We start from the raw sequence: 72,089 nt of genomic DNA on the forward strand, positions 1-72,089 counted from the left end.
TGCATTACCGAGAGGGCCCAGAGATACCTCTCCGACAATTGGAGTGACAAATCCTAATCTCGATCTATGCCAACTCAACAAGTACCATCGGAGACACCTGTAGAGCACCTTTATAATCACCTAGTTATGTTGTGACGTTTGGTAGCACACAAAGTGTTGCTCCGGTATTTGGGAGTTGCATAATCTCATAGTCATAGGAACATGTATAAGTCATGAAGAAAGCAATAGCAATATACTAAACGATCAAGTGCTAAGCTAACGGAATGGGTCAAGTCAATCACATCATTCTCTAATGATGTGATCCCGTTAATCAAATGGCAACTCATATCTATGGTTAGGAAACATACCCATCTTTGATTCAACGAGCTAGTCAAGTAGAGGCATACTAGTGATACTCTGTTTGTCTATGTATTCACACATGTACTAAGTTTCCGGTTAATACAATTCTAGCATGAACAATAAACATTTATCATGATATAAGGAAATATAAATAACAACTTTATTATTGCTTCTAGGGCATATTTCCTTCAGTCTCCCACGAGTCAATAATTTAGTTCACATCGCCATGTGATTTAACAGCAATAGTTCACATCTTTATGTGATTAATATCCATAGTTCACATCGCCATGTAACCAACACTCAAAGGGTTTACTAGAGTCAATAATCTAGTTCACATCGCCATGTGATTAACACCCAAAGAGTACTAAGGTGTGATCATGTTTTGCTTGTGAGAGAAGTTTACAATGGATCTGCCATATTCAGATCCGTATGTATTTTGCAAATTTCTATGTCTACAATGCTCTGCACGGAGCTACTCTAGCTAATTGCTCCCACTTTCAATATGTATCCGGATTGTGACTTAGAGTCATCCTGATCAGTGTCAAAGCTTGCATCGACATTACTATTTACGATGAACTCTTTATCACCTCCATAACCGAGAAATATTTCCTTAGTCCTCTAAGGATAATTTTGACCGTTTTCCAGTGATCTACTCCTAGATCACTATTGTACTCCCTTGCTAAACTCAAGGCAGGGTATACAATAGGTCTGGTACACAGCATAGCATACTTTATAGAACCTATGACTGAGGCATAGGGAATGACTTTCATTCTCTTTCTATTTTCTGCCGTGGTCGGGTTTTGAGTCTTACTCAACTTCACACCTTGCAACACAGGCAAGAACTCCTTCTTTGACTGCTCCATTTTGAACTTGCTTCAAAAACTTGTCAAGGTATGTACTCATTGAAAAAACTTATCAAGCATCTTGATCTATCTATATAGATCTTGATGCTCAATATGTAAGCAGCTTCACCGAGGTCTTTCTTTGAAAAACTCGTTTCAAACACTCCTTTATGATTTCCAGAAAATTCTACATCATTTCCGATCAACAATATGTATTCACATATACTTATCAGAAAGGTTGTAGTGCTCCCACTCACTTTTTGTAAATACAGGCTTCACCGCAAGTCTGTATAAAACTATATGCTTTGATCACACTATGAAAGCGTACATTCCAACTCCGAGATGCTTGTACCAGTCCATAAATGGATCACTGGTGCTTACACACTTTGTTAGCATCTTTCAGATTGACAAAACCTTCTGTTGCATCATATACAACTCTTCTTTAAGAAATCCATTAAGGGATGCAGTTTTGACATCCATTTGCCAAATTTCATAAAATGCGGCAATTGCTAACATGATTCGGACAGACTTTAAGCATAGATACGAGTGAGAAACTCTCATCATAGTCAACACCTTGAACTTGTCGAAAACCTTTTGCGACAATTCTAGCTTTGTAGATAGTAACACTACTATAAGCGTCCATCTTCCTCTTGAAGATCCATTTAATCTCAATGGCTCGCCGGTCATCGGGCAAGTCAATCAAAGTCCACACTTTGTTCTCATACATGGATTCCATCGCAGATTTCATGGCCTCAAGCCATTTTGCGGAATCTGGGCTCATCATCGCTTCCTCATAGTTCGTAGGTTCGTCATGGTCAAGTAACATGACTTCCAGAATAGGATTACCGTACCACTCTGGTGCGGATCTTACTCTGGTTGACCTACGAGGGTCAGTAGTAACTTGATCTGAAGTTTCATGATCATCATCGTTAGCTTCCTCACTAATTGGTGTAGGAGTCGCAGGAACAGATTTCTGTGATGAACTACTTTCCAATAAGGGAGCAGGTACAGTTACCTCATCAAGTTCTAGTTTCATCCCACTCACTTCTTTCGAGAGAAACTCCTTCTCTAGAAAGGATCCATTCTTAGTAACGAACGTCTTGCCTTCGGATCTGTGATAGAAGGTGTACCCAACAGTCTCCTTTGGGTATCCTATGAAGACACATTTCTCCGATTTGGGTTCGAGCTTATCAGGTTGAAGCTTTTTCACATAAGCATCGCAGCCCCAAACTTTAAGAAACGACAACTTTGGTTTCTTGCAAAATCACAGTTCATATGGTGTCGTCTCAACGGATTTAGATGGTGCCCTATTTAACGTGAATGCAGCCGTCTCTAAAGCATAACCCCAAAACGATAGCGGTAAATCCGTAAGAGACATCATAGATCGCACCATATCTAGTAAAGTACGATTACGACGTTCAGACACACCAATACACTGTGGTGTTCCGGGTGGCGTGAGTTGCGAAGCTATTCCACATTGTTTCAAATGAAGACCAAACTCGAACTCAAATATTGTCCTCCACGATCAGATCGTACAAACTTTATTTTCTTGTTACGATGATTTTCCACTTCACTCTGAAATTCTTTGAACTTTTCAAATGTTTCAGACTTATGTTTCATTAAGTAGATATAACCATATCTGCTCAAATCATCTGTGAAGGTGAGAAAATAATGATACCCGCCGCGAGCCTCAACATTCATCGGACCACATACATCAGTATGTATGATTTCCAACAAATCTGTTGCCCGCTCCATTGTTCCGGAGAACGGAGTTTTAGTCATCTTGCCCATGAGGCATGGTTCGCAAGTACCAAGTGATTCATAATCAAGTGATTCCAAAAGTCCATCGGAATGGAGTTTCTTCATGCGGTTTACACCAATATGGCCCAAACGGCAGTGCCACAAATAAGTTGCACTATCATTATCAACTCTGCATCTTTTAGCTTCAATATTATGAATATGTGTGTCACTACTATTGAGATTCAACATAAATAGACCACTCTTCAAGGGTGCATGACCATAAAAGATATTACTCATATAAATAGAACAACCATTATTCTTTGATTTAAATGAATAACCGTATCGCATCAAACAAGATCCAGATATAATGCTCATGCTCAACGCTGGCACCAAATAACAATTATTCAGGTCTAAAACAAATCCCGAAGGTAGATGTAGAGGTAGCGTGCCGACCGCAATCACATCGACTTTGGAACCATTTCCCACGCGCATCGTCACCTCGTCCTTAGCCAATCTTCGCTTAATCTGTAGTCCCTGTTTCGAGTTGCAAATATTAGCAACAGAACCAGTATCAAATACCCATGCACTACTACGAGCATTAGTAAGGTACACATCAATAACATGTATATCACATATACCTTTGTTCACCTTGCCATCCTTCTTATCCGCCAAATACTTGGGGCAGTTCCGCTTCCAGTGACCAGTCCCTTTGCAGTAGAAGCACTCAGTCTCAGGCTTAGGTCCAGACTTGGGTTTCTTCACTTGAGCAGCAACTTGCTTGCCGTTCTTCTTGAAGTTCCCCTTCTTCCCTTTACCCTTTTTCTTGAAACCGGTGGTCTTGTTGACCATCAACACTTGATGCTCCTTCTTGATTTCTACCTCCGCAGCCTTTAGCATTGCGAAGAGCTCGGGAATTGTCTTATCCATCCCTTGCATGTTATAGTTCATCACGAAGCTCTTGTAGCTTGGTGGGAGTGATTGAAGAATTCTGTCAATGACACTATCATCCGGAAGATTAACTCCCAGTTGAATCAAGTGATTGTTATACCCAGACATTTTGAGTATATGCTCACTGACAGAACTATTCTCCTCCATCTTGCAGCTGTAGAACTTATTGGAGATTTCATATCTCTCAATCCAGGCATTTGCTTGAAATATTAACTTCAACTCCTGGAACATCTCATATGCACCATGACGTTCAAAACATCGTTGAAGTCCCGGTTCTAAGCCGTAAAGCATGGCACACTGAACTATCGAGTAGTCATCAGCTTTGCTCTACCAGACGTTCATAACATCTGGCGTTGCTCCTGCAGCGGGTTTGGCACCTAGCGGTTCTTCTAGGACATAATTCTTCTGTGTAGCAATGAGGATAATCCTCAAGTTACGGACCCAGTCCGTGTAGTTGCTACCATCATCTTTCAACTTAGCTTTCTCTAGGTACGCATTAAAATTCAACGGAACAACAGCACGGGCCATCTATCTACAACAACATAGACATGCAAAATACTATCATGTACTAAGTTCATGATAAATTAAAGTTCAATTAATCAAATTACTAAAGAACTCCCACTTAGATAGACATCCCTCTAATCATCTAAGTGATCACGTGATCCATATCAACTAAACCATGTCCGATCATCACGTGAGATGGAGTAGTTTTCAATGGTGAACATCACTATGTTGATCATATCTACTATATGATTCACGCTCGACATTTTGGTCTCAGTGTTCCGACGCCATATCTGCATATGCTAGGCTTGTCAAGTTTAACCCGAGTATTCTGCGTGTGCAAAACTGGCTTGCACCCGTTGTATGTGAACGTAGAGCTTATCACACCCGATCGTCACGTGGTGTCTCAGCACGACGAACTTTCGCAACGGGGCATACTCAGGGAGAACACTTGTACCTTGAAATTTAGTGAGAGATCATCTTATAATGCTACCGCCGAACTAAGAAAAATAAGATGCATAATGGATAAACATCACATGCAATCAATATAAGGGATATGATATGGCCATCATCATCTTGTGCCTTTGATCTCCATCTCCAAAGCACCGTCATGATTACCATCGTCACCGGCGCGACACCTTGATCTCCATCGTTGCATCGTTGTCGTCTCGCCAACTATTGCTTCCACGACTATCGCTACCGCTTAGTGATAAAGTAAAGCAATTACATGGCAATTGCATTTCATACAATAAAGCAACAACCATATGGCTCCTGCCAGTTGCCGATAACTCCATTACAAAACATGATCATCTCATACAATGAAATTTAGCATCATGTCTTGACCATATCACATCACAACATGCCCTGCAAAAACAAGTTAGACGTCCTCTACTTTGTTGTTGCAAGTTTTACGTGGCTGCTACGGGCTGAGCAAGAACCATTCTTACCTACGCATCAAAACCACAACGATTTTTTGTCAAGTATGTGTTGTTTTAACCTTCAACAAGGACCGGGCGTAGCCACACTCGATTCAACTAAAGTTGGAGAAATTGACACCCGCCAGCCACCTGTGTGCGAAGCACGTCAGTAGAACCAGTCTCGCGTAAGCGTACGCGTAATGTCGGTTCGGGCCGCTTCATCCAACAATACGGCCGAATCAAAGTATGACATGTTGGTAAGCAATATGACTATTATCGCCCAAAACTCACTTGTGTTCTACTCGTGCATATAACATCTACGCATAAACCAGGCTCTGATACCAATATTGGGAACGTAGTAATTTCAAAAAAAAATCCTACGCACACACAAGATCATGGTGATGCATAGCAACGAGAGGGGAGAGTGTTGTCTACGTACCCTCGTAGACCGTAAGCGGAAGCGCGGTTGATGTAGTCGTACGTCTTCACGATCGACCGATCCTAGCACCGAAGGTACGACACCTCCGCGATCTGCACACGTTCGGCTCGGTGACGTCCCACGAACTCAGATCCAGCAGAGTGTCGAGGAAGAGTTTCGTCAGCATGACGGCGTGATGACGGTGATGATGAAGCTACCGGCGCAGGGCTTCGCCTAAACACTGCGACGATGTGACCGAGGTGGATTATGGTGGAGGGGGGCACCGCACACGGCGGGAAACAATCAACTTGTGTGTTCTAGGGTGTCCCCCTGCCCCCGAATATAAAGGAGCAAGGGGGAGGCCGGCTGGCCTTGGGGCGCGCCAAGGAGGGGTAGGAGTCCTCCTCCTAGTAGGAGTAGGACTCCCCCTTTCCTAGTCCAACTAGGAGGAGGAAGGGGGAAGGAAGGAGAAGGAAAGGGGGGCGCGCCCCCCCTCCCTAGTCCAATTCGGACTCCCTATAGGGAGGGGGCGCGGCTGCCGCTTGTGGGCTGCCTCCCCTCTTTCCTGTGCCCCATGTAGGCCCAATAGTCCCCCGGGGGTTCTGATAACCCCCCAGCACGCCGATAATTATCCGGTGACCCCCGGAACACTTCCGGTGTCCGAATATAATCGTCCAATATATCAATCTTTATGTCTCGACCATTTCGAGACTCCTCGTCATGTCCGTGATCACATCCGGGACTCTGAACTATCTTCGGTACATCAAAACACATAAACTCATAATACCGATCATCGCCGAACTTTAAGCGTGCGGACCCTACGGGTTCGATAACTATGTAGACATGACCTAGACACGTCTCCGGTCAATAACCAATAGCGGAACCTGGATGTTCATATTGGCTCCCACATATTCTACGAAGATCTTTATTGGTCAAACCGCATAACAACATACGTTGTTCCCTTTGTCATCGGTATGTTACTTGTCCGAGATTCGATCGTCGGTATCTCAATACCTAGTTCAATCTCGTTACTGGCAAGTCTCTTTACTCGTTCCGTAATGCATCATCCCGCAACTAACTCATTAGTCACATTGCTGGCAAGGCTTATAGTGATCTGCATTACCGAGAGGGCCCAGAGATACCTCTTCGACAATCGGAGTGACAAATCCTAATCTCGATCTATGCCAACTCAACAAGTACCATCAGAGACACCTGTAGAGCACCTTTATAATCACCCAGTTATGTTGTGACCTTTGGTAGCACACAAAGTGTTCCTCCGGTATTCGGGAGTTGCATAATCTCATAGTCATAGGAACATGTATAAGTCATGAAGAAAGCAATAGCAATATACTAAACGATCAAGTGCTAAGCTAACGGAATGGGTCAAGTCAATCACATCATTCTCTAATGATGTGATCCCGTTAATCAAATGACAACTCATGTCTATGGTTAGGAAACATAACCATCTTTGATTCAACGAGCTAGTCAAGTAGAGGCATACTAGTGACACTCTGTTTGTCTATGTATTCACACATGTACTAAGTTTCCGGTTAATACAATTCTAGCATGAATAATAAACATTTATCATGATATAAGGAAATATAAATAACAACTTTATTATTACCTCTAGGGCATATTTCCTTCAATTTCCCTCCCCAAGGTGGGAGAGTTGTTGGTGATGATGATGACGATGATTTGCCCCTCCTGGAGGGAAGTTCCCCCGGCGGAATCGCTCCGCCAGAGGGCAAAAGTTTTCCTGCCCAAGTTCCGCCTCGAGACGGCGGCGCTCCATCCCGAAAGTCCTCTCCTTATTTTTCCTTGGTCAAAATGACCTATATACCAGAAGATGGGCGCCGGAGGTGGGCCTGGGTGAGCACAACCCACCAGGGCGCGCCCAGGTGGGTTGTGCCCACCTGGTGGGCCCCCTTTGGTAGTTATTTGCTCCAATAATTCTTAAATATTCCATTAAAAATCTCCGTGATGTTTTAGCTTGTTTGGAGTTGTGCAGAATAGGTATCCTGACGTAGCTTTTCCACGTCCAGATTTCCAGTTACCGGAATTCTCCCTCTTTGTGTGTACCTTGCAAATTATGAGAGAAAAGACATTAGAATTACTCCAAAAAGCATTATTATGGATAAAAACATTATAAATAATAGTAAGAAAACATGATGCAAAATGGACGTATCATTTACCCACCGATATACATAACCTCGCCACCCTGAGTTTCTTAGATGACGCCTACGAAATGCCCCCTTTCCCAGAAATCCCCATCCCCGCCCCCTTCCCCCACTCTAGAGAGTCGCAACCTAAGCCCGGCTACGCTTCCCGAGGAGCTTGAGGCGAGAATGGCCCAATAGAGCTTTATCGCGGCCTCTTCACCCAACATCGGCGAGGTGGCCGCCAAGGAAGCTAACGACAATGACTGGACCTGGATTAAGCCTTTCAATCAGTGGGCTAGAGTATTCTGGCATGTCGCGGATGCCGGCGACGACATCGAGGTCGTAGACCCCGACGGCTTGACGTGGGTTATGTCACAGGTTAAGTTGCCCACTGCCAACTCTTCGGGTTCGACAACCATCGATCTCATCGATGGCCCTGCCGCTGATCTCCTGCGGCTCGTTATGAACAATTTGCCATCCTTCATCGCCATGGATCCCCTTTTGTCATTTCTGAAGGACATGTTCTGTGACATTGGCCTGGGATCCTCAGCTGGCAAGTCAGACCTCATCGACGGTGACCACGAGGAGGAGCCAATCCATGACAAGTGAGGAAACCATGATTTGTTTTCTCGAACCCCTTTTGTAGTGAGAACATGTCCAGTATTTATTGCCATGTTAGGTTGTTTGCAATACGCCTTGTTTATTTCTACGGTTTATGTTTGTTTGGTTGTTTGTAGTTAGCATATGTCCACTTCCAATTGCCATCTTTAGTTGTTCGTAGTATGCCTTATTTATTTCAGCTATTAACAGTGTGATGTTCTATATGTGCTAGTATGAACTGTGCAGTTCAATTTCATCAATACCAAATTTAACAATAGCTAGATGAATGACTATAATTGGTTGTTGTTAAGCATGTTGTACTCCCTCCGAATCTTTTTAGTTCGCATACAAGATTTGCCTCAAGTCAGGCCTCTTAAAGTTTGACCAACTTTATAGAACAAAATACCAACATTCACAATAAAAAATAAATATCAGTACATGTGTCATGACTTAAATTTTCATATTGTATAACTTTATCATTCTAGATGTTGATATTGTTTCATATAAATAAGGTCAAACTTTATGAAGTTTGACTTCAGACAATTCTTATATGCAGAGTAAAAAGGACCGGAGGGAGTATTGAACACGCCTTTCCATTTGATTTAACAATGGCACTGTTTGGATACTCTAACTTAGCTAGAGGTTAGAGTTAGTTTCTAGCTCATGACAGTTAAAAGGGAGAGAGAGAGATTGGTGTAATAGTTGATTGTATTGCCTGAGCCTCGTGGGCATATATATAGGAGTACATGGTCATCTTGGAGTACAAGTCAAGGTAGAATAAATACTACGCTATCCTATATTTCCTAAATAACAATGATACTCAACAATGACTAACCCTGAACTAACTCTAGCCAAAGAGGTGTTTGGATGACACTGTTGGATTGACAATAAATGCACTAGGAGAACTAGCCCCAATCAGCACCTCTTGGGTGGGATAGTTGTTTTGGGTGGGTTTGACACAACTAGCTCAAACTAGCCCTCATGTTTGGATACTTTAGGGCTATTTGAGCCCAAACTAGCTCAAACTAACTCTAACGCATGGATCCAAATAGGGCCAATAACTAGTGTACTTAGACCTGCACAATACAAGTTTGAATGACTACGCTTGGTTGTTTTTTAATATTAGGCCTGTTGCAGTTAATAACACATCTCTCCACTTCTTGTTTTTAAATATTAGGTTTTTAACAATTTGGTCTTGCACATGTAGGTAATGCTATCAGAGGTTTTGACCCACTGTTTGACCCTTTTTGCATATGTGGAAATGAGTTGTCCATTAATATCACTCAAGTCAAGACACTTAGAAAGATTGTTACGATAAAGAAATTAGCGACAAAAAACAACAAGAACTTTGTCTGCACAATGAAGAAGACATCAGTTCACTACAGAATGGTACTAACTGTTATACCTTGTCTTTTTAATTCCTTTGCGCCATTTCAAATCTGGAGAAGATATTTATGCATATCCTTGTTTTCAGGCCTTTCTAAAGCAGTTCACTGATGATTACCTCTCAAACCACCTGTATGGTCAGGAGGCGAGGAAGGTTTTCATACAACACCCACGGTTCAATATTGAAGTGTTCCTAAAGAGGACGAAGGATGGACGACCAATCATCCATAGGCACTGGCCTAAAGTTGCAAAGACCTTCAACATCAATGAAGGCTCAATATTCACCTTCCACTTCAGCAGTTTTCTAGATGAGATTCATCTGTCTATGTTCCGTCTATAATGCTAATTTTGAAAGGTTGTAGATGTTGCATGTGAAACTTGGTGCTGGTGCAGTGTAATGGGGTAGCTGAGTGCTGAAGCTATATGATGTTGTACTCTGATGTATTTCATAATGTATTTCAATTATGAAATCATGCTTCCTTAATATGGAAATGAAATATATTATGTGCTTAATATGAAATGCCAATTAGATTAATAAATGGATTATTAATAATAGGGATAGCCTGCTAATTGGGTTTTTCTGTTGCAAACGGTTATTGAGAAAACATCGTGGGCGATGACCTCAGGCAACGCACACAGTTTCTAGGACTAAACCGTGTTGGATCAATGAACAATCACACACGACATCCTCTTGAAAACTCTTTGCGTTAGGCCACCTTGCGCAACTATTACCACATAAAAAGTGTCTGTGATGGACATCCTTTGCCACGTAGTTTCTTCTATGCACCATGTGTGATACATTCAATAATGCAAACGATAAAATTGTTAATACCGTGTGCAACAGCAACGCTATCACAAACGATTTAATGGGGAAAACTGTGTGTGATGTACCTGCGAATGGAAATGTTTTCCTTAGAGTGACTGTGTGGGACGTATATACGAACGGAAACGTACTTCTTGGATTAACTGTGTGGGATGTACATACTAATGGAAACATATTCATTGGATTGACTGTGTGGAATGTACATACGAACCGAAACGTTTAGCGGGGACTGACTGTGTGGGATGTACTTATGACCGGAAACGATCTTGCCTGTATAATTCTACTTTTTAGCACTACTATACTTATAACCGTATTTGATCGCTCGCCGGTCGCACACGACCTCATTTTGCCGAGCGTGTGTCCAGGAGGGCATAACCCCTGATCGTGTGGGAAGGATCCCCTGATCGCAGTCACTCACCAGGCGGCGGTTCAAAATGTCATCGCGGAAAGGGGTTAAAAACCGTTTGTATAGCACCTCGTTGTACCAGTGAGTCCATGCAGAACCGAAGAGAAAGCTGTCTCCGGTGTCAAGTTCGACGAACTTCACCAAAGAATATCTGCGCTGCATAGAAGATTGAGCTACACATGTTGAAGACATGTACGCGAGAAGGTTAATGTGAAGGAGTTAACCCCTAAAAAATTTATTGCCAAAGTGAAGCAATTGGTTCGGAGATTCTGTCCGAAGAAAGTGACTGCAGCGAGAGGAAGTCGAAGACAAAGTGAAGATGTAGTATTCATTTCGTTGTTGTTCTTTCATTCATTTGAGTCATAGGACCTCCGTACTATTAAGAGGGGTATAGGTTCTCGAAGCTTAGATCCGTTGTGATGCTTAGCCTAAAACCTATGCGAGACTGAGAGAAATCTCTTTATGCTTCAAATGATTAACTGGCAGCAGTAGACATTGTTCTTCGTGCTGTAGGAGATACACTTCAAATTGAGGAGTTAGCATTACTTGCTCTGCAAGGAATGTTGCCGTTGAGCTCAATTTCCAACCGTTGGACTCGTGTCGTTCGGCCATTGGCTGCTCCACATGTCCAATTTAGTCATTTTCCTTCAGGGAAGGCTGCGGCTATAAATAGCCACCCCGCTCCAACGTTGCTCGTTGGCTGCTCCACTTAAGATTTCTGAGAAGATTGATTGTGCATCCCCTGTCTGAATGATTTGAGTTTAAGATCCACCGAGAGAAAAATCAAGAGCCCAAACTTAAACAGTGGTTGAGAATCACAATAGTTCCGAGTTAGAGTTCTTGTACCTATTACTCTTGAGAGCTGCGCACTCTCTAGATAGATAGGTGTCGGCTCGAGTGTTGAAGAGTTGTTGTCTTCACCGAGCAAGATCTTCAGCAACCAAGAGTGATTGTGGTTCGCGAAGGTCAATTGAAGGTTTGGAGATCACCGGCATGTATCTACCATGAGTGAAATCAACTGGAGACAGATCAGCTCCGAGTTGAAGGAGAATAGGGCGAAGAGAGTTTATCTTTTGTGTTAAATCACAACCCCTCCAACTAGACGTAATTCTTTAGCAGAAGGGCGAACTGGTCTACCAAATCCATCTGTCTCCATCAAGCACCACTAGTTCATTCTACTTTACTGCATTACATTCAACAGTTTACTTTCGTGCTCGGTGACGATAGTTTATCTAATCAATCATTGACTGTTGCATATAATTCGTCTCTATCATATCTGTTGTTCCCATCCCCTATGTTTGTTGCTTATCAATTTGCATTCTCATCATTCATCTTAGTCATCCCAGTCGTGTGAATTTCTCCTCGCACTTATACTATTTAGACTATCGTGCTATCTCCTCGTAGTTGTCATCTTGTTTACTCTCATGCTACTGTATCTGTTCACTTATTGCATTACCATTGTTATTGTCAAATGTGTGGTTGCCTGTGCTCGATCTATTGTTGCTCGCTACCTCGATGGAAATGATCCTCGATATCAAGTTTGATTAAGTTCTTTTCTATCGAATCTTATTTCTGCTGCTGTGTTTGGGATAAGTTCAAACATTCCAACGAATTTTTGAATCTCCCATTTACCCCCCCTCTGGTCGATATACTCTCGGTCCTAACAATTGGTATCAGAGCAAGTACTCACTGTCTCTATTTATTAAAGGTCTAACAGCCTTGGAGTTTTATGTATGTCGTATGCAGGTAGATCCTTGCACTATGAAAGATTTCCCATCTTCGATGGAAATGACTATATCTACTAGAAATAGAGAATGAGAATCAGACTTCAAGCCATCAACCTAGAGCTGTGGCAGATTGTGGAAAGTAGATACACCATTCAACACCCTGATGCTCCAACTTCTGATGACAAAGCTATACTATGGTTGAATGCACAAGCAAAAGATATCATCTGTGAAAGTGTCTCAAAAGATGTTTTCATTCGTGATATGTCTCCAACGTATCTACTTTTCCTCATGCTTTTCCTCTTGTTTTGGACCCTAATTTGCATGATTTGAATGAAACTAACCCTGGACTGACCCTGTTTTCAGCAGAACTACCATGGTGTTGATTTTGTGCAAAAATAAAAGTTCTCGGAATGAAACGAAACTTTGCGAGGAATTTTTATGGAATAAAAGAGAATTTCTGGAGCCAAGACCTACCGGAGAGGGGCCCCTGGGTGGGCACAACCCACCAGGGCGCGCCCCCCTCTCCTGGCGCGCCCAGGTGGGTTGTCCCCACCTGGTGGCCCCGCAGACCCTGATTCTGACGCTATAAAATCACATATTTCCAGAAAAAAATTAGGAAGAAAGAATTATCGCGTCCCACAAGATGGAGCCACCATCACCTCCTGTTCTTCATCGGGAGGCCAGATCTGGAGTCCGCTTGGGGCTTCGGAGAGGGTGATCTTCGTTCTTCATCATCACCAACCCTTCTCCATCGCTAATTCCATGACACTCCCCACCGGGAGTGAGTAATTCCTTCGTAGGCTCGCTGGTCGGTGAGGAGTTGGATGAGATTCATCATGTAATCGAGTTAGTTTTGTTAGGGCTTGATTCCTAGTATCCACTATGTTCTTAGATTGATGTTGCTATGACTTTGCTATGCTTAATGCTTGTCACTTTGGGCCCGGGTGCCATGAACTCAGATCTGAACCGTTTATGAATTCATCATTATATCCATGTTTTAGATCCGCTCTTGCAAGTTATAGTCACATACTACGTGTTATGATACGGCAACCCCGGAGTGACAATAGCCGGGCCCACTCCCGGTGATGACCGTAGTTTGAGGAGTTCATTATTCACTATGTGTTAATGCTTTGTCCCGGTTCTCTATTAAAAGGAGGCCTTAATATCCCTTAGTTTCAAATATGGACCCTGCTGCCACGGGAGGGTAGGACAAAAGATGTCATGCAAGTTCTTTCCATAAGCATGTATGACTATTTACGGAATACATGCCTACATTATATCGATGAACTGGAGCTAGTGCCGTATCGCCCTAGGTTATAACTGTCACATGATGAATATCATCCAACAAGTCACCGATCCAATGCCTACAAATTTATCTTATATTGTTTCTGCTAAGTTACTACTGCTATCATCACTGTTACACTTGCTACAAAATTACTGCTATCACTGTTACCGTTACTATTGCTGCTGTCAATACTATCAAAACTATCATATTACTTTGCTACTGATTGCTTGCCGCAGATAATTAATCTCCGTGTGGTGGAATTGACAACTCAGCTGCTAATACCTTCAAATATTCTTTGGCTCCCCTTGTGTCGAATCTATAAATTTGGGTTGAATACTCTACCCTCGAAAACTGTTGCGATCTTCTATACTTGTGGGTTATCAATTCGGTTCTGAAAGCTGGACACAGCAAAGCAACTTTGGGATGCCATCACAGATGGTCATGAAGAATTCATTACCAAAACAGATCCTCACACTCAAATGCTTCATGCCATGTTTACTGGTTTCAGAAGTCTTCATAAGGAAAGTACTATGGAACTCACTGATCGGTTAACCAATATTGTTGAAAGACTTCATCAACAAGGAGTAACAAATATCACCGATAGAGATGTGGTCAACAAGCTACTGAGTGCTCTTGACTCAACCTTCGATCCAGTCGTAGCTGAAATCAAGCAAAGACCAGACTATGAAGAACTTCACTACGTCGAAGTAATGACATTTTTGTCTATTCACGAAGAAAAGATGGAACTTGAAAATGCAGATCAAGAATCTTCTTCGGAAAGTGAAGGGGAAATTCTTTCACACTATGGCAGTTCACACGAAGAAGATGTCGAGAATCAACATACTATCACAAGGGAACTGGAAATGCACACAGGAAGGCTAAGTGATCTCAGAAGACAGAATATGTGTCTCACAAATGATGACGAATTTGACTTGCCTGAATCTTCAAGAAAGTTTCCTCCGAAAGAAATGAAGTGTTTCAAGTGCAAAAAATTCGGTCACCTCATAGCAGATTGTTCATGCTGGGATGCAAAACCTAGCAACAGATGGATGTATCTTCACGGAAATGGATTCACTCGAATGGATCGTCACACTAAGCACTCAAAGAAAAATTAATCTTCCTCATCCTCTTTGACAAGACCAGTCACTAACGTGAAAGCCAGAGCAACCATCGAATCTAACACAAAGAAAATATCGCAGCTGAAAAGAGCTTGTGCTGATACGAACCTGGAGTCAGAAGATGAGACATCCGAATTAGAATCAGAAGAAGAAGAGCTTCATAGAAGGCTAGGAAGAAGCAATGCCTTCATTGCCTATGGATCATCAGAGAAATCACTCGAATCAGACGCTGATGACTATGCTTCAAGTGATAATGAATTGCATTCTGTCTCATGGCAAAAACCTCAAAGGATCAGGTATCAGCTAAACACCGAAACTCCATAACTGAATATTCTCCTGAATGCCTTGCCTATGCTAAATTGGTTAAGATTGCAAAATCTCAACCAGATGAGCTTGAAAAACTTGAGAACAATCTTAGCAAAACTGAAGGATTACTAGTCGAAGAAATGGAGAAGAATCAAAAGTTGATCGAAGAGCATGGTGCTTTTTCTTCAACTATTGATGATATTTCCAACCGATATGATTCCCTTACAGTCGACTACGAGAGCTTATCAGATGAAATCCTTAACAGGAATCAAGAACTCGAGTCATTGAAAGAGTCTCATAATGAGCTTGTGAAAGAAAAAGCTTCTCTCTTCGCCAAGCAATCCAAACATCTTCCTGGTGATTTTGTGCCTCGTTGCTTAAAATGCCTAGAATGTTGCAATGCTGATTCTAATGCTGTCATCAAGAATATTGCAACAACTATGAATGATATTTCTAACCCCTCTCCCGAGGAATTTGTTGCTGTCTCTGATGAAAATTGCATATTAAAGAGCTTGCTTGATATAGGAATGCTTAAGAGCCTGAAAGGGCATCAAACTCTCTGTCATGAGCTCAAGAAGTATATACTGCACAAAAACCCTCGAAAAGAAGGCTTGGGTTTTGAAAGAAAACTCATCGTTGATGGAACCTACTGGACTCCCGAGCAATATCCTCGAACGAGCTGGGTTCTTTGTAAAAGTAAAAATCTCGAACATGCAATTCTCTCTAGAGATGACTCTCCCATTTCTGTTATTTTTGATGAGTCTAATGACTCAAACTACAAATTCTTCAAACAACAGAATGATAAGGTCTTTGCTCGGTATGTTGGAAATAACTGCAGGTCTGGTTCACCCAAGAAGCAAATCTGGGTGAAGAAGTGCATTATTGAAAATTTATCTGTCACTGCTAACTTCAATATGCAGAGTGATTCTCTTCGAGGAAATGGTTATCATTCACAGATTGGCACTGAAACTTCCTCGAATGGATATTGGTCAAACCTTCGATAGAAGGAGTACATGCGTACCCCCTCAAATCATTATACTCATGTCTTTGGAAACAATTTCAATGCCTATTGATATGATTACTCTCGAAATGCACAGGTAAGCTACATATCACATCGAAGGAATGTTCCTGCTCACACTAAGAAAAGAGATGCTCGCTGCCCACATAAGTGTGGGTTGCGAAAAAAGAACTAAACATTCTTGCAGGAACTTTCTCAGGGTTTCCACTTGTTTATTCTTATCCCTAAGATGTATATTGTTGATTCTCATTCCTTGTGTTTATTTGCTTTTGTTCGTGTGTCTGTTTTTGCTTCTCCGTGTCTGTGTTTTGTCCGACAAACAACTCACTCATAGCTCCGTGTTTATGTGTTTTCTTCTCATCTGACTGAGTGTTTTGTTTCGGACCCTTCTATCCCTCTATTCTTTCTCATCCAACCTATGCTATCCGTCATAAGCATGCAATTTGATCTGAAGAAAATTTCTATCTGATATCCTTGGTCGCGAAAGAAATCAACTTCGAACCTTAATCTGTTTTTGGCGTTTGCCCTTCTTCAAACCCTTCGGCCTCCCACTCTCGTCCCTTTTTGAGGGTCATAGATTTCGGAAAGGTGGTTCTGCTCGCTAGCTATAAATACCCCTCCCGGTGTCTTCTTCCTCATTTGTTCCTCAAACCCTCATCCACCTCCTCCCGAGACCGAGCTCGAAGCAACTCCGGCGAGGTGCCTTGTCGTACAACTCCGGTGAAGTCTCGTCGCAGTTGATCACGCCGGTGCGGTAATCTTCCCTCCCGCATTGCCATAGTTGATCTAAGTTGCCAAGTTAGGATGCCTGGATCTGGAACTACTCCTATCCCCTCCTCTGTTCTTAGGGCAGTTCTTACCGATGCAATTTTTCCATGATTTATTTCATTGTTGTAGATCTTTAGGAATCACTAGGTTATGACTGGTACGGTTCGTAGTTTTCCCTCGTACTAGTTCTTCTTGTTCTAGGGTTCATGTGTGTTCATCCGAAAGATTAGATAGTTTTTATTCTACCTTGAATACTCTATGGCTAGTTTAAAATCTATCGATGCTATCTTCTCAAAGACTACCTTGACTTCCTATGTTCCTTTCAAAACATTCATTTTCGTTCAAAAACCTTCTGTGCATGTTTATGACTATATCCCATTTTCCCCTCGTATCTATTCTTTTCACAGGTTTGTCATGCATAGAGTTCGGATGAGTACATAGATTCTGAAGGAGATTTGCCTCGGTATCCTCCAAAATCGGATCGAATAAGATTGACTAGAGGAAGAAAATCATCAAAGCCTCCCAAGACACCAAAGAAGAAATCCGAGTCTGAATCTGAAGAAGATGATGAAGAGATTCCCTCTGCTCACAGTCAGCCCGGGATGAATTGGTAACTGATGCCTTAATCATGTTCTCCGATGGAAACCCTAAGAATGGTGGTCGAGGCCGAGAGAAGAATACAACAGCAGAAATGTATGAATCAGATGGGTACAAAACTCCACCTGGAGTTGAAACAACAACTGAACACAACAACAGGCCGCAAAGGATTCACCGTAACTGGGTGAAGAAATGGCTCAACTATGAAAATGTTCGAGAGAGTATGAAATTTTGTTTGCATTCACACCTCCATGGAATGACTGCATTGCTAAAAACTGCATAGGGCCAGATGATGAAAAAGTCAGACTACCACTGCCTTCAAACACTCATCCTGAATCCCTCAAAACCATCGCAGATTTTCCCGATGAAGTAGCCAAGAGGGCAAAGGACAAAGCCAAGGGTGATGCTAGGCAAACAAAGAAAAATCAAGTCGAAGCTAAAAATGTCACATTGACTCAGCAAGATGTTCAGAAAAATAAGGATCGTGCTTCTGCCTCCAAGGGAAGCAAGTCCGGAAAATTAGTTTCCCTCATGCACCCCGAAAGAAATCTGTTGCCAGGAAATCGAAGAAGGTTGTTTCCAGCTCGTTTGATGAGTCTTCTGATGAAGATGTTCCCGATGAAACTCGTATACATGATCAACATACCATTCTCAACAAGCCATACAAGACTCCCTCACCAGTTAAAGTTTCACCCCCACTAAGGAAATCACCAAGACATGCACCCATTCCAGTCACTGACAAACCTTTGGGTACTGCCGCTCCAACAACGAATAGAAAACTGATGTCTGAAGGAAAAGCTGAAGCTTCTGCTAAGAAGGCCAAACCCAGTGTTCCTGCTTCCACAGAGGAACAAAAATATGAGTTCAATCTCATGATTGATGTAATTGAGAGTGCTGCCTATGATGCAAAATCTGATGATATCAGCAATTTGGGACTTCCTGATGATGTTACCAAAATGGTAAGGAAGCATTTCATCAAGCTGAGGAAAATCACCAAGAAGCTGAATCAGGCTGTCAAGGACAAGCAAACCCGCGAGCAAATGAGGAGAGATGCCAACACTGAATCTGAAAGGAAAGGTCTGAACAAAGAGATTGTTGAGCTCACAAAGGCACTAAGTCTAATTCGAAATGACAAAATTGATTGGCACTCACGCCTGAAAATGGAAGTATCTCAGCTATGTGACAGAAGGAATGATGAGATTGACCGGAAGGAAGATCTTGCTCGAAGGAGAATCAAAGAAGAAAACCGTCAGAAGGCTAAGGCAAGAGCTAGCAAACCAAAAGGAATCAAAGATCGCTGCCTTCAGAAAGTTGCTGATGTTCAACCAATTGACTTGACTACTCCATTGTAGTAGATTCCACCATCTCCACCTCACGTGGATGAACCTGTGGAAGTTATCATTCCCACTCCTGTAGCTCAAGATCAACCTGATGTTGTTGATATCTTCCTCGAAAAGAATGATGAAGAAAATGCTTCTCCCAAGCAGCAAGCCCCAGAGGATGAAACTGATGAGGAAAAGGCAGATCCATCACCTTAGAAGAAATTGCAAGCTGAGCCCTCCGAATCAAATAAGGAGGAGAATGACAAGATTGAGGGGGGGCTAAATGCTTCCCGAGACAAAACTACCTAGTTCACATCATCTGGTGCCCTACCCAGATGGATGTTGATCTTGCTCCTCGTTCCACTACTACATAGTTGGAAGAGGAAGAGAAGAAATCTGAAGAGCCGATGGCTCACGAAGTAATTGTCCCACCAGTTGTGTCCCAAGAGTCCAAGAAAGAAGTTGTTGTGCCCCTAGTCGAAAGAAACACCATGAAAGAAAAGGCCCTAGTGCCTGAAAGTCAGAAAGCCGCTGAAAGAGTTCCAGCGAGCAAAAATGATGGTCAATCTAGTTCCTCAAAGAAGTTAGCCAAAGAGAAGTCAACGAAGCCTCGTGCCCTACTCAAGCCTATCAAGGAAGGTGTCGAAGCACCTGATGACATTCGGACCCAGAATATGAGTGAAGAACATCTAAAAAGTCCATTGGAAACATTTCCTTTGTTCCCAGTTGAAGATGGCCCAAATGGTCCTACATTTAACGAGCAATTCCATCTTTCGAAACTTGCATTATTTGGGACCAGCCCATATGAAGGAGAAAGAACTTCCATGTCACCAAGGTTATGGACAAAGTAACAAGCCATGTATTATGCTCGCATTTTGTATGAAAAGAATCGCATCATCAAGCACAAGATTCTTGATTTTGCAGAGCTTGAAAGTTTACCCTGCTTCCATCACACCATCGAGTAAATTGAACTATTCTTCCTGAAGATTTTCGTTCGTTTCAACCATGGCTGGAATCATGAAGTGATTCATCAATTCTATGCCACTCTTTATATCTTAGGAGAACTTGGAGATAAAACTACATGGATCCTCGAATGGATGACAGGAGAGGAAAAGATCAACTGCTCGGCAGACCAGTTCTTAGCACTGTTAAATCTTCCTCGGTGCGAATTATGCAAGTCGTGAACATAGACTGCACTATTGGGAAGTATCTGATGCTCAACTTCACCTCCTGATGGACCCTGAACTTGTTGGTGATGAATGAGTTGAAGTAAATCCAAAAGTGTTGTTCTATATCCTCTGCAATTCCCTCACTCCAACCAACGGGCCAGAAACCATCAATGGCATCATGGGAAATGCACTGCTTGCCACTGCTCAGGGTATTCACTTTGATATCCCAGATCTCTTCATTCGCAACTTGACCTGTGCAGCTGATAGCCCTCAAGCTTTGGAGCCATATGCACTGGTCATGTATGCAATTAAGCAACTCAGTGAAGAAAAGTTTTTCTGTCCATATTTCCGAAAGTTTATATGCCACCAGTCCGCAACACACTCATGATTGTGAAGGACATAGGCAAAGGAAAGATGCGATTGATGCCACTATTTCTGCTTACATGCCTGATACGTCTCCGTCGTATCTACTTTTCCAAACACTTTTGCCCTTGTTTTGGACTCTAACTTGCATGATTTGAATGGAACTAACCCAGACTGACGTTGTTTTCAGCAGAATTGCCATGGTGTTATTTATGTGCAGAAACAAAAGTTCTCGGAATGACCTGAAACTTCACGGAGATTATTTTTGGAAATAATAAAAAATACTGGCGAAAGAATCAAGGCCAGGGGGCCCACACCCTCTCCACGAGGATGGGAGGCGCGCCTGCCCCCTGGGCGCGCCCCCTGCCTCATGGGCCCCCTGGAGCTCCACCGACCTCAACTCCAACTCTATATATTCACGTTCGGGGATAAAAAATCAGAGAGAAGGATTCATCGCGTTTTACGACACGGAGCCGCCGCCAAGCCCTAATCTCTCTCAAGAGGGCTGATCTGGAGTCCGTTCGGGGCTCCGAAGAGGGGAATCCGTCGCCATCGTCATCATCAACCATCCTCCATCACCAATTTCATGATGCTCACCGCCGTGCGTGAGTAATTCCATCATAGGCTTGCTGGACGGTGATGGGTTGGATGAGATTCATCATGTAATCGAGTTAGTTTTGTTAGGGTTTGATCCCTAGTATCCACTATGTTCTGAGATTGATGTTGCTATGACTTTGCTATGCTTAATGCTTGTCACTAGGGGCCCAGTGCCATGATTTCAGATCTGAGCCTATTATGTTTTCATCAATATATGTGAGTTCTTGATCCTATCTTGCAAGTCTATAGTCACCTACTATGTGTTATGATCCAGCAACCCCGAAGTGACAATAATCGGGTCCACTCCCGGTGATGACCGTAGTTTGAGGAGTTCATGTATTCACTATGTGTTAATGCTTTGGTCCAGGGAGGCCTTAATATCCCTTAGTTTCCTATAGGAGCCCGCTGCCACGGGAGGGTAGGACAAAAGATGTCATGCAAGTTCTTTTCCATAAGCACGTATGACTATATTCGGAATACATGCCTACATTACATCGATGAATTGGAGCTAGTTCTGTGTCACCCTATGTTATGACTGTTACATGATGAACCGCATCCAACATAATTCTCTATCACCGATCCAATGCCTACGAGCTTTTCACATATTTTTTGCTTAGTTACTATTCCGTTGCTACTGTTACAATCACTACAATACTGCTATCATTACCTTTGCCACTGTTACCGTTACTATCATACTACTTTGCTACTAAATACTTTGCTGCAGATATTAAGTTATCCAGGTGTGGTTGAATTGACAACTCAACTGCTAATACTTGAGAATATTCTTTGGCTCCCCTTGTGTCGAATCAATAAATTTGGGTTGAATATTCTACCCTCGAAAACTGTTGCGATCCCCTATACTTGTGGGTTATCAAGACTATTTTCTGGCACCATTGCCGGGGAGCATAGCTCTATTCTTTGAGTCACTTGGGATTTATATCTGCTGGTCACTATGAGGAACTTGAAAGACGAGAAAACTAAAATTTATCCCTGAACTACGAGGGGAGGTAAGGAACTGCCATCTAGCTCTGCACTTGATTCACCTTCTGTTTTGAGTAAGCTTGCGACACCTAAACCTGCTTCTGCTATTAATTCTGATATGTCACATGTTATTCATGATGCCACTTCTGCTATGCATGATACTTATGATGAAACTACTTCTATGCTTGATAATACCGTGCCACTAGGTGAATTTCTTGATGAACAACTTGCTAGGGCTAGAGAGAATGAATTATTGAAACTGATAATATCGATGAAAGTGATGATGAAGATTCTCCCCCTAGATATGAATTGCCTGTTGTGCCTGAGGGTTATGTTATAGATGAAGAAACTGCTAGGGACTTTCTTGCTTGCAATGATAGAAGTGATCTTAAGAAATTATTAGCTAAGCTGAAAGAAAAAACTCTGAATGCTAGAATGAAATATGATCCTGCTTATGCTACTTCACCTATCTTTGTTACTGATAAGGATTATGAATTCTCTGTCGACCCTAATATAACTACTTTGGTCGAATCTGATCCTTTTTATGGCTATGAATCTGAAACTGCTGTGGCACATCTTACTAAATTAAATGATATAGCCACCCTGTTCACTAATGATGAGAAAACTCGCTACTATTATATCCTTAAAATATTTCCGTTCTCATTAAAGGGTGATGCTAAGACATGGTTTAATTTTCTTAATCATGGTTGTGTGCGTAGTCCCCAGGATATGATTTATTACTTCTCTGCTAAATATTTCCGTGCTCATAAGAAACAAGCTGCTTTAAGGGATATATATAATTTTGTGCAAATTGAAGAAGAGAGTCTCCCACAAGCTTGGGGGAGGCTTCTCCAATTACTTAATGCTTTGCCTGGTCATCCTCTCAAGAAAAATGAAATACTTGATATCTTTTATAATGGACTAACCAATGCTTCCAGAGACCACCTGGATAGTTGTGCTGGTTGTGTTTTCAGGGAAAGAACAGCCGATGAAGCTGAAATTCTATTGAATAATATGTTGACTAATGAAAATAATTGGACACTTCCTGAATCAACTCCTAAGCCAACTCCGAAGAAAAGGGGTGTTCTATTTCTCAGTCCTGAAGATATGCAAGAGGCAAAGAAATCTATGACAGAAAAAGGTATAAAAGCTGAAGATGCTAAGAATTTACCTCCTGTTGAAGAAATACATGGTCTTAAGTCATCACCTATTGAAGAAACACATGGTCTTGATAATCCGACACAGGTAGTAAAGGTAAATTCTCTCTATAGATTTGATGAAGGTTATATTCCTTGTTATAAGTCCGCTAGCCAATGCTTAGATGAGTTTGATAATTTTATTGTCAAACAAGAAAACTTCAATGCTTATGTTGGTAGACAGTTGAAACACAATGCTTATATGACTGAACACTTGAGTGATTATATGTCTAGAGTTAAAGGTGAACTTAAACTCATTAGTAAACATGCTTCTATGGTTACCACTCAAGTTGAACAAGTACTTAAAGCTCAGAATGATTCGCTCAATGAATTAAATAGTAAGAATAATGACTTTGCTGTTAGAGTTGCAACTAGAGGGGGTAAAATGACTCAGAAACCTTTGTATCCTGAGGGACACCCTAAGAGAATTGAGCAGGATTCTCAGAGAAATAATATTGATACACCTAGTCCTTCTAAAAAGAAGAAAAAGAACAATGATAGGACTTTGCATGCTTCTAGTGAACCTGTTGTTGACACACCTGAGAATCCAAATGATATTTCTATTTCTGATGCTGAAACACAATCTGGTAATGAACATGAACCTAGTGACAATACTAATGATGATGTTCATGTTGATGCTCAACCTAGTAATGACAATGATGTAGGGATTGAACCTGCTATTGATCTTGATAACCCACAATCAAAGAATCAACGTTATGATAAGAGAGACTTTGTTGCTAGGAAGCACGGTAAAGAAAGAGAACCTTGGGTTCAGAAACCCATGCCTTTTCCTCCCAAACCATCCAAGAAAAAGGATGATGAGGATTTTGAGCGTTTTGCTGAAATGATTAGACCTATCTTTTTACGTACGCGTTTGACTGATATGCTCAAAATGAATCCTTATGCTAAGTATATGAAAGAAATTGTTACTAATAAAAGAAAGATACCGGAAGCTGAAATTTCCACCATCCTTGCTAATTACACTTTTAAGGGTGGAATACCTAAGAAACTTGGAGATCCAAGAGTACCCACTATACCTTGCTCCATTAAAAGAAATTATGTTAGAACTGCTTTATGTGATCTTGGAGCCGGTGTTAGTGTGTTATGCCTCTCTCTTTATATCGTAGACTTGATTTAAATAAGTTGACACCTACTGAAATATCTTTGCAAATGGCCGATAAATCAACTGCCATACCTGTCGGTATTTGTGAGGATGTGCCTGTTGTGGTTGCAAACGTTACCATTTTAACGGACTTTGTTATTCTTGATATTCCCGAGGATGATAATATGTCTATTATTCTTGGAAGACCCTTTTTGAATAATGCAGGGGCTTTTATTGATTGCAACAAAAGCAATGTCACTTTTCATGTTAATGGCAATGAGCATACAGTACACTTTCCGAGGAAACAACCTCAAGTTCATAGTATCAATTCTATTGGAAAAATTCCATCGATTATTCTTGCAGGTTTTGAATTTCCTCTACCTATTGTCAAGAAGAAATATGATATTCTTATTATTGGGGATGTGCATATCCCCGTCGAGGTAACCTAGTGTTATTCGAAATTTCTCCGATTCCATGTTATTCGAAAGAGTTTGTTAACAAGACTTGATCAACCTTGTTAGTGGATTCCTTTTGATGAGCATGAGATGGATGAAGTTAGAAAGCACAACCTTCTGTACCCTCTTTTTACTTTTTGTTATTTAGTTGAAATAAAGTAAAATTAGTATTTTCTGTCTATTTTCTGAATTATCCGTGCAATAAAAAATACCCCGAAAATAAAAGTTCTCCAAATGCCCTGAAATTTATATATGATTTTTTCTGGAATATTTGAGATTATCTGGCACTAAGAACACATCAGGGGGAGCTGGCACCTGGCCACGAGGGTCCAGGGCGCGCCCCACCCCCCTGGGCGCCCCCCTGCCTCATGGGCCCATGGTGGCTCCCCTCCACTTATTCCTGCCATCACACACTCCTTCTTCCTCCCAAAAAAATCACCAACCAGCTCAAGCACGAGTTCTAGCTCATTTTGCTATGATTTTAGATCTCCTTGCTCAAAGCATCTCTCACAAAACTGCTTTGGGGGATTGTTCCTTGGTATGTGACTCCTCCAATGGTCCAATTAGTTTTTGTTCTAGTGCTTTATTCATTGCAAATTTATGCTGCTTAGGTGACCAAGTTCTTGAGCTTTCATGTCAAATTTGTTTGGTCCCAAGTAGTTCTAATGCATGATATGGTCTCTAGGCACTTGTGGGAGTAGTTGCTGTCAATTTTGTTGAGTTTGGTTCACTTTTATTTGAAGTTACTAAAAAATTCAGAAATTTTCAGAAAATGATGAAGAGATTTTTGAGGGGTTCTTCGAGCCGAAGCTCGAAGGATAAACAAAGTGAAGAAGAAGAGAGGCCCAAATATAATCTCCCTAGCATCGCAGAAGTTCGGCCGTGTGAATGGCCTTGTGATGATTTCTTGAGAGCAGCCGGGATATATGATGATTTTTATGAGTTGGCTGATAATGCAGGCCTCACCGACTTCCTCCGCGACCAACGCGAACAGTATCTCTTGCTCACCAATATCTTTGTGCAAAATTTTCATTTCCATGCTAGGAGGTCACCACCTTCGGTGGACTTCTATTTATATGATGAGTATAAGAAGATGCCCCTATCTGAATTTTGTGAGGTTTGCAAGTTGCCCTATTCAGGCATAATAGAGGAACCACATCGTAACGATGTGGAGGGGTTTATTGATACAATTGCTGTAGAGGAAACTAGGAAAGTTTCCGATGCAAGAATTACTAGCATACATTTTCCTGTTCTACATTACTTTGAAATATTTGCTAGTAGATGCTTAATTGGTCGCGGAAACTGTGGCAACCTAAGTGCCCCTGACATTGTTATTTTGTGCCATGCCTTGTTTCGTGATGACACATTTAGTATGGGCGCTATTGTTGCAAAGCGGTTAAATCTTAACCGTACTAAGGGTCCCATCTTGGGAGGCATCTTTGCCTCGCGCCTCGCTGCATACTTTAACATACCTATCAGGCATTATGAGAAAGAAGAAAAGTTGTTGCCTCCTGTTTTTCTAGACTATAAGAGTATGGTAGCACATGATTTCATTGTTAAGAACAAGAGAAAGGAGCTTAACTATAGACTGTTATTTGATAAAAATCACCCTGAGGTTATTACTTTGCCTGCTCCTTCCTTGTTTGACTTATCTGCAGGCCGATACCTTATTCCGCTGGAAGCTATCCACGCTTACCGAAACCCCGCACCAGCTACAGAGCCAGAGCCGGAACCACCATTTGTTCCTTCACAATAGTCTGTTTACCAGTGGGATCTGGAGGTGATTGCCAACCAGTGGCAATCCGAGGCTTCTTCTCAGTACAACCCCAACTACAACTTTGGATATCCGCCAGGCCAGCCGTGGCAATGGACCAACTTAGGCCAAAAGCCTAAGCTTGGGGGAGTACGTATTTCCCACCGACATTACATTTATGTTCACACACTCATGCTAGTTGTCGGTGCTCATACTTTTTCATTGTAATATCCATGCTAGTTTATTTTCCTTTTTATGCTTTCTTCTTGTGTGTTTGAAAAACCTTAAGAAAAACAAAAAATATTAGTTGTAGCTTTTAGCTAGTTTACTTTCCATGCTGTAGTAGTAATAATTAAAAAGAAAACCCAAAAAGATTTCTCGTTCTTCTTTTGCATGTTGGGAGCTTTCCCGTGTAAATAGTTTTATTTCCTTTCTTTTTCTTTGGGGGTCGATAGGAGAAGACCATGATTAAAATGTTGAAGTGGCTCTTATATGCATTATTGTTGATTTAACCAAGAGCCCATGCTGCCTTGTCTTCTCCTTTGTATTGAATGCTCGCAGATTCCAGCTTAGTCCAATGCACGTGCACTATTATTATTATTCACATCGTTCAGTCATGCAAGTGAAAGGCAATTATGACGATACATGATGGACTGATTGAGATGAGAGAAGCTTGTATGAACTCGACCTCTTTTGTTTTTGTAAATATGATTAGTTCATCATTCTTGATTCAGCCTATTATGAATAAACATGTTTGCAATGACAATTAGAGAGTATAGTTGCTTATGCCATGCTTAATTAGCTAGGAGTTTATAATGGTTTATCTTGCATGCCAACATGCTATTAAAATGGTTGTGATGTGGTATGATGGGGTGGTATCCTCCTTTGATGATTTAAGTGACTTGACTTGGCACATGTTCACGCATGTAGTTGAAACAAATCAACATAGCCTTCATGATATTTATGTTCATGGTGGATTATATCCTACTCATGCTTGCACTCAATGTTTATTAATTTTAATGCATGTTCATGACTGTTGTCGCTCTCTAGTTGGTCGCTTCCCAGTCTTTTGCTAGCCTTCACTTGTACTAAGCGGGAATACTGCTTGTGCATCCAATGCCTTAAACCCCAAAGTTATTCCATATGAGTCCACCATACCTTCCTATATGTGGTATCTACCTGCCGTTCCAAGTAAATTTGGATGTGCCAAACTCTAAACCTTCAAATGAAATTGTGTTTTGTATGCTCGAATAGCTCATGTATAAACTAGGGTTGTCTGTATCTTCCATGTTAGGCGGGTTATTCTCAGGAGGAGTGGACTCCGCTCCTCACTCACAAGAAAATGGCTGGTCACTGGGATGCCCAGTCCCATGCTCTAAGCAAATCAAATCAAAATAATTGCAAACAAAACTCCCCCAGGATTGTTGTTAGTTGGACGGTACTCGTTGTTTCGGACCAGCCGTGGAGTGTGCTTGTTGGTGGTGGGGGAGTATAAATTCTACCATTCTGTTTGTGAACCGCCTATAATGTGTGTAGCATGGAAGATATCGCCATCTCTTGGTTGTTATGTTGACAATGAAACTATACCGCTCAAAATATTATTTATCTCTATTTCAAAATCGAGCTCTGGCACCTCTACAAATCCCTGCTTCCCTCTGCGAAGGGCCTATCCATTTACTTTTATGTTGATTCATTACCCTCTTATTAAAAAGCACCAGCTGGAGAGCACCGCTGTCGTTTGCATTCATTACTATTAATTTATATTGGGTATGACTATGACTGGATCTCTTTTACCATGAATTACAATGTTTAGTCAGTCCTTGATCTTTAAAGGTGCTCTGCATTTATGTTTTGCGGTCTCAGAAAGGGCTAGCGAGATACCATCTTGTTATATCATATCATGATTGTTTTGACAAAGTGTTGTCATCCGAGATTTATTATTATTGCTCGGTAGTTGGTTATGTCATTGACATGAGTAAACATGAGACCTAAGTGTTATTATGAATATGGTTAGTTCATAATCTTTGCTGAAAACTTGAATGCTGGCTTTACATATTTACAACAACAAGACCAAACAGAGTTTGTAAAAGTTTTTTTTATCACTTTCAGTTTATCAACTGAATTGCTTGAGGACAAGCAAAGGTTTAAGCTTGGGGGAGTTGATACGTCTCCGTCGTATCTACTTTTCCAAACACTTTTGCCCTTGTTTTGGACTCTAACTTGCATGATTTGAATGGAACTAACCCGGACTGACGCTGTTTTCAGCAGAATTGCCATGGTGGTATTTATGTGCAGAAACAAAAGTTCTCGGAATGACCCAAAACTTCACGGAGATTATTTTTGGAAATAATAAAAAATACTAGTGAAAGAATCAAGGCCAGGGGGCCCACACCCTGTCCACGAGGGTGGGAGGCGCGCCTGCCCCCCTGGGCGCGCCCCCTGCCTCGTGGGCCCCCTGGAGCTCCACCAACCTCAACTCCAACTCTATATATTCACGTTCGGGGAGAAAAAATCAGAGAGAAGGATTCATCGCGTTTTACGATACGAAGCCGCTGCCAAGCCCTAATCTCTCTCGGGAGGGCTGATCTGGAGTCCGTTCGGGGCTCCGGAGAGGGGAATTCGTCGCCATCGTCATCATCAACCATCCTCCATCACCAATTTCATGATGCTCACCGCCGTGCGTGAGTAATTCCATCGTAGGCTTGCTGGACGATGATGAGTTGGATGAGATTTATCATGTAATCAAGTTAGTTTTGTTAGGGTTTGATCCCTAGTATCCACTATGTTCTGAGATTGATGTTGCTATGACTTTGCTATGCTTAATGCTTGTCACAAGGGCCCGAGTGCCATGATTTCAGATCTGAACCTATTATGTTTTCATGAATATATGTGAGTTCTTGATCCTATCTTGCAAGTCTATAGTCACCTACTATGTGTTATGATCCGGCAACCCCAAAGTGACAATAATCGGGACCACTCTCGGTGATGACCGTAGTTTGAGGAGTTCATGTATTCACTATGAGTTAATGCTTTGGTCCAGGGAGGCCTTAATATCCCTTAGTTTCCAATAGGACCCCGCTGCCACGGGAGGGTAGGACAAAAGATGTCATGCAAGTTCTTTTCCAAAAGCACGTATGACTATATTCGGAATACATGCCTACATTACATCGATGAATTGGAGCTAGTTCTATGTCACCCTATGTTATGACTGTTACATGATGAACCGCATCTGACATAATTCTCCATCACCGATCCAATGCCTACGAGCTTTTCACATATTGTTCTTTGCTTAGTTACTTTTTTGTTGCTACTGTTACAATCACTACAATACCGCTATCATTACCTTTGCCACTATTACCGTTACTATCATACTACTTTGCTACTAAATACTTTGCTGCAGATATTAAGTTATCCAGGTGTGGTTGAATTGAGAACTCAACTTCTAATACTTGAGAATATGCTTTGGCTCCCCTTGTGTCGAATCAATAATTTTGGGTTGAATACTCTACCCTCGAAAACTGTTGCGATCCCCTATACTTGTGGGTTATCAATGCCTGCCTCTGCTAGAGCTCCGAAGATCAAGAAGGCAAAAGTTGAAATCCTCGTGAAGAAAATCCTTCACTATATGAGATCTGTCTTCGCACTGAGCAAGCCCTGGAAAGTCATATCAAGCTCGATCGCAAAGTGAAGGTGGAAATGATGACTGGGATTAATTTGCTTCACAATTTTGCTCGCCAAGCTCTCATGTATGAGAAGGAACAAAAGAAGTGCTCTTGGACCCTTCTACGCAAGCATTACTCTCGCAAACAACACTCTGCCAAGGGCATCTAGAAGGAATATGATCATCTGGAGTTGTTTGAAGTTCCTCGCATCCGAAGGCAAACCCCAGTGCTTCCTCGGTTTTTGCATCCACTGACCTGCTATTTGTTGAACCAGATGATATCCCGAGGACACAGCAGGAACATTTATCTACAAGCCAGATGCACCTCACGCTGCTACCCCCGAAGTTAATCCCGAAGCCTATGCCGCGTCTCCAACTCCTGCTTCGGCCTCAACCATCGCTCGCTCTGCTTCTCCAAACAGTTCGATTTCTGATTCTGAGGACTCTTCTGATGAGTAGTTCCTCCCATGCATTCTCTTTCCTTTTTGACACTTGTTGACAAAAAGGGGGAGAAGAACATCGAGTGATAGATAAGCGGGTTATTTGCAGGGTGTTTCCATTCGCCATTTGCTTTTCTACTGAACAATTTGTTTTTGTTGAACTATTTGCTTTTGCAACTTGAGGCACCACCTGTGGTGTTTAAACTTGGTCGTCATGTACCATTAATAACCACCCTGCAATGCTATTTGCTTCCAAATTATCTGTTTGCAGGTGTTATCGAAAGCTTACTTCTTGAAACTATGTGGGTCTTATGGTTAGTTGTTTTTACAATGATTATCTTTCGTTATCTAACTTTGCAGGAGAAGCAAGTTAGCTTCAGATCAAAATTTCGTGAGCTTCATCTCCTTATAAGCTGTTTTTCCTAGCATATATTCTTTGCTTCATCCTAGTTGCAGGAAAACTGCGTCTGAAGCATATCCACTCCAAGCAATATGCTAATATTTCCCTTTCTCTAATTATCCTTGAGTATCTAACTTGCAGGGAACTTTTATCTCATGTGGATTAAAACCGTGTTATGATAAAATGTTCATGAATTATTCTTCGTCACAAATCATTTCAAAGTATTCACTCTATCTAACAAATCTTTTTCAAGATTATGTGTGACAGGAAATACATCAGACATTGTCGAGTGCATTGAAAGAGACTACGAAGAGATTTCATGTCAATGTCACTCATACGAAGATTTATCTCGCTACCTTCCAGTTTATCTCTGATGCAGACCTTCAGGGGAGCGTGTTTTATCTTTGTATTTATCTCTCGTCTTTCATTATCCTTCGCATTCAATTTCATTCCATTATATATCCTTTGATGTGTTCTGTTTTGTCAACAATCGTCCAAATAGGGAGAGATTGTTCATGCAATAGTTTCGCTCCTGTGTTTAGGAGATTGTTTACAGAAACAGGCATGGACTGATTTGTTTGCTGGTGCATAGAGAGAGAAATAGTCCATGCAGAACCGATGAGAATGTTGTCTCTGGTGTCAAGTTCGAGGAACTTCATCGAATAATATTTGTGCTGCAGAGAAGATTGAGCTACACAAGTTGAAGACATGTAGGCAAGAAGATTGATGTGAAGGAGTTAACCCCTCGAAAATTTATTGCCGAAATGAAGCAATTGGTTCGGAGATTCTGTCCGAAGAAAGTGACTGCAGCGACTGGAAGTCGAAGACAAAGTGAAGACGTAGTATTCATTTCGTTGCTCTTCTCTCATTCATTTGAGTCATAGGACCTCCGTACTATTAAGAGGTTTATAGGTTCTCGAAGCTTAGATTTGCTATGATGCTTAGCCTAAAACCTATGCGAGACTGAGAGAAATCTCTTTATGCTTCGAATGATTACCTGACAGCAGTAGAAGTTGTTCCTCGTGCTGCAGGAGATATCCTTTGAACTGAGGAGTTAGCATTACTTGCTCCGCAAGGAATGTTACCGTTGTGATCAATTTCCGACCGTTGGACTCGTGTCGTTTGGCCATTGGCTGCTCCACATGCCCAATTTGGTCATTTCCCTTTAGGGAAGGCTGCAGCTATAAATAGCTACCCCACTCCAATGTTGCCCGTTGGCTGCTTCGCTTAAGGTTTTTGAGAAGATTGATTGAGCATCCCCTCTCTGAGTGATTTGAGTTTAAGATCCACCGAGAGAAAAATCAAGATCCCAAACTTAGACAGTGGTTGAACATCACAATAGTTCTGAGTTAGAGTTCTTGTACCTATTACTCTTGAGAGCGGCGCACTCTCTAGATGGATAGGTGTCGGCTCGAGTGTTGAAGAGTTGTTGTCTTCATCGAGCAAGATCTTCAACAACCAAGAGTGATTGTGGTTCGTGAAGGTCGATCAAAGGTTTGTAGATCGCCGACAAGTATCTACCATGAGTGAAATCAACTGGAGTCCGATCAGCTCCAAGTTGAAGGAGAATAGGGCAAAGAGAGTTTATCTTATGTGTGAAATCACAACCCCTTCAACTAGATGTAGTCCTTTGGCAGAAGGGCGAACTGGTCTACCAAATCCATCTGTCGCCATCGAGCACCACTAGTTCATTCTACTTTACTGCATTACATTCAGTAGTTTACTTTAGTGCTCTGTGATGATAGTTTACCTAATCAGTCATTGACTGTTGCATATCATTCGTGTCTATCATATCTATTGTTCCCATCCATTATGTTTGTTGCTTATCATGTTGCATTCTCATTATTCATCTTAGTCATCCTAGTCATGTGAATTTCTCCTCGCGCTTATACTATTTAGACTATTGTGCTATCTCCTCGTAGTTTTCATCTTTTTTACTCTCATGCTATTGTATCTGTTCACTTATTGCATCACCATTGTCATTGTCAAACCTGTGGTTGCCTATGCTCAATCTATTGTTGCTCGCTACATCGATGGAAATGATCTTCGATATCAAGTCTGATTAAGTTCTTTTCTACGGAATCTTATTTCCGCTGTTGTGTTTGGGATAAGTTCAAAACATTCGAATGGATTTTTGAATCTCCCATTCACCCCCTCTGGTTGATATACTCTTGGTCCTAACACTCTCTCTAAACATGTGGTCATGATTATTGAGTTCGGCTTTCGCTTGAGGACAAGTGAGGTATAAGCTTGGGGGAGTTGATATGTTCATTTTGCATCATGATTTCCTATTGTTATTTGTATTATTTTTGGTCATTATTCACATTATGATGCAATTCTAATGCCTTTTCTCTCCCAATTTTCAAGGTTTACATGGAGAGGGAGATTACCGGCAACTGGAATTCTAGACCTGAAAAAGCTACAACAGACATACTTATTCTACAGGACTCCAAATGACCTGAAACTTCACAAAGATTTTTTATTGAATATATAAAAAATACTGGAGCAAAGAAATACCAGAGGGGAGCCACTAGAATCACACAAGGCCGCGCCCACACAAGGCAACTGGGCGCAGCCACCCCCCAGGCGTGCCCTGATGCCTTGTGGGTCCCACAGCTGGCCCCGGTGCCCATCTTCTACTATATGAGGGGTTTTCACCTAGAAAAAATGAGAGGAAGACATTCGGGACGAAGCGCCACCGTCTTGAGGCAGAACCTGGGCAGGAGCACTTTTGCTCTCCGGCGGAGCAATTCCATCGGGGATACTTCCCTCCGAGAGGGGGAAATCGAAGCCATCGACATCACCAACGATCCTCTCATCATGGGAGGACCAATCTTCTTCAACATCTTCACCAACGCCATCTCATCTCAAACCCTATTGCATCTCTTGTATTCAATCTTTGTTCCAAAACCTCATATTGGTACCTGTGGTTTGCTAGTAGTGTTGATTACATCTTGTAGTTGATGCTAGTTGGTTTATTTGGTGGAAGATTAAATGTTCAGATCCTCAAGCATATTCAATTCCCCTATGATCCTGAACATGAATATGATTTGTGAGTAGTTACTTTTGTTCTTGAGGACATGGGAGAAATCTTGTTATAAGTTATCATGTGAATTTAGCATTCGTTCGATATTTTGATGATATGCGTGTGTTGTTTTTCTTTTAGTGGTGTCATGCGAACGTTTACTACATCACACTTCACCATACTTGGGCCTAAGGGAAGGAATTGTGGAGTAATAAGTAGATGATGGGTTGCTAGAGTAATAGAAGCTTAAACCCTAGTTTATGCGTTATTTTATAAGGGGCTGATCTGGATCCATATGTTTCATACTATGGTTAGATTTATCTTAATTCTTCTTTCATAGTTGCGGATGCTTGTAGGAGGGGGTAACCATAAGTGGGTTGCTTGGTCAAGTAATAACCACACCCAAGCACTGGTCCACCAACATATCAAATTATCAAAGTAACGAACGCGAATCAACTAAACATGGTGAACGTGACAAGACGACAGTTCCCATGTGTCCTCGAGAGTGCTTGCTTTATGTAAGACAACTTCCAAGCTTGTCCTTTGCTATAAAAAGTATTGGGCCACCTTTCTGCACTTTTGCTACTATTGTAACTTGTTACTTGTTATGAATTATCTTGCTACAAAACTATCTATCACTGTTACTTACACCACTTGCAGAGATTACCTTGCTAAAATCCGCTCGAGAGTGCTCATTGGGTTTGACACTCTTACTTATCGAAAGGACTACGATTGATCCCCTATACTTGTGGGTCATCAGGGGCCAAATTCTTGCATTCTTTTTCTCTACAAAAAATACATATGTTTTGGTAAATGATTAGTAAGGTACGTAATAAATAAATGTTGGGGACTAAGTTATTAGTGATGATTGACATTACCAGGTTCTCCCGCATCGAGCGAAGTTCCTGTGTCGGGAGGACCAACCCCTTACTGTCTGGGTCTTGTACTGCATGGTCCCTGAGAGAACAGAAGTCATGAGCATGATCTCAATGTTCTGAGAATGGAGGCGGTTTACTCGCAGCTTTAAAGTCCGCGGCATCCCGATACGTCACCAACGTATCTATAATTTTTTATTGTTTCATGTTATTATATTATCAATCTTGGATGCTTTTTATACTATTTTATATCATTTTTGGGAACTAACCTATTAAGTCAGTGCCCGGTGCCAATTCTTGTTTTTTGCATGTTTTATGTTTTTCAGAAAATCAATACCAAACGGAGTCCAAACATGATGAAACTTTACTCTGATTTTTCCTGGACCAGAAGGGACCATAGAAGCTTTGGGAGGAGGTCAAAATATCTATGAGAGGGCCACAAGTTCGCATGGCATGCCCCCAGGGGGGCGCCACCGCTTGTGGGCCCCTAGTAACTACGTTTGATCTAATTCCACTTCTATAAATTCCCATAAATCCCAAAACCAACAGAGAGCCACCCAAAACATTTTTTTCGCCGCCGCAAGCCTCTATTCTTCCGTGATCCAATCTAGAGGCCTTTCCAGTACTCTGCCGAAGGGGGAATCGATCACGGAGGGTTTGTACATCAACCTTGCCACCCTACCGATGATGTGTGAGTAGTTCACCATAGACCTACGGGTCCATAGCTAGTAGCTAGATGACTTCTTCTCTCTCTTTGATCTTCAACACAATGTTCTCCTCGATCTTCTTGGCGTTCTATCCGATGTAATCTTCTTTTGCGGTGGGTTTGTTGGGATCCGATGAATTGTGAGTTTATGATCAGATTATTCATGGAAAGTAACTGAGTCTTTTCTAAACTTTATTATGCATGATTATTATAGCTTTGTATTTCTCTCCGATCTATCCGTTTGGTTTGGCCAACTAGATTGATTTATCTTCAGTGGGAGAGGTGCTTTGTAGTGGGTTCAATATTGCGTTGTCCTCACCCAGTGTCAGAAATGGTAGCGAGGCACATATTTGTATTGTTGTCATTAAGGGTAAGACGATGGGGTTTAATCATATTGCTTGGTTTTATTCTGTATACATCATGTCATCTTGCTTAAACTGTTACTCTATTTGTCATGAACTTAATACCATAGATGCAGGCGGGAGTTGGTCGATTGGTGGACTAATAGTAGTAGATGTAGGAAGGAGTCAGTCGACTTGTCATGGACATGATTGTTGGTGTTCTGGGATTGGGGGTACCCAGATCTGCTTGCCTGCGACCCATGGTGTGGCTCCCTCGACGGCCTGGTATGGCCCAGCTACATGGCTACTAAATCAGGACCCTCGCGAGGGCCCCGGCCTCGCGAGGAGAGCGGCATCAAGACCTCCAGAGGGACGGCTTCCCCAGGTCGCATCCCAAGGAGCGGAGATTTCTATGCAGGTGCCCAGCCTCCCGAGGCTACGATGATGTGAGCCATGACGACCAAGGCTAGGCTGGCACCAGCGGGCGCAGAGGAGGCAATTTCCCTTTCGGTGCTAAGGGAGCAAGGACAGGCGTGCGTTCCCAAGGAATCCTCCAAAGCTTTCCATTTCGGTGCAACAAGACCAAGACCACGGGCTCGGCAGGACGGATGTCATCACCGAGCCTACCGTTGTGTCATGACCAGAAGCTTAGCAGGAGAAGACCACCTTTTGTCAGGATTAGATGTACTTCATGTCCCCTTTCAAATTGGCCATTGTGGGATCTCTTCCCGCCTAAGTTTTGAGGGAAGATGACCAAGACCACTATAAATATAGGTTAATTAGCTACCACCGTAGAAGGGCACGGAAGGGAGAGACCCTTTCCACCTTCACCACAGAGCCCTCGCGAGGTAGCTCGACTATACTTGTTCATCCCCAGCCTCCTCGTGAGGCCAATCCACCACAAAGCAAGAGTATGTTTTTACACCGCAAGGTGGCCCGAACCTGGGTAAACTGCCGTCTTCATCTCCTTCCCCGCTCACACAAACTCGACGAGGCTAAGCCATAGGGCAACGAGCTTGGGACTGGAGAGGTCGAGATCTTCACACACGCCCTAGAGTTCGAACCTTCTTGGGTCTGTGGAGCCCTAAATCTGACATTTGGCGCGCCGGGTAGGGTCGTGTCGAAGTCCTTCTTCTGCCTCCGCTTCGTCTCCACCTCGTCGACCTCATGGCTAGAGCTTGCCGAGCCCGCGCCGAGCATTGGGCCACTCGCGCCGCCCAGGTGGCGCCCCTTGGCCGCGGTGCTCCTCACCGCCCCGATTGCCTCACGGCTAACACCGCCGCAGGCTCTGCTTCTCGTAAACGACAGACCCGTCAGCATCGCCTTTCGCGCAGAGCGGCGGCCACACCATCGCACCCGCCTCCAGCCCCGCTGGGGCATCGTTGCTTCACACTCATCATGAGTTTATGAACACGCAAGCTTCCCTCCTCGTGGCGCGTGAGCTTTTACCCCACCGTCCTACCAATGGTGTCTATGATGCCTGGCTTGACAGAGTCGCCGACTTGCTCGACGCCGCTTGCGGCGGCTTGGAGCCCTCCCGTCCTCCGCAGGAATCCCCACAGTGGACTCGCGCTTGCCCTTGATGCGTCTGCTCATCCTTCGGGAGAAGACTTGGAGGGCCCCACAAGGGCCGGGCTGTGGGTCGAATTCCCCCCTGTCGGATGTGGGGTTCCGGCAAACCCTTAAGGTTCGAACACTAGGGTGCGCGCGAAGTCTTTCCCTCCTACCGATCTACGCCCTAGCTCGCTAAGATCTCGCGGACGAACTCGACGAACTCGCAACACAAAGAGACACGGGGTTTGTACTGGTTCGGGCCACCACTGTGGTGTAATACCCTACTCCAGTGTGGTGGTGGTGGATTGCCTCTTGGGCTGACGATGAACAGTACAGAGGGAAGAACAGCCTCCTGAGGTTGAGGTGTTCTTGTGCTTGCGAACTTGTGCGCGTCTCTGGATCCGATGGCTACTACTCTGGTGGCTAGACCTATTTATAGAGGCCCTGGTCCTCTTCCCAAATAATGAGCGGTAAGGGAGCCAACAACGGCGGGCAATTTGAAAGGGGACAACTAGTACAAGCTATCCTGACAAAAGTGGTCTTCGCCCGCGAAAGGCTCTGGTGGTCACGTCGTCTTGGGCTCCACGATGACCTCCGTCTTGCCGTCCTCCTGGTCTTGGTCTCATTGCACCGATATAGCAACCTTTGCCTGATGCCTCGGTACTCCTTGCCTGCGCTGGCCTCCTTAGCACCAAAGAGGAAACAAGGACGCTGCGCGCGCTGGCGCCCGCCTGGTGTCGATCGTCATGGCTCACGTCACGAGAGCCTCGTGAGGTTTGCCCCGCCTTGATATCTCCGCTCCTCGTGAGCCTGCCTGACTAGGCCACTCCCGAGGAGGTCTTGCGTCGCCCGCCTCGCGAGGGTCTTGGATGCCTTGTTGATGAAGATGGGCCGTACGGCCTGCTGGCTTAGCCACGCCGCGGGCCGCAGGCAGGCAAGTCTGGGGACCCCCGTTCCCAGAACGCCGATAGTAGCCCGCGGGCCCAAGGTGCGCTCGGGCTTGGCTTCGCGGCGAAGCCAAGGGTCAAGTCCGGAGCACCGCGGGCCCCAAAAGCCTGCGACCTCTGTTGACGCGTGGCGGTTGATTGGACGTGGGCGTCTCCGCTTCCCCATGCTGCCTTTGAATTCGCGTAGCTATGCGGCCCCCACGGCCGACACAGTTATTCTTCCGTCGCCTGCGCCTGGCTCTTCCAATCTCCCCGCTTCCTCGAGGCCCTGCTCTGCCCTGCCAATCCGGCTTGCGCTCCGCCTGCTTCATCGCCATGGCACCGAAACAAGCTTAGAAGGGGAAGAAACCCCTGTCGTTGCCAACTGCGCCTCCGCCTCTTGAGCCGGTGCTCGGCCGGCCTCGGGTGCTCAACAACGAGGCCATGGACAAGGTGCGCCCCATGCTTGCCTCCGATCTCAATGAGTGGGGAGAGACGGTGGCTTGGCCCGCGTCCCGCACTCGCATGGATCGGGCAGCCACTGAGGTCCCGATCTTCATTGATGCCCTCTGGGCTGGCTTGATCCCTCCCTTCTCCGCCTTCTTCAACGTGGTGCTCGAGCATTACCAGATCCACATGCTTCATCTCGACCCTCAATCTGTGACCCTTCTGGCCGTCTTCGCCTTCTTGTGCGAGGCCATGGTGGGCATCGCTCCTTCCATGGCCCTCCTCCGCCATTTCTTCTCATTGCATCTGACTGGTCCCTGGCTGAGCTCTGGGTGCGTGGGCTTCCAAGCCGTCGCCGCGACGGCGGGCCAGGGGATTGACTTCGAGCTGCCTTCGTCCACGAGTGAGTTCCGCACATGATGGGTGTTTGTTGACGCCGGCGTGCCCAGCCCTCTATTCCATGTTCCGGCGGGGCCCGCTGTTCCAAACTCCGGCTGGGGCCACCAGAGGCTCTTGAGCCCCCGCCTTGCTCTTGTCTGGGCCAGGCTGAGGCTGCTGAAGGACCGTGGTGTGACCGCGCCTATGGTGGTGAAGGAGTTCGTCAAGCGCCGGGTTGCTCCGCTCCAGCGCCACTCTCGCCCAATGTGGACCTTGCTCAACAGTCAGGACCACATGAGGTTCCAGGAATCTGGGCTCCCTCTCGGGACGTGGCAGACAGTGCTCAAGGTCTTGACGGGTGTCCCCTTGCCGGCCGAAATGCCTGGGAAGAATTGCCTGCTGTATCGCTGCAAGAACAAGGACGAGTTTGCAGCTAGCATGCCTTCCTTTGACGAATGGGGGCTGCGGCCGATCGGTCTGGTGGGGCCCCGCGAGAACCCCATCGTCGTGGTTCCCTTCCTTGCCGCTGGTGCTGAGCTCACCCCAAGTGGGAGTGCGGGAGGGTGAGCTCTGACGGAGGCTGGTGGACCAAGTGGTGAGGAGCACATGCTGCATGGTGATCCTGGGGCGTCATCCTTGGGAGCTTGCGACCCCCCTCCTGAGCCGTCGGTTATTGAGGAGACGCGGCATGCGGCTCCCGAGGCCAAGGCTTCAGGAGCCTCGGGAGATTGTGGTGAGACGGTGCCCGGCTGTTCACCGCGATCGGGCACCCCTGAAGACATCCTTCCACGCTCTTCTTCGGCTCCGCTGCACACCGGCCGTCACGTCCAGCGCTTCGGTCGGCTTTGCATGGACTTCGAAGAGCTCCGCAAGAGGAAAGGATCCCCGAACGGCGACAACATCTTTGGGCCACTGAAGCGAAGGAAGTACGTCGCCGTTGACGTGTAAGTACCGCGCTGCCATGGCTTATCGCGCGCTGTTTTCTTCTCCTGACGCTAGTCTTTCAGGGCTCCTTCCACTGAGGCGGCTGCGCCTCCTGAGAAACGGCCTCCTCCTTCCTCAACTCCCCCATCGGCCTTGAGCATTCCTGGTCTGCCTACCGCCCCTGAAGTAGGGTCGGTTGGGGGAGCATCTCCGCCTTCGTGGCGCGCTGAGCCCATGGCTGGGTCACCTCTCCCCCACGGTCTGGCGTGGAGCCTGGCGGGCGTGCCGAAGGCCCCTCCTTTGCTCATGGACAATAGCTAGTTGGCTTCGATCTTCGGTTCCTCTTCAAGTAGTGAGCCCCGATTGGCTCAGGCTCCTCGCGAGGGCTGGCTGACGTCAGGTGGAGTGCCAGCCCCCAGCCCCCTGCCGGGAGGTGGTGCGCCGCTTGGCGCCTTGCCCGTAGCCCCCGAGGTGGAGGACAAAGTGGGCCGAGCGTTCGAGCTCGAGCGTGGGTGGAGCATGGTTCGTCACGAGCTCTTCCAGGAGGCGATGGGCGCAATGAGCCGACTTGGTGAAGAGCTCGCGGGTGTCGACTCGTGACTTGAAGCTGAAGGTCTCCGGCTGGTGGAGGAGCGGCGCAAGCTGAAGGTGGCCATCAACCTCGGTCGCTATCAGCGCGACCTTGAGAATGCGAAGGCCGAGGCGTCCCTCAAGATCGACCATGAAGCCCGCTCGCGAGCCTTGGAAGAGGCTCGCGAAGCTGACCGTCGTCGCGAGGCTGCGGAGAAGCGCGCGTGGGAGCTCCAGGCCTGGAGCGCGTCCCTTGAGCAGTAGGTGGAGGCGCGCAGGGCCGCTCTTGCATCGCTAAGGGGGACGCCCGTGGAGGAAGAAGAGGTCCGGAAGCGCGATGAGGCGCTGGCCCTGGAAGCCGTGGAGCGCAGCCTCGAGCTCGAGCAACTGGAGACGAGGGAGCGTCAAGTTGCTCAAGCAGAAGATGCCGTCGGGGCTCGCGAGGCCAGAGTCGAGGAGGAGGTCAATCGCTGGGTGGCCGAGGTTCGTGCAGACCTGGAGGGTAGGTACGACCTGAAGCTGAAGCTCGCGGGTACGGAGGATGCGGGCAGGGCCGCTGCCCTTAGGCCCAGGTTGGATGAGGCTGAGAGGCGCGCGAAAGCCACGGCCGCCGCCCTGGTTACGACGCAGGCGGACTTGGCCTCCGCCCGCGCCGAGTTGCGTTCCCTTCGGAGGCGGGTTGATGATGCTGAGGCCGTCGCACGGCAAAACACGGAGGAAGTGCTCCAACGACGAACGCTGGAGCGCGAGCATGCCCCTATGCATCAGGATCTCCGGAACAGGGCCAATATCGCCCTGGGCCATATTTGCAACGTGGAGGCGCCGGCCCCTCACTCGAATGATTATGCTTCTTCACTGAGGTGGTGACGCGCCTGGAGGCTCGATCTGCCAGAGCTCGCCAGCTTGTGGAGGAAAGGGGTCGTGGCCTGCTTGAGCGAGCCTTCTCCCGTGTCTTCAGCCACCTCCTGAATGCTGACCCCCACTTTGACTTCGACGCTGCCATCACCCCCGTACCCACGGCTGTCCGTGGCGACCTGGCACGTTGGGTTGAGGACAATGTGGACGCATTGGTCAGGGCCTTCACTTCGGAGGATGACACGGTGGTGGTCGCCGCAGACGAAGGCGACGTGGTTGACGACGGCGACGGGGGCGTCACCGATGGCGGCGACGATGCCGGCGACGACGACAACGACGCGAGTGACGTGTCCGTGGGTGATGCAGCGAGCGACATTTCTGGCTGATCCCTTGTTCTCTTGTCGTTTCATTCTGCACACAAAACTCGGGCGTGGCCCTTGGAAAACTGGTAAGAGCATTTTGAGAGGGGGAGCCCCTCATGTAAGCAAATTGCAGTTTTTACTTTCCTATGCGGTGTGAGTTTGTGTCCTCGTGGACTCGTGAATCCAAGTGCGAGTTTTCTGTCATGGTTTACCTTAGTCAGCGCCAGCTTTGAGCTGGGTCGCGAGGCGTCGAGTTTATGAGAATCCTGCAGAGCTTGTCGCCCCGTCAGAAGGGGCCCCACGAGAGGTGAGCACCAGTTGCAGTGCTAGCGCGTGCTTGGCGTGCGTGTGCTTCGCGCAGTCCCGCTCGCGAGGAGCTCGTGAGGGGAAGGCGACGGACATGAGTCCCAGACAAAACGAGATCCAGAAGGCAAGAAATTGCTCAAACGAGAAAAGGCTCCCCCCGCGCGCATCGATAAAAATTTGGCTTCAACTTAAATCCAGATCCAGAAAGCAAAGCTATAGAAAGAGAGATCCAAAGCGAAAGGCCGCGTCCGGCAGCTAGTCTAGTCTTCTAGTCTTCAAGTCTTCTCACCAGCGCAGAGCTAAGTGCTACCACTAGGCGTGGGAGGGAGCCCCAGGGCCTGAGGGCGGCACCCCTGAGACTCCGGGGCGTGTACAGCCCCAACTCATTATTACGTGAGAGTGTCACGGGCGGTGAGCTTCACAGGCACTAGGCCTTCTTCACAGGTACCGGCCTTGCTTCATATCGTCAGACGAGGGCCCCGCCTTGCGCCACCCTTGACCTCCTTTGAGCCGACCGGTCACCAGGACGACACAAAGGAGGGAAAGAGGATGCCAGCGGTGCCCTCGGCGACCACAGGTCCTCTACCGGGGGAAGGGTCGTCGAGGCCTCCCCGGCAGAGGGCCTACCTCCGGGTGTCGCCGGGCGTCGCGCGACGCGGGGAGGGGCCTTGCTCCTGGCTCCCTCCTGGCGGCCCCCAGCGTGTCTCCCTTGTTGGAAGGGGTGTTGCCATGCCCGGGTCGTCGATCGACGCTGCAACCTGATTCATCTGTAGCCCATGGTTAGCGTAAGCCTGTTCCTAAGAGGTTAGCGGTACCCTGTAGTTGCTGTTGCCAGCGCGATCGTCGTGGTTCTCCGTTAGTTCTTGGAAAGCTTCGGCTCCTAGCGCTCCCTCTCCCCAATCTTCTCCAACGAATGAGCCGGTGTCGTCCTCCAGTGCGTACTCTTGGTCCATCATGCGGGGCACGTAGGCCTCCGGGGCCGTCACCCCGAACACCTCGCCGCAGTGCCCCACGCTCCATGTTGCTCAGCCCAGGGTGGTGTCCTGAGGATGGTAGCGCGGCATCCGGCTAGGACCATGGGGGCGACACTTGCGCCCATGCTTGTCGCGGGCGGCATGGGGGCGGCGGAGCCCCCTACGTCGCTGGCCGTGCTGATGTTGATGAAGCCCCCGGGCGTAGCCGATGGCGCGCGGTTATGGTGAGGCCCGCCGTGTGGCCCTACAGTGGCCTGAGGGGAATGTCGATAGCAGAAAGGTGGTGCTCCCGACGCCGCTGCGTCCAGTAGCTCGGCAACACGCTCTAGCAGTGCATCCCGGCCGCTCTCCATCAGCCTGCATCGCAGCAGCTCCCTTGCCATGGTGAGCGCTGCCCGCATGTTTGCTTGCTCCCGCCACGAGTGCGGCGCCGTTGCTGCGGCATGGCTCGCTGCTCTTGCAGTGGCTCGTACTTGCCACGGGGTGAGGGTGGACGACGCTTGGCTGCGCTGCCCGCGCCCGGTGGAGTTTGGCGGCGCTCGCGCCGCCTGGAGCGCGGGGTTGAGGTCTTCATGGGCAGGCGGCGCTGCCCGGGCCGGCCAGGCTGCCCAGCGGTCGGAGCCGGCCCTTGAGTTGCCGGACATCGTGGCTGTGGAGCGTCGGCGAGTTGGTCGGCGGAGAAGAAGCTCCGGCGCACCCCTACCTGGCGCGCCAAATGTCGGATGTGGGGTTCCGGCAAACCCTTAAGGTTCGAACACTGGGGTGCGTGCGAAGTCTTTCCCTCCTACCGATCTACGCCCTAGCTCGCTAAGATCTCGCGGACGAACTCGACGAACTCGCAACACAAAGAGACATGGGGTTTATACTGGTTCGGGCCACCGCTGTGGTGTAATGCCCTACTCCAGTGTGGTGGTGGTGGATTGCCTCTTGGGCTGATGATGAACATTACAGAGGGGAGAACAACCTCCTGAGGTTGAGGTGTTCTTGTGCTTGCGAACTTGTGCGCGTCTCTGGATCCGATGGCTACTACTCTGGTGGCTAGACCTATTTATAGAGGCCCTGGTCCTCTTCCCAAATAATGAGCGGGAAGGGAGCCAACAACGGCGGGCAATTTGAAAGGGGACAGCTAGTACAAGCTATCCTGACAAAAGTGGTCTTCGCCCGCGAAAGGCTCTGGTGGTGACGCCGTCTTGGGCTCCACGATGACCTCCGTCTTGCCGTCCTCCTGGTCTTGGTCTCGTTGCACCGATATAGCAACCTTTGCCTGATGCCTGGGTACTCCTCGCCTGCGCTGGCCTCCTTAGCACCAAAGAGGAAACAAGGACGCTGCGCGCGCTGGCGCCCGCCTGGTGTCGATCGTCATGGCTCACGTCACGAGAGCCTCGTGAGGTTTGCCCCGCCTTGATATCAACGCTCCTCGTGAGCCTGCCTGACTAGGCCACTCCCGAGGAGGTATTGCGTCGCCCGCCTCGCGAGGCTTGGCCCCTCGCGAGGGTCTTGGATGCCTTGTTGATGAAGATGGGCCGTACGGCCTGCTGGCTTAGCCACGCCGCGGGCCGCAGGCAGGCGAGTCTGGGGACCCCCATTCCCAGAACGACGACACCCCCCAGCTCATGAGGCATTCCCCCAGATGCTGGACTGGGCGGGTTACTGCCGCAGGTCACCTCCTGGCCGGTGCTGCCGGCCAGCGGCAACAACGATTGATAAGGCAGAAGGATCGGCAGCTGGCGTCAGAATGACGGCCGCCACTGCCCCTGCCCTGCCATCGTCAAGTTCACCCCGCGGCAGAAGTGAAGATCGAGCGCCCCGTTCCCGATCGGGGGCTGGGATCGTCGAGACTTCGCGAGGCCAGGGCCCTTCATGAGCCGACGCAGTGCCCTTGCCCGCGTCACTGGTGGCGACGACCCCCATTTACAGTTAGTCTCTCCAATACATATTGCACTAACCTTGGAACGCAGGTAGATCATGCTCCGGTGACGCACTTGCGGAGCGGGGCCAGGCTGAGAGCCCCAGCGTGGATCCCTCAGGAGCCCTCGGGCACCCTAGGGCCTCGGGAGGAACCAGGGAACTCACGATGGGGTTGCCTATGCAAGCTGCGGTCCATGTCAGGGCCCGCCTGTGCCGGCACAACTAAAACACTAGCGAGGACCTTGTTCCTCCCCAGCTTCGAGGCCGTGGGGCCCCGCCTGCCCAGGACCAGGAGGAGTCCCCCGCGACCTCAGCACCCCAGCGAGGCATGTCGGGGTGTTGTGCCTGGGACCAATGTCGCCCCCAGCGAGAGAGCCCGGTGCCGGTTGTCTCCCGTCCCGCGAGGAGTCGCGGCGCCGCTACGACGGTCGCCTACGCCTCCAGATCCTCGGGGCCAGAGACCCCGTCCAGAAGCGAGCCCTCCCCTGAAGGGGCGCCCGCGGGCTGCCGCCCATTCTGAGGGCCTGTTCAGCACTGCCCGCGCCCCAGGCCCGATGCCATGTGCCTGGAGGCGAGGGTCCCCCGCCCCGGAGGCACGGGGCACCTTGCGCCTCCTGAGGCTCTACCCGTGACACTCTCACGTAATAATGAGTGGGGTTGTACATGCCCCAGAGTCCCCCGGCGTGCCGCCCCGCAGGGGATCCCGCCCATGCCCAAGTGGAAGCCCCATGCTCCGCGCTGGCGCACGACACGGTCTTACAACGACTTTGCCGACGCCTAGTGGAAGCCCTATACTCCGCGCTGGCGGACGACACGGTCTTACATCGACTATGCCCATGCCTAGTGGAAGCCCCATGCTCCGCGCTGGCGGACGACACGGTCAATCAGCGACTATGCCCACGCCAAGTGGAGGCCCCATGCTCCGCGCTCGTGGGAAGACTAACTTAGGTGATGGACGCAACTTTTCTTGCCTTTCTCTTGTAACCAGTTGTGACCTTTTGGAATGAATTTGTAGTTTTTGTGTCTTTTTCGAAATGGGGGTGGGAATTTTTTTCCTCGCAATGTTTCCCATGTTGAGTCTTGTTTTTAAGAGGTCTGGTGGTTGCCAGCTTCTCTCTCTCTCGAGCGCCTCGCAAGCAGGGGATGGGCAAGGTGTGTACACTTGGGCCAGCCCAGTGGCACTGAGGGCACCCCGAGGACCCAGGCCGCGACCGCCGCGGGTCCGCCCATGCGTGCACCTCGCCAAGACCTTTGCGTACGGGTCCTCGCGTGATGCTCTCAAGCGATCTCGCGAGTAAACATGGCTCGAGGTCCCCAGTGAGCGTTTGCCTCCTGACCTTGGTCGGGCACCATGACCCGGTCTAACGATAGCGATCCACCCCCGCTCAGGGGCCGCAGGCGCACGATAAGCGAAGGGAAGGCAGCATAAGGGAGTACAACGTCACTCAATACATCATAAAGGAGTTGCCACAAAAGTGCTTTCACATCCCCGCGGGGGCACATTCAAAGTCTTAACAGGAAAACAAAGAAAATACAGCCTAGGGAGACGCGTCGTCAACATCACCGCTGCCACTGTCATCGTCATCAGCCCCTCGCCCCTCGATCATGGGCTGGCCCTCGTCTCCAACGGTGGTAAAGTCTATGATCAGGTCATCCACGTGATCCTCTACCCAATCCGCCAGGGTGCCTGGGATCACCTCAGGCACGAGGGTTGTCACGGCCTTGAAGTCGAAGTTAGGATTGAAGCGAAGAAGGTGGCTGAAGACGCGCGAGAACGCGCGCGCAACGAGGTCGTGGCTCTTCTCTTCAACAAGCTGGCGCGCCCTCTCAGCCCCACCTTCAAGAAGCTTCATGACCCTGGTGAAGAAACGAAGATAGTTGGCGTCGTCAGCAACGAGTGGGCTAGAGACGTTCTCGTCGCAGATGCTGCTCAGGGCCCAGCTGGCCCTATGCTCAAGGGCCTGGAAACATCTGGGAGCGCGTGTGTTGCAGCCCCCGAGCTCGGTTTGCCTCGTCCGATGCCTTCTCCACAAGGGAAGTGACATCCCCCACCTACCTGTAGAGGAAAGACAACCCGTCCTCAGCAACAGTCTGGGTGTCCATCGTAGCCTTCTCACATCGCTCCGCCGCGGCAAGCTTCTTCTTGAGGCCATCAGCCTCGCCTTTCAACCCGTCGCGCCGCATGTAGAAACGAGACTCCTGAAGCTTCAGCCTCCGGCAGTAGTCTTTGGTGAGGGCCTTGTGGACCCCCACCACCCTCTCGTCGACCGCTCCTTGGATCTCCGCCTCTCGGCAGGCGAGGGCATCCTCGGCGGCAGGCACTTGGCGTTCCATCACCTCCAGCCGCTCGCACTCCAGGCTCTGCTCCAACGCCTCCAGCGTCAGCGTGTCTTCAAACATGCAGAGCGCACCTCGACTGCGGATGGCCCGCCGGCCGAGGCGGCGAGTGCGACCTTGCGCGCCTAGACTTGCTGTTCGAGGGCGAGATTTGAAGCTTGAAGCTCCTCCTCACGCTGTTCTGCTGCCTCGCGCCCGCAGTACGCGGCTCGGGCTTCCTCATGGGCACGATTGCGAGCCTCCCTTGCCGCGCCAAGGGATTCCTCAGCCTCCGCGTGAGCGTGCTCGCGTTGCAGACGACCGAAGTTGATGGCGACCTCGAGTTGGCGCCATTCGAGCGCCAGGCGTAGGCGCTCCGCCTGAAGGCCCATGTCAATGTCGCCAAGCTCCACCCCAAGGCAACATAGTGCACTTGCCGCATCTTGAAGAAGGCCGTGCCTAACGGCGCTGCGCTCGCGCACGAGCTCCAATGCTTGACCAGGGCCTTCCTCCGCGCCCCAGTCAGCAGGGGGTGCCACTACAAAAAAATACACTTCCGTGATGATACGTGTTTGTCACAGTAGGTCACATTTTCTGTCATGTATGTACATCCATGACAAATTTATGACAGAATCAAGATAGTCATACCTGTGCTGTCGTAGAAGTGTTCCATGACATTACCAAAATTATCATCACGGAAGTGTCCACTTCCATGACGATAAATCGCGCGTCACAGAAGTGCTTTCGTCAAGGGTGACCGACACGTGGCATCCACCATAACGGAACGCCGTTAAGCTATCGGGTCCGGTTTTGGATCCGATAACCCGTTAACTGTGACACCCCAAAATTTTGACCTTGTTTTTATTTATTAAAATTTTGCCAGGAAATAAAACTTTTCCATTTGTCAAGATTTACCCGTTTGTTATTTTAGATTTTTACCTCTAGTGAAAAAAAACTTTCAAAAGGTATTGTTGGACTTATGTGCCCTCTTTATAAAAACAATTCTTTATCAGGGGATTTATTTGCATAATTGTTTCTCAGAGCTTTATCCTTTTAAAAAATGATCTTTCAGAAAATTTAGAGCCTGTTTTGCACTGCAACCATTTGACAAATGCCTTTAAATATTCCACCAAAATTTGGGGATGTCATGTGATGTTTCCACATCACTTTTATGCAAAAATATCTATTGGCCATTGGAGATTTTGAGCTCTACACCAACTTTTCCAATCTGGTCCAGTGGGCACTTTTGCACTACAACCCATTTAAATATTTCTTTAAAAATTCTTCCAAGTGTTTGGAGATGTCAGTGGATGCATACAATTCATCTTCATGAAAAACCCAGTGATGTTCTTTGAAAAATTTGAGTGAATCACCATCTTTTTCATTCTGGCCCAATTTGGTGATTTGTACAGCAACTCTATTTTATTTTGCTCCAATGCCCATGACCTTTTTCCTGCTTTTAACCCTTCCTCCAAAACCCTTAAGTCCAGGAGAGTGGACTCATTGGAGGTTTTTAAGTGCATGCTATAAACCCTTTTTCTTTCTGTCCAAAACTGTGGTTTTGCAAAACTTGCACTAACAAGTTTCTGGTTTTGCCCATATGATCTTGCCTTCATCATCCACACCTAAAGAGACCCTGATCTGGAGATTTTGGCCACTCCAAGAGTTGCCTAGATGCTTTTGGCATTCTGTCGAACACCTGGGGTGCACAGTCAATTTTGGGCATGTTTCCTAGTTTGCACTGTGATCTTGCTCCAACGACCTAGCAACCATGTCCACTGAACTCCCAGCTATCTTTAGCCTAGTCCTGTTAATTGCCAGCTCCACCCTCGCGCGCTAGACCGCCCTGGCATTTCGTCGAGCAGGTTCCGTGCGTGCTCTGGGCGCACCCAGAGCGCACGTTTTGCACGCGCGCGCACTGAGCCGCCGCGCCCCACTGCCACACTCGACGCGACCCGTCCCTGGCCCCTGCTCACCCGCTGAACCGCGCACTAGCTCGCCCACTCTCCACGCCATCTCTGGCGCCCTGCAGCGCCGCTGGCAGAGCTCTTGGCGGCACGCCGGCGTCGGCAGCGAACCTCTGACATGGACGGCGCCGCCCAAGCCACCCCAGCGCGCCAGCTGCCCCCGTGAACAGCTCAGTCTTATCCCGAAGCTCGTCGGCACGCGCTCGTCGCCGCCACGCCGCCGTGCAGCTACAGCACGGCTGTCGCCGGCGATCTTATCCTCAGCCGCCGCGGCCCAACCCCGAGCGCCTATTTAAGGGACCCCCAAGCTCGTGCAAGACCTCAAGCGACCTCATACCTTCCCCCTGGTTCTCCCCTAGCCGTAGATTGACCGGTCAGGGCCATCTTCCCCAACTCCGGCCGGTTCGGCCGCCGCCGAGCTCCGGTGAAATACATCGCAGCCAGCCACTCTCTCGCCCAACCGACGCCACCAGTAGCTTCCCCTTGTCCTTGCGGAGCTGCCCAACTACCCAACCTCGATCGGAGACCACCGGAGCCCAAAAACCACTTCACCACCGTAGCCCCCTCCGCCGCGGAGCTCGCCGCCGGCGATTTCTTCCGCCCCAACGACCCAGCGACCACCGAGAGGACCGCCCCAACCTAGCGAGTCCATCCCTGCCCTTAGGTGCCCTCGAAGAGCCGCCGTTCGTCGACGGCGATCGCCGGAGGCCGCCACCGTTCGGGCAGAGAGAGAGAGAGGAGGGAGGGAAGAACGGTCAAACCTGACCAGTGGGCCCTCTGGACCCACCGTCAGTGACCCGCGCGTCCGTCCCCTCTGATTAAGTGAAGGCGCGGACGTCCTGAGTACGTCTCCTCTACTGCGAAAGCGCATTTCTCCCGAAACGTTTTCTTTTTTGGTTTTATTTAAAAACAGAGATTTGACCAAGCTTTGACTGGCTATAACTTTTAAAATAAAACTCCAAATGAGTTGATTCTTTTTCCTACCTCTCTCAAATTTCGTCTAGTTTATTTTAAGATTTATTTCAAAAATATTTGAGACAACTTTTTATACTGTGTTTGAAATAATTGTTATTTGATTATTTCTCAAAATAGGATTTTTGGAGAGAGGGAAAGCTTTCAAAAAGTGCATACTCTTGAAGGCAAGCATTTCTGAACTCTGGCATAATATTTTGTTGTGGTGTTCTGATACGATTACAACACCATTTGACTTGGAGTATGCGTTAACTTTATGTAACGATAAAGCCTCGTGCATGAGTGTTTTTTGAGATATTTTGTGGTCAGCAATGGATACGCTAGTGTTTTGGATCATCCTCGTGAGCTCCTCATGCATACCGGAAGGAAGCCGGGAAAGTCGTGGTCTTGGGTAGACACGAGCTTGTCCCTAGTTCCTCGTCGAGACGAGTATGTCCGGTATGGCATGGTGAGGCTTGATGAGTGGTGATTTATTCCTTTAATGGTAACATTGTTGGTTATGCTGATCATTCGGAGAATACTTGGACCACCTGAGTCGGTCGTAGGTCGAGTCTTGATCAGTATCTTCCCAAATTGTTTGTACTGCCACTTGTCCCTGTCGCAGACGGGGTATGGTTCAGTAAGTTGTCAACCCCTTACCAAAGCACACACCGTACAGAGAGGCCATGGTGGAAGATACCGGGTGCATCCGGTAGGCATGCCACCTGGTCCGGGGGCATGGGTGTTTCCGGTTGGGACCGAGAGGGGGCACCCCTTAGAGCGCGCGTATATAAATTTGATCCCATGCTACGTCGAGGTTGTAGCCTCCCCACTTAGAGTTTGCTTGACGGGTGTCGTGGGTGATTCCAGACACCGGTAAGTTAAGCTGGTGTGTGCAGGTCAGGCGGGTTTTCAATTAAAAGGCCGTAGACGGGATTAGTCCCGAAGGACTAAATAAATCCGTTACTCGTGGGTGGAAAGTACACCCTCTGCAGAGGTCATATCCATTTGGATAGCCATGTTCATGAGTAAGGAATTCAGTCTGAGATAGATCATAGTAACGGTATTCAGATGGAGACACGGTTAAGCTAGATCATAGTAACGGTTTTCGGATGGAGACACGGCTAACAGGATCATAGTAACGGTATTCGGGTGGAGAACGAATTAGATAGAACTCAGTGACGGTCTTCGGATGGAGAAACGGCTAAACTAGATTTTTGTTTATGACCTGTGACATCTGAGGATCATGTTTTATTATTATTGTTATTATGGACTAACCATTTACATTATGTACTTTATTGAGTATCCCTGGGATGGTTCTACCTCCTGGATATTCACTGTGATTATTCTTTTATAAGCCCTTTATGTGGTGTCGCTCAGACGCCCGACTGCGGCATGCTTGTTGTTTATTTATCTTTTATAAGCCCTTTATGTGGTGTCGCTCAGACGCCCGACTGCGGCATACTTGTTGTTTATTTATCATTTATAAGCCCTTTCTGTGGTGTCGCTCAGACGCCCGACTGTGGCATTGTTGAGTTATTTGCAACCTTTCGAAGAGTCATTTTAGACACTCGCTCAGTGCATTTCTTTTACCTCCGTATTGCATGTCCATATTTTCTCTGCACACGTGCATCGCAGATTTTCGTTAAATTCATGGCAGACTTATCATCATAAAAATGTTTCGGAGTATGATTATCTCTTATTATATTATACCCGTGTTCTGAATGTTTGCGAGTACATTCAAACGTACTCACTGGCTTGTCCCTGGCTATTGTCTTGGCCAGATTCCTTGCCTGGAGATAAGCATCGCGACGACAGCCCCGGAACCTGCATTCTGACGATAGCAGCCTCGCGAAGATAGGAGTTATCCTGGTCAGCTGTTCTTGTGGGAAATGGAGTCCCATAGACGCAGATGTACCTCAAACCGCTTCCGCCATCAACCACTAGAAACCCAGTGTTGTACTCCTAGGCCACCATGGTCTTGTACTACATATTTTTGTACCTTGCTTGGAATTCTTGGATCAAGTTGGTGTCTCATCAGCTAACAGTAATCCTGGGGCTGGTGAGCACAAAGGCCGTTTTCTGGGAAATTGATATCCCGAAAATCCGGTCGTGACATTAACAGTCTCGACCAATGGGGATTTTCCACGTGTAAAATTATCATTGGCTGGAGGAAACATGTGTCGGCTCACCGTTGGGACAGATGTCATCCACTCATTGGACCCAAAGCGCCTATGATACATCAACACTTGGCACGGCCCAACAGAGGCCCATATAGGTTAAAAAGGCCGACCCAGTCAAAGGCCCGTAGTACTTACTCAAGTACTAGTGGGCCAGCCTAATAACGACCTGCTTAATAAAGGCCCATTTATGGCCCGAAGCCAGCTAGCCCGTTAATTGTTCACCGAATATTTGGGCACTACAGCTCAGTGACTTTCGGCCTGTTAGAGGCCCGATGTAGACATGGGCCCATTTCAGCCCGGTGTAACTTTCGGCCTGGGAATGGCCCGTGCTGCCCATGGGCCATATATGGTCCGACAGGAAATCGGGCCCACTAACGGCCCGTGATAAAGGTGGCAACAATTAAGCCCAACGTGACTTTGGGCCTGTTCAAGGCCTGTCGCATAATTTGGCACGTTGATGTCTGTACTAAGCTTTCGGCCTCTTAAAGGCCCATGATATCAGTGGGCCAACTAAGGCCCGAGATATGTTTCGGCCTGGTAACTGCCCGTGATATAACTGGGCCCAAAAAGGCCTGGTCTACATTTCAGCCTGCTGAAGGCCCGTCGACGACTAGTGAAAATTGGCCTGCTAAAGGCCCATGGTTTCATCTGGGCCGTAAAAGGACAGTACAGTATTCAGCCTGTTAATGGCCCAACGCTACCTGGGCCAAACTAAGCGCTGGGTCCACAAAAGGCCCAACTAAAATATAGGCCGTTGTAAGTTGTGGGCCTCGTGCAAAGTGTGAAGGCCCCAATGATTCGGGCCCAAGAAAGATGCAGGCCGGCCCAATTGTGGCCCGCTAAACACCAGGCCCGTTAGAGGCGAATGTTTCGGCCCGGTCGACTACATCTGTTTTTTTTTCAGATAGCAAATGATGGCAGTAACTAGTAGGAATTAAGAACAAACCTACTCTATACAATAAAGGAATTACGGCATAGTGACTAAGAATAAACCTACACAATACAATAAAGGATTTATGGTATATTACATCCACAGGGCATCAAAGTTCGCCACCAGTGATCATAACGCGCAACGAAGAAGCAGATTACAAAAACTAGGCACCATTGCAGCGTAACAAAATAATACTAAACCGAGACCACTTCCAAGACAGTTCAAGAAAGGTTAGCCTTGCGCGGGAACAGCTTCGCAAGCTGCTGAGCAAGGCTGTGAGACTGGCCTAGCATGTCGGTCATAGCTTCCAGGTGTAGCTGTTTAGCGATGAGGTTCTCATTGGTGTTCTCCGCAATCTTTCTTAGAGATAGGACTTCAAGTGGAAGTTGAGTTGCAGAGTGCCTTTCTGCTAGAACTTGGGACTGAGGAAGTCGAATTGATTCAGACAACGAATTCTGTGAGCTTGTCTGACTGCTAGTCTCAAGTAACTTTAACACTGCATCAAGACAAGACTTTGGGGTTGTCTCGCTATCTTCAAGATGTTTTGCCTTCTTTGCTGCAATATATGTTGGGTTTGTCTCACAGCCTTCAGCAGACTTGTGCATGCCATCAGGCATATCACCCTGAAACAAAGCAGAGAGATGACAGGTTTTGCACGTGTATAAACAAAGATGATAACTGTGCTGTCAATTCCATCCAATTTCAAATTAGAAAATAAAGAGTAAGTTCAAAATATCAATAGCATAATTTGGCATTGTTCATAATGCGGGGAGCTTCACCACACTACTGGATTACCATGTCAACATAACAAGCATAGATGAAGGGCAAAGAAAATCATTGTATCTATTTTGGTTAATGTGCATGGCATGTTGTTCATATCATCAGCCACATCAGTAAGATAAAACAGGAGATGACAAGGTGCAAACGTGGGCTGCTTCACCACACACTGGATTATAGATCCACAAAAACAAGCATACATATAGGGAGTATTGAGTAATGTGCATGGTATGAATAAGGAATTTGGTTTTACAAGTAAAACTTAGAACTTACGGTTCTTGCGAACATGCATTTTGGTAGAAACAGCAAACTAAACAGCAGTAAACGATAGGGAGTATGAGCAAATTAAACAGCAGTTGAGGATAAAGGCTTTAGAAGGACTGACTTACATTAACAGTTAACACCGGCTTTATAATGCCCTTCTCCATGTCAAGGGAAGGATAACTCAAGAATTTCAGCACAGAATCTTCTTCATAAGCATTGCCTGTACTCTACATTTTGTAGAGAGTAATTATAGATATGATAATACTGGAAGGGATAGAGGATAATGAAGATAAGATGCAGATTGATGCTACATAATCAACTACCAATCCCTGGAAGTACAAGCATTACAGGACAAAATGTACTGACAAGAGCAATGGGCTACACTTCTGCACTGGCATTGTCTGTGTATTCTACTTTTTGGTAAGATTAAATATAGATCTGATCTTTTTTAGTAAATGGTGGGCGAGGGAGATAAGATGCAGAATGCTACACAATGAACCAATCCCTCTTCCCATAATACAAGAGTGTTTTGAACACTGGTGTACTGTACAAAACGTTCTTATATTATGGGACGGAGGGAGTAGCTGTTAATGTAAGTACAGTGATAGACGACGTTCAGTCCTTACAAGAGGACTGCAGAGCTAAACCTCTTCAAAAGCATTGGGTTGATTCTAAATTTATGTAAGAGTCCATACGGATCTTATAATGTCCACCAAATGGACGATAACGAGGCTAACATGTGCAGTGATGCTACATAATCAAACAGCTATGAAAGTAAGTATGGTCATACAGGGCAAGAGGTACTCACAAGAGCAATGCAGTGTGCAGTATAGTTGCGAGATTCTGTGGTCCCTTGAGAATGAATGTTCTTCTGCTAACAGTTTTCGTACAAGTGAGACGTTAAGGCAAATGCAGAAATGTAGTTCAAATTGTGATGTGATATCATAGATAGTACCTTACGCTGCAGCCGAGACCAATGTGTAACAAGATTATTCCAGTCACCGTCGGATAAATGTAGCACCGGAGACTTTACAGAAATTTCGTTTAGAGGCTTGCCATCGAAGTGCGCTTGCCTCAGGTAGGAACGATACTTCATCAACGAGTGCTTGAAAAGCGCAACCAACCCTTGCTCGTCTTCACAATCCAGTTTGGTCCTCGCCTATTTAAAAGAATGAAATCTTGTGTCTTCTGTCAGCAGAAACATATGCAGTAATGACCATGAATAACATTAGTACATTACTTACGCGTAAGTTGCGGAGGAAGACTGGAAATTGTTCTGTGTCTGCGGTATAATCTTTCCATGAAGGAAAGATGCGCACAAAGTTCCTGACAACAATATAAGCTTTGTCTTCTAAACTGGGAAGAAATGGAACAGGGGTCCTATTTGCTGCAATTGGGGCTCTCTCTGGTTCGAAAAGGGATTTGGCAACTGGATTTGGTGTACTCTTTGCTGGAATGGGGGTTTTGCGTCGTAGAGCTGGTGCTATGTCAACTGGCATAATCATAATGTTTGCTGCAGTTGGGGTCTGCTGAGTTGGGGCATCAGAAATGACCAGTGTAGTAGGGCTAGAGTCTGCTAGAGTTGGGGTGTTTTGTGGGTCAGGTGATATTGCAACTACACCTAATGGGCTATTTGATTTATCAGGTGCCACTACCTTTTCCAAATACTTTGCTTGTGCTCCTCCACGATCAGCAATCGCCCTCTTCCTTTTGAACGTCTGATACACAAGAACAACATTTGAATGGATAAATATGGTATGATGACAGATGGAATATGTACTGAAAATGGATAGGCAGGGCGTATTCACATACACGATGTGTAAACTAAGCTAATGGCAGTTCAACAAAGTAGAAGCAATGCAAAGCATCAGTTGCAAGATATGTGCGACAAATATAACCTTGGAAAGTTAGAGCAAGCACCTTGATGGGTGAATAAGATAGGGCATCTTCCTCTGACTCCTCCACTAGGGAGCTACATTGACTTAGGTCTCCCTCTAGCTCAGAATCACTGTTAGGATCATATTCTGAGCATGAATCTGTAGGTGGAGAGCGTTTGCATTGCATTGCATCCAGACTTGATTTCAGTCCCTTAATGCCAAGTTTGACAGCCATGGCATTGTTCTGCTTTATTCTTTTCATGCGCGCAAGCTCATAATCATTATGATGCTGTTCAGAATCTGAGATTCATGAAAACATAAAAAGTAGTCAGATTATCTATGGAATGCATTGCGGATTCAACTCGAAGAGTGTCTCCCTATAAACCCCTGCATATGCAAAGTTCACCCCCCAACCGTGCTGACCAGACCACACACAGAAATACAAACCCCTTATGTCTCTATAACAGGCAGACACACATTTCAAAACTGAAGTAGGAACATTAGAATCATATGAAATTCGTATTTGAACAAATAAACTAAGGAATTATGAGTGGCATAATGTTTAGCTTCAAGGGTGGAGTGTTGGTAGTGCGACACAAAGCAAGTAGGCAGATTGTATTCCATGTAAAAGATCGAAGCCTATGTAAAAGCTGGAAATGACACTTTCTTTCTATACAATGCAGTGTTCGTTGCCCACACATGATGGAAGAGATCACATAGAGAAATACTATTCACTCATGTCTACGGTTGCAGTATTTAGAAACAGGGTGGTCCACCCTAAAAGAATATTGACAACAAATATGACAAGGCAAGCATAGATGTAGTGAATCAATCATTTACTTGTGAGCTTACTAGGACAAGTATGCAGAATTGTAACTGCAGTAAGAGACCGTCCAAAATCTGAATCAAGAAGTTTGTCTAGCACTTATTGTTTGCAACTAATCGACGTGAATAATTGGATATTATATCGAATGAGTAAGAAAGACAAGTAAAATTGTCAACAAACCTGGCTTGCAGTAGTAATCTGGGTCAATGTCACTACGACCAACAATCCAAAATGACTAGTGTCTGTTCCTAGGGCCGGAATTTTGAAAACCCTGTGAACTTTACAGGTACTAAAGATTACCGAAATACATCTGAACCATTAAGTGTAGGTAGCACTGAGCACACAACAAACCCTAATGACAGTCCTGCCTAATGAGTAATGAATCAATTAGAAAATGGGTGATGAGGAGTGGCTGCTGAGTGTTGAGGACTTATCTCAGGATAAATCGGGTTGGCTTAGTGGGTGCTGCACGCCTGAGCCCTGAACGGACTGGGAAGGTAGGCACGGCGGCGCGCCCGGGCAGCGGTGACGCTGTTGGGCGAGCGGCTCCTGACCTCCTGTTAGTCCGGCGTCTCCTCCTAGAGTCATGCCGTCCGGGGACGGCAAGTCGCCGGCGAGGCAGGCGGCTGGGGGCGAGTAGAGATCGGAAGCGCGCAGCAGAACAGAGGGGAATCGGGGCCTGGGACGACCCAAAATCCCAGGGTGGGCCGGCCCACCGTGGGCACCCTGTAGAGATACACACCCGAGCGGCGAACATGCATTTTCGAAACTAATTTAGGAACATTTAGCTGACCAATTAAACGAATCTGTTTTAATAATATCAGATTCGTATTTGAACAACTAAGCTTGTTTAGCTTGATGGGTCGAGCAGTGCTATTATGACACGAAGCACGTATTCTGATCGTATAGTGATCATAAAAGGGGGAAACCGGAGAAATGATATTTAGCAGCCATTGTTTGCTTCGAACTAAGAACTAAATTCTAAGAGCTGAAAAGAAAGTAGAGTAACCAAGTTAAGATCTATTTTCTGGTTGAGATCAAAAAGTTGAGGAGATATGAAGTACCACCTCTCTTGCGGCGCCGTGTAGGCATCGGGGGTGCGATGGCTGTCGGTGGCGTTGAAGCAGATCTGCGACGGTAGACGGGTGCATCGGGGGATAAGTCCCGTTGCGGTGGAAGAGAAGGTCGTGTGAGCGGCCCCGGCAAAGAGGACGACGGCGCCGATGAAGCGAGAGGACGTGATGCAAGGCTCTTGGTCCGTCGCCGTGGATGAGAAACGTCCATCTCTAGCAGTGGACGACGCGGTCTTGGTAGGCGCTCCGGCATGGTGGAGGACGGTGGCGATGGATGTGGTGGAGGACGGCGGCGATGGATGTGGTGGAGGACGGCGGCGATGGATGGGGTGGCGGACGGAGGCTGGTGTGGGGATGGTGTTCTAGCGCGGACGGTGTATGAATGGGAAAATGGAGGGAGAGGTACGGGGAACCATGTTTTTGGGACGCGCCTGTCTGAAATATGGGAAAGTTACGAACTTAGCCCCCGTTTAAAATTTGGACGTCTCGTCGGTTGGGGATACGACGGTAATCTCGCATCTCGCCAATATTTGCCCAGAGCGATTTCGGGCAAGGAGAGGGTGGTTGGCGCCCATGGTTGGCGCCCACGGTGTATGAACGGGGCTGACAGGTAGGGCGGTTGTGTCACGTCTGAGTGAAGTTACAAACCTGCCCCTATTGAAAATATTTGCCTACATCGATTTCGGCCGAGTCGAGTTTGTTTTGCCGCCCACCGTGTATGAATGGGGAAATGGAGGGAGAAACAGAGGTCTTTCGGACGAGCTTGAATCAAATGTGTTTTGCCGCCCATGTTTGGCGCCCACCGTGTCGGAATGGGCTCAGAGGCGGTCGTGTCACGTCTAATTGAAGTTACTATCCTACCCCTATTTAGAGCAGTGGAAATCGGGCCGATGGATTGTCCGTGTAATGGGTAGACAGTAATTTCCATCTCCCAAACACTTGGCTTCGGGCAGCCGACGTGGGAGTGGACATTTTGCCGCTTCTTTCGAATTTTGGGACAATAAGCATCCACGTTTACCCTGGCAACTAAATTCGAATCCATTTTGTATTCCTATACGAATCTTTATAAATCATTCTATGTGTTTTTATATATCTTCAAAAGGACGACAAAGATGTATTCCACTGTCATATATGAATATGGTTTACAAATGCCGATACTCAAATTCAGAAGCTAGAATCCAGTTTAAGGTGAATTCGAATATTTGGAACACTTCATGTCCAACTCAAATGTCACACGCAGCATAATGTGTACTCCCATTTAGATATGTACACAAGCGATGTATCAAGATTCAAATACCGAGTCAATCAACCAAGAATGTACAGAACTAACAGACATATAAACACTTATAGAGTATATGGATCAATAATATCAACTAACATACATAAGCCAGGCCGCTGTACTTTTCTTTGCTACAACAGCATCCTTTTTTTAGCCAAGCTACTACAGCATCTTGGCCCTTTCCGATGCGTGCCACTTATGGTCCATCTATACTACTATTATTGCTGAATGCACATTCAGCCCGATTGGCATATTTGTAGGTCTGGCACAGCAATCAAAATGAAATGTCTCCGAGTCTTATCAATTAATACAGACTTGTGCTCAAATAAAATTACAAACCAAAAAAAAACAAAAAACAATTATTACATGATCTCTAAAACAAATGGTTTGATTGATTACATGAACAAACAACACAAAGGTTATTCAACGATGGAAAGAACATTTCACCTATGATTTACCAAGTGGGAATTTAATTTCCTTTTTTCCTTCAGGACCTTAACAATGTGGTCAGTCTCAGCTTGCTTCGTTTTGAAATCCACCAAATATTTAATGGTTGTCTTGAGTACTGCTACTGATTGTGTTGTTTGCTTCCTCAACATGTCAACTTCATATCTAAGTGCAGAAGCAGAATCTCTTTCTACCACTAGTTTAGCCTCTAGAGCATCAGCAGTTGGCAATTCATAATGCACGATTGGGCCGGTGCCACTGCTGTGGGATGATACAACGTCCATGGGGACCTCGCTCTTTGATCTTGGGCTAACCTGTTTTGCCATTAAAGTTCCGATTGGATTCAGAAAAGTTGAAGTTAGCAAAACATCTCAACTGGGAGTTATAACAGCAAACCAGTTAAACAAACAAGGAATTAAAGAGTTTCAATTCGATGCTGAAAAGTAGTTATTAACATCATTGTAACCCGTTGTTGCAGCAGCAAAGCAGTTAAACAAACAAGTAGCTATTTAAGTTCAGGCAAACAGGTAATTCTTAACAGTAAGTATCAAACACATAGATAGGCGCAGTCTATAATAGGATTAACAGGCTGTGGCATTATGTAATCAGTAGCAAACTAAATTAAGCCAAGCAACGTAATTGAACAATTTTGCAATAAGTGGCTAACTAAAATTCCGAGAAGCAGGTAACTGAACTTACGCTAGTTCTTTGTACAGGCACACTGCAACTTCTTTTTCGCTTACAAGGTTGTACGAAGGAGTCCATGGCATCAATTGCTTGGATACGCAGTCCCAATACTTCTTTCTTCCCACACTGCATTGGTAAGTCGAATGGTTAATCTGGTAAGATGGTGCGTCCTTGATATGTTATATGAGGACGTGTAGTCAGACTAGTTGTAGCCACACACATCACACTGGCTTTTACTGTATATTTCATGCGATTACTTTTGGCATATCGAGATCTAAGCAATCTACAATAGGATGAAAAGACTGGCATCCTTCACATTATTGGCGAACTCAGTTCATAGAAACAAGCAATTCAACCATTCTGTGGGTAAATCAAAAGCGCCACTGGAATATTTTCACTACCCCTATCATACACGCAAAAAGGGGCGACGCCACCATAGGGGCTGGTATGGGCGGCCGCCTCGGGTGGCTCGAAAGTGTGCACCTAGTTTGAGTCGTCCAGGTTGGCCCAGGCTAGTTTTGTTCGTCCCAACGCACGAGCAGGCAATGTAAAAAATGAAGAAAAATGTTTCAATTTGGATAGGCCAATAACATAAGTGCAAGGCAGGCCCTATAGCAGGCTCGCGGCCCAAACGAGCGCCTCCCATATCGATCGACAGCAGGAAAAATCCCAATTCATCCGCTCCAGCCTCCAGTCTGGTTCGCTCCTAACCTAGCCGCCGCTGGACAGACCGACACAGCACTTCCTCGCGCCCTCGTTGGAGGGCGGTCGCCGGGCTTCAAGCGAACGGAAGGACAAGAAGATGAAGATCCAACCCTGGGTGTAGCCTGCGTGGGAGGCAGCGGCGGCAGCACGGGCATGGCATCGAGCTTGCGCAAACGGACAGTCGCAGCTTGCAAGAGTAGCATGCGCAACGAGCAGGTACATCACATCCCTGATTATATCTAATTCAACTCTTCAATTTCTGGCCAATAGTTAAACCTGACGGTGTTGTAAAACTGCTTGTATGTAGGGAATCTATGAGAAAATGAAACCAATTTCTACTTATTTTATAACTCCCCCAATCAATACTGAACTGACTGAATCTGATGAATCTAATCAAGTTTCCGGTGCAAACATCCAAGCTCATGTTGTTCTTGAGCCTGAAGTGTCTAATGAACAGACTGCTAATGAAGGATTTGATGCAAACATTTTACATGCTCCTGGTGATGAACATATAGTGTCTAATGAGGCATCTAATGCAAGCATTTTGCAAGCTCCCATTGAAGGATTTAGTGTCTAATGATGATCTGCTATGTTGAGAGAGACATAGAGATTTGCAGGCATTGATGACAAGCAAATTATAGTGCATTTTCATGGCTTGAGGAAACGTCGAGGCCATCTACCAGAAAGTCCCCGTATCATGACAACGTAGCATAAATACTTTTCTAATCTGTTGTTTGAAACTATTGGCATACTTGTGCAGGATAGATATATTGATATGCAGTTTGCGCACTGGTTATAGGTGCAATTACACTTCGATATTTTCAGCCAGAGAACGAATAATTCAAGCAGGTACAGACCATGTTTGTAGTCCTTGTACACCATGTTGCATTTTGTGTTTTTTGGTGCTTGCATCATTTAGTGTTTATAATCTGAACTACTTTGGATCATTAGCTGGTTTTCAAAGTGCATGTAGCTTCACATTTCTCAAGTTATGTTGATTTCCGGAGTGCAAGTGCCTTCGTATTTTTTAAGTTAAATGTTCGCCCCTGGTAACTTGAATTCGTGGATCCGCCACTGCACACAAATCATACACGAATGCCAGTACGAATTAAATGAAATGCAGGGACTTACGCTAGCTCATTGTACAGGCTCACTGCAGCTCTGCTTGCGCTTGGGATGTTCCATGTACAAGTCCATGTTACCACTTGCTTGGATGTGCAGGCCTTGTGCTCCTTGCATCCCCCTCTGCATTTTTGACACGGCGAATGGCTGATCAAATAAGAGGAATCGACCTTGCTGTTGTACCGGAGGACAAATACTTACAAGGTTATACGGGTGTGCAGGATGTGTACCAGATCCCGTAGCACCATCATGCTTTGCTAAAAATGGATTTGCTTGTTTCAGATGATATCTCCAGAAGAAATAAGAGTTAAAGTCAGAGTTGGATAGGCGTGTAAGCTAAGAGAGCAGTGAAAGGATATCCAAACATCATCGGAACAGTGCACAATGGAGTGATGTGTGGATACCTAGTTCGGGCCGGTGTTTGGGCATGCTCGCCTAGCTAGAGTGTGGGTCACTTCAGAGTCGTTGAGGGTGATGCGCTGGCGTTGGCTGGCCGCGCACGGATGCAGATCTTGAGTGGCAGCAGAGCACTACGATGCGGTGGACGGGACCGTTGGTGAAGCCCCAGCGGCCTCGGGGGCAGAGGCACGACGATGTTCTCGGTGAAGTAGCCCCAGTGAGCTGGGAGACGGCGTCGGTGAAGCACACCTGATGCGGTGGAAGTCGGTGTCTGTGTGGCACGTCGGTTGCGGCGGCCGATGTTGTCGGTGGACCACCCGGTGCGGTGGACGAGGGCGTAGATGAGGTAGCTCCGGTGCGGTGGTGAAGTGCAACTGTCGTCTTCGTCGTCATCGTCCGGCACAGAGGTGGGGAAAGAGATGAGACGAGGGGCAATTCGAACTTTGCTTGGGTTGGCGGCGAATTAGGGATTTGAGCAATCTGGGCGCGGAAGGAGACGGTGGAGAAGGGAGATTTTGCAGGGCTGGACTTGGGGCCGCCAGATATTTCAATCCGAAACGTGGAAGCGCGAACTTACTTTGTCGTCGTCCTTTTTTTGGGGGGGAGGGGGAGGGAGGGAGGGGGTGGGTGGCTGGGTGCTAAGCGTCCGTCCGACACACGCGACCACCACGACACGACCCTGGTCGTCCTGGTGTGCCTACATTTGAGAATGCAAACGAATCTTCTTTCATTTGCAAATGAATCTGTATGTATTACCATGCCCGTGTTTTCCTTGCAATAATTAGTCATTCGAAACGAGATACTATAAATTAATTAATGAGGAGTTATTTGAAAAAAAAATCAAAACGGTATCCACGCTAACGTGGATTAGAGTGTGTGTCACATAATTAGTTATTTGAATTAGAGTGTGTGTCACATAGCGATCTCCAATTCTAACGTGGATTTCGCATTTCACTGTATCCATGCTACTTTTTTAATACAAATTCATATGTATATGATGAACACCATGGTAGTGAGAAAACTTTTGGATGGATTCAAACATGTGACCTACAAAGTAGCACAACAAATCGAGTCAATGTCAACTTTTCGAAACCTAGTATGGCACAAATTCGAAATAATTACCCATATGCATGGTCCTCAGTTCAAATCTTACAATGTACACCGAATTGAAATATCGATATTAAGTCTCATACTATCTACATTCAAATGTTGTTTTTAGCCCCCCCCCCCCCCGCACACACGCTACATACTTCCTGTATCGGTCAATCTTCCTCTCCTAACCACCTTAGGAAGCTATCGGTTTCCAACACACATCCATTCTTTATCTCCATGTTTCGATCTCTAACTCTCTCAACTACACAACCCCCTTTTTCCACTCTGTTACGAAATGTATTTACCTCACACACCCACCATTGCACCCCATGCTGAGCTCTCTCTCTCCCTCTCCCTCTCACCCTATCGCGCTAAATACATGCATTGCCTATCTAGCCCCCCAACCTCTCGTGCGCACACACGCACGTTGTCTATCTAGGTCACTCCCTCGAGACTGTCTCACTCTTTCTTCCGCACGGCGGGCCACACTCGCTCAATCTCGCTCTCTTTATCCGAGTCTCGTTTAAGCTCATTTTCTTTCACACACAAATGATATATCTCCCTGTTCGGGCCTCGATCTACACACTCTATACTCTCTCATGCAGATTGTCTATCTAGGTCAGTCCATCGAAGCCGCCCCCACTCTTTGGACCTCATGGCGGGCCACGCTCGCTCTCTCTCTCTCTCCATCTCTCTATCCCTCTCTCTCTCTCTCTCTCTCTCTCTCTCTTTGTATGTCTCGATTGACCTCGCTCTTTCTCGGACAAGAACGATATATCACCATGTTTGAGCCCAATTCGACTTATTCACATTGTATACTCTCTCACGCACATTGTCTATCTAGGTCACTCTCTCCAACCCATCTCACTCTTTCGATCGCACGACGACCCTATGTGATCGATTGACCTTGCTTCCACCCACGCACAAAATATATCTACACGTCTATGACTGGATCATCTCTCAAGCTCTATCTTACAGCCCTCACCCTTGCCAAAAACTCAATCGGACAATATCTCTCCAGAGCATATATATTTGTTCAATGAATGTCGGACCACACTCACTTTGTCTCTCTATCTATATGTCTCTCGATTAACCTCGCTTTCTCACGCCGTATCTTCCACACATTGAAGCTACCTCTCCATCCCTCGCAAAGCCAGAGCTATTTACATTGCGAGGGGCACTCCAACCTTGGATTAATTTGTGTAGGCATTTATTCCGGTCGGTTTAGCTTATATTTTCGTAGCGTTCGGCCCACAACTACTCGAAACACCGTTGCAACCCCCACAACTCCCCTAGTTGATTTCCCTCTGGCTCGGTCATCGCTCTCTCGCACGTCCTTTCTCGCCTTCAATGTCGCACCATGGTATTATTGCAAAAAACTCTGTTGTTCTCTTTAATTATTATAAATAAGCTACAAAACTACACGCCGATAGTCCACTTGGAATGGAACAAATTTCGACCCACAAATTAAAGTGCAACAAACTACACACCAAGGGGCCCACATGTCATGAAACAAATTTGGACCCATATACAAATTAAAAATTAAGGACGAGGATCGAACATGCGACCAGGGCCTTCAAGCCGCACGTTAATAGGCAACATACGTAGAACAGCAATGTTTGTTGTACCTCCCTTTGTTCACATAATGTTTTTATACTACCACAGCTTATTTAATTGATAACATGTAATATTATTTTTAGTACTATTCGCCTTCACATACTGGTGGGTTCCATGTGTGCTCTCTCTCTCTCTCCTTCCCTTCTGCGTTTAGACGCACGGGCAAACACGAAGAACTCACGGGCGATGTTGCCGTTGACCATATCTGGACGCGCTCACAAGTTACGGCACCAGTTTCACGTGCTAGCAGCACTAGTCAGTGTGTACGTGCAATGCACGTTAATTTGGAAGTATATTAAGTGCATGCGGATATTAAGTAGGATATTATTTGCGTGTTATTATGTGATTAGCACTATTTTTGGCATGAAATTAACTGCACGCTAAACGTGTTGAGCCCTCGACATTGAAGCAGTCTAGGTCGTTGGATGACAACGAACACATGTGGCTTGATGACGTTTTATATTTAATTTGATACGGCTCTAGCAGAACATTCTATCGATCAAACCATAGATTTCGTTCAGTCTGACTCCGACTTTAAATTATACGACGATCGATCTAAAATAAACGGAAATGATAAACTTTCAGATTTTAAGGATGGCAATCCGAACGTTTTTCATGGCAAATTTAGATTACGCGGCGGCGGCGAGGGCGTCTTGCAGTGGGAAGCGGCTCCTCTGCCGTGCTCTGTGTGTCGTCGGGCCACTGACCGATGCCGACGGCGGCGCCTTGCGCCATTGTTGGCGTACTCCTGGACGTTGGCCTAGCTTCAAGGAAGGCCAAAATGTTCTGGACTTCGGAGCGAGTCAACTGGCGGGAGGAGGCGACTGGCGTTGGTGCAAGGAAGCAGTCGACGGCGGCCATCTGATACGTCTCCGTCGTATCTATACTTTTTGATTGTTCCATGCCAATATTATACAACTTTCATATACTTTTGGCAACTTTTTATACTATTTTTGGGACTAACATATTGATCCAGTGCCCAGTGCCAGTTCCTGTTTGTTGCATGTTTTATGTTTCGCAGAGACCCCATATCAAACGAAATCCAAACGGAATAAAAACGGACGGATAATATTTTTGGAATATTTGGAAAATATGGGAAGAAGAATCAACACGAGACGGTGGCCGAGGGGGGCACGAGGCAGGGGCGCGCCTGACCCCCCTGGGCGCGCCTGCCCCCCTCGTGGCCCCCCCGTAAGGCGGTTGCTGCTCTTCTTTGGCCGCAAGAAAGCTAATTTTCAGAGAAAAATCTGGGCGAAGGTTTCAATCCAGTCGGAGTTACGGATCTCCATATATATACGAAACGGTGAAAGGACAGAACAAGAGAACGCAGAAACAGAGAGAGACAGAGAGACAGATCCAATCTCGGAGGGGCTCTCGCCCCTCCCATGCCATGGAGGCCAAGGACCAGAGGGGGAACCCTTCTCCCATCTAGGGAGGAGGTCAAGGAAGAAGAAGAAGAAGAAGAAGGGGCCCCCTCTCCCCTTCTCTTCCGGTGGCGCCGGAACGCTGCCGTGGCCACCATCATCATCACCGCGATCTTCACCAACACCACCGTCATCTTCACCAACATCTCCATCACCTTCCCCCCTCTATCTACAGCGGTCCACTCTCCCGCAACCCATTGTACCCTCTACTTGAACATGGTGCTTTATGCTTCATATTATTATCCAATGATGTGTTGCCATCCTATGATGTCTGAGTAGATTTTCGTTGTCCTATCGGTGGTTGATGAATTTCTATGATTGATTTAATTTGCTTGTGGTTATGTTGCTGTCCTTTGGTGCCCATCAGATGAGCGCACGCGTGGATCACACCATAGGGTTAGTTGTATGTTGATAGGACTATGTATTGGAGGGCAAGAGTGACAGAAGCTTCTACCTAGCATAGAAATTGATGCATACGGGATTGAAGGGGGACCAATATAACTTATGGTTGTGTTTTACCTTAATGAACGTTAGTAGTTGCGGATGCTTGCTAATAGTTCCAATCATAAGTGCATAGAATTCCAAATCAGGGATGACATGCTAGCAGTGGCCTCTCCCACATAAAACTTGCTATCGGTCTAGTAAAGTAGTCAATTGCTTAGGGACAATTTCGCAACTCCTACCACCACTTTTCCACACTCGGTATATTTACTTTATTGTGTCTTTATATAAACAGCCCCTACTTTTTATTTACACGCTCTTTATTATCTTGCAAACCTATCCAACAACACCTACAAAGTACTTCTAGTTTTATACTTGTTCTAGGTAAAGCGAATGTTAAGCGTGCGTAGAGTTGTATCGGTGGTCGATAGAACTTGAGGGAATATTTGTTCTACCTTTAGCTCCTCGTTGGGTTTGACACTCTTACTTATCGAAAGAGGCTACAATTGATCCCCTATACTTGTGGGTTATCAAGACCTTTTTCTGGCGCCGTTGCCGGGGAACAATAGCGTGGGGTGAATATTCTCGTTTGTGCTTGTTTGCTTTATCACTAAGTAATTTTTATTTGCTGTTCTTAGTTGTTCTTTATCTTTAGTTATGGATATGGAACACGAAATACTAAAAAAATTAGCTGTACTTGCTACTCATGGAGATGGGGAACCTCCTAAAACCCTCGATGCTCGTTATGTGAAAGATATTATGTACTACTTTAATAATCCTGAGAAAACCCCATTCAACTATGTTATGGGAAACATGTTGGATCAACGTGAATACTTTAGGGATTATCGCTTGACTCAAAAAGGGAAACTATTATGGGATCAAATTCATATGTTGCATTGGTATGCTAGGCAACTATGCTTGAGATATGATTATACTTGTTGCTCTAGGATGAAGGCTCCACACCTTCCCTTTTCATGCGAATTTAATGATAATGAAACCTTGGCTTCTTATGCTAGAGGTATATATGATTACTATGATGTGGAACAAATAGAAGAATTTGTTGCTTTTATGGGTGCTTATGAAATTGAATCTATGTTCAAAGAATTTGAAAATCTTTATGATGCTGTTAATAGACCTGAAAATTTAGCTATCCTTAAATATTGCTATGCCAATTATGAACTCAACTCCGATATTGATGCATTTATTGAGAAAGTCTCCGCTGTCCAAGAAGAGATTAATATTTTGCAGGAGTCTATGGAAGAAGAAATTGATGAGACTGTGAGCTCATTGGATGAAAAAGATGATGAGGACAACGAAGAACAAAAGGAGGAAGAGTGGATTAGCTACCCGTGCCCACCTTCTAATGAGAGTAACTCTTCAACTCATACATTATTTAAATTCCCTTCATGCTTACCGAAGGATGATTGCTATGATGACTGTTATGATCCCGTTGATTCTCTTGAAATATCCCTTTTTGATTATGCTTGCTATGCTTGTGGCCAAGATGCCAATATGAATTATGCTTATGGAGATGAACTTGCTATAGTTCCTTATGTTATGAATGAAATTTTTGCTATTGCACCCACACATGATAGTCCTATTATCTTTTTGAATTCTCCCAACTACACTATATCGGAGAAGTTTGCTCTTATTAAGGATTATATTGATGGGTTGCCTTTTACCGTTGCACATGATGATTTTGTTCAATATAATATGCATGTGCTTGCTACTCCTACTTGCAATTATTATGAGAGAGGAACTACATCTCCGCCTTTTATGTTTCCCACATGATAAAATTGCAAGAAATTGTTTATACTATGCATTGGCCTTTACTATGTGTGCATGAATTGTTCTTTTATGACATGCCGATGCATAGGAAGAGAGTTAGACTTTGTTGTTGCTTGATATATGTTACTTTTTGCTCACTACTAAATTACAAATCATTATTAATTAAAATTGGGATCCGGGTGGATCCATTACTTGAGCACTGTATGCCTAGCTTAATGGCTTTAAAGAACACTACAAAAAAAAGACACATCCGTGACATTTTCGGCCGAACGAAAATGTTTTCTGTCATACATATGACACTTCTATGACGATAATTGTGACAAAACCCGGTATCATCATAGATGTGGTGGGCTCCTACTTCTATGACAAAAAATCATGACAGAAAATGGGCTTTTCGTCCTGGGTGGGCCGGAGACGCAGCTACATGACATTCTTTGGGCCGTCCATGACGGAAAAAACCATGGTAGAAGCGAGGGGAGGAAAATTTTGGGGAGTTCCCGGTTACGGTGGGAGGTCGGGGGCCGAGCGATGCGCGTTTCTCTCGTACACGTACGCGCGTGTGTGCGAGGCCTTGGCTCTAACTGAACCCAAGCGAGGCGTTGGGCTCTAATTGAACCCGAGCGATTGCACTGCAGGCTACGCGTTACTGAACCCGAGCGATCGATCGATGGCTCTTAACTGAACCCGATCGAGCGATTCCTTCGCTACTGCTGCTAACTGAAGCCGATCGATGCTGCCTCTGGGATGAATAGTGAGCGTTGCGGGGGGGGGGGGGGGTTGGATGAACAGTGAGCGGTGGCGTTGCCTCTGGATGAACAGGACCCCGTGGTGTGGTGGAGGGCTGGATGAACAGTAGATAGTGGAGGGGTGCCCGTGGAGGGGTGGTTGAACAGGACCCCGTGGTGTGGAGGGCTGGATGAACAGTAGATGGTGGAGGGGTGCCCGTGGAGGGGTGGTTGAATAGTAGCCGGTGGAGTAGCGCGCGGTGGAGGCTGGATGAACAGGAGCCCGTGGAGGCCGGAGGAGGTCGACGGTAGCCCGTGGAGGCTGGAGGAGGTCGACGGTGGAGATGAACAGTATCCCGTGGAGTCCCGTTTTGCGGTACGCCACACCCCTCCCGATGAACAGGACCCCCGTTTCGACCATAGGAGGTCCGTTTCGTCCGTTTTACGGTACGCCACACCCCTCCCAATCAACAGGACCCCTGTTTCGACCGTAGGAGGTCCGTTTCGTCCGTTTTGCGGTACGCCACACCCCTCCCGATCAACAGGACCCCCGTTTCGACTGTAGGAGGCCCGTTTCCTCCGTTTTGTGGTACGCCACACCCCTCCCGATCAACAGGACCCCGTTCCGAACGTAGGAGGTCCATTTCCTCCGTTGTGCGGTACGCCAGGCCTCGTTTCCATCGCCTATTCCGTCCAAGCTGTGGCCGTGGACCCAGCTGTCAGCCTCTCCACGTACAGTACTCTTCCGATGGAAGTCGTTCCTTGACCACGTTGACCACGCGCGAGAGCACCACGGCGGTGGACGACGGCGAGGCCTAGGAAGGGGACGACGCGGAGCCGGGGAAGACGCGCAGTGGAAGCCCGCGCGGAGAGGAGTACGAGGGTTCACTGGTTCGGCTGCTGTGTGAGGCTGCCGTCGCCGCAGGGCCTGGCCAGCGGTGGGAATAGTAGGGGGCGGTGAGGCCTCTGCGGCAGCACAGCCGGCCACGGGAGGCAGGAGCATGCGGCACGACCGGCGCTGCTTTGGGCGGCTGGAGCAAGAAGACCAGAGGTTGAAGAAGCACTACGGCCGTGTGGATGGACATCGTACGGTCACTGGCTTAGAATCGTCATATTGACTAAGTTGACAAGCCCTTCGTTCCCCGTCAACTTAGTAGGCCCACAAGTCAGCCTCCCCCAAGGTGGTCCCAGCTAGCCGGGGAGTATTCATTTTTTTGTGCGTAACAAGGGGCACTTCCGGTGGGTCCGAGGCTAACAGCTGGGGGGAAACGTTTTTTTCGCGAAATACGGTGGCCCGTCCGGTGGGTCCCAGCAGTCAGGGGGAAACAATTTTTTTCGCAAAATACTGGTGGCCCGTCCGGTGGTCCCCGCTGTCAGGTGGAGGAATAATTATTTTGCGCGTAATAAGGAGGCACTTCCTTGCGGCCGCCGTGGACCCAGCTGTCAGCCTCTCCACGTACAGTACTCTTCCGATGGAAGTCGGTCGTTGACCACGTTGACCACGCCGCGCCGAGAGCACCAGGGCGGTGGACGACGGCGAGGCCTAGGAAGGGGACGACGCGGAGCCGGGGAAGACGCAGCAGTGGAAGCCCGCGCAGAGAGGAGTACGAGGGTTCACTGGTTCGGCTGCGGTGTGAGGCTGCCATCGCCGCAGAATAACAGGGGTGTGGGTGAGTGGAGGGATGGCCTGGCCAGCGGTGGGAGTAGTAT

The sequence above is a fragment of the Triticum aestivum genome, chromosome 2D, assembly GCF_018294505.1.
Source record: "Triticum aestivum cultivar Chinese Spring chromosome 2D, IWGSC CS RefSeq v2.1, whole genome shotgun sequence".
Classification (NCBI taxonomy): Eukaryota; Viridiplantae; Streptophyta; class Magnoliopsida; order Poales; family Poaceae; genus Triticum; species Triticum aestivum.